Source organism: Coregonus clupeaformis, chromosome 9 (assembly GCF_020615455.1).
Source record: "Coregonus clupeaformis isolate EN_2021a chromosome 9, ASM2061545v1, whole genome shotgun sequence".
Lineage (NCBI taxonomy): Eukaryota > Metazoa > Chordata > Actinopteri > Salmoniformes > Salmonidae > Coregonus > Coregonus clupeaformis.
The window spans coordinates 24,000,657-24,071,175 of NC_059200.1; the positions used below are offsets into that span (position 1 = coordinate 24,000,657).

At 44.2% G+C, this 70,519-nt stretch overlaps 1 protein-coding gene and 1 pseudogene across 1 annotated transcript; both read right to left on the reverse strand.

Annotated features, from left to right (window-relative positions):
* Window positions 1–39,701: 39,701 nt before the first annotated feature.
* LOC121574312 (C3a anaphylatoxin chemotactic receptor) lies at window positions 39,702–41,526 on the reverse strand. Its single transcript, XM_041886924.1, has one exon. The coding sequence runs from the start codon at window positions 41,522–41,524 to the stop codon at window positions 40,415–40,417; it is 1,110 nt and encodes a 369-aa protein (XP_041742858.1). The 5' UTR covers window positions 41,525–41,526; the 3' UTR covers window positions 39,702–40,414.
* A 7,031-nt stretch (window positions 41,527–48,557) lies between these two features.
* On the reverse strand, window positions 48,558–51,992 carry LOC121574527 (annotated as a pseudogene).
* Window positions 51,993–70,519: the final 18,527 nt, after the last annotated feature.

Genomic DNA, 70,519 nt, shown 5'->3' on the forward strand with positions numbered 1-70,519 from the left:
TATGTGGGAACTCCTTCAAGACTGTTGGAAAAGCATTCCTCATGAAACTGGTTGAGAGAATGCCAAGACTGTACAAAGCTGTCATCAATGCAAAGGGTGGCTACTTTGAAGAATCTAAAATCTAAAATATATTTTGATTTGTTTAACACTTTTTTGGTTACTACATGATTCCATATGTGTTATTTCATAGTTTTGATGTCTTCGCTATCATTCTACAATATAGAATATAGTAAAAAGAAAGAAAAGGTAGAGGTAAAGTGACTGCATAGATAATAAACAGAGAGGGGGGGGGGGGTCAATGCAAATAGCAGAGAAAACAGTCTATGACTAGGGTGGTTGGAGTCTTTGGCAATTTTTAGGGCCTTCCTCTGACACCGCCTGTAAGGGTTGGTGTGAGATGTGACCCAGTTGCGGTGCAGGATATACAGTAGGCAGTAGGTAGAGATGGTGAAACAAGGATCTTTACTGGTGGTCCCGAAGCCAAAATACAAAATAACGGACTTATCACGATAAAAGAAAGTCGCAGCAAATAAGTCTCCAAAAACCATCTGACAGCCAAAAAGCAAAATACTACCTACGACCGAAACAAATAATGAAACAGGGAGAAGACTTCTCAAGTACCTGTACATAGGTCTCCGATCAGACACGGAGTAGTACTGCTGGACATAGAGAAACTAACAGAGAAAACTGAGCAAGGGAACACAGCGAAGTGAGGGCATAAATACACAGGTGAACAGGTAGACACAGGTGACACCAATAGGATACTGATTAGTCCAGACTGTGAGTGAGGAGGTGCCTAAGGTTGTCGGAGGATGACACCTAGTGGGTCACTCCGTAGCTCTGTAGCTCAATTGGTAGAGCATGGCGCTTGTAACGCCAGGGTAGTGGGTTTGATCCCTGGGACCACCCATACGTAAAAATGTATGCGCACATGACTGTAAGTCGCTTTGGATGAAAGCGTCTGCTAAATGGCATATTATATTATTATTATTACTCCGGAACTGCGACCACCTCCTGTAACAACCGCCTAGTATAGAGGTCCTGGACGGCAGGAAGCTTGGCCCCAGTGATGTACTGGGCAGTACGCACTACCCTCTGTAGTGCCTTGCGGTCGGAGGCCGAGCAGTTGCCATACCAGGCGGTGATGCAACCAGTCATGATGCTCTCGATGGTGTAGCTGTATAACTTTTTGAGGCTTTGAGGACCCATGCCAAATCTTTTCAGTCTCCTGAGGGGGAATAGGCATTGTTGTGCCCTATTCACAACTGTCTTGGTGTGTTTGGACCATGATAGTTTGTCGGTGATGTGGACACCAAGGAACTTGAGGCTCTCAACCTGCTCCACTACAGCCCCGTCGATGAGAATGGGGGTTTGCTCGACCCTCCTTTTCCTGTAGTCCACAATCATCTCCTTTGTCTTGGTCACGTTGAGGGAGAGGTTGTTATCATTGCACCACACTGTCAGGTCTCTGACCTCCTCCCTATAGGCTGTCTCATCGTTGTCGGTGATCAGGCCTACCACTGTTGTGTCGTCTGCAAACTTAATGATGGTGTTGGAGTCGTGCCTGGCCATGCAGTTATGGGTGAACAGGGAGTACAGGAGGGGACTGAGCACGCACCCCTGAGAGGCCCCCGTGTTGAGGATCAGCGTGGCAGATGTATTGTTACCTACCCTTACCACCTGGGGGCGGCCCGTCAGGAGGTCCCGGATCCAGTTGCAGAGGGAGGTGTTTAGTCTCAGGGTCCCAGATCTATCCGCTGCCTTCGACACGTGAACCATCAGATCCTCTTCTCCACCCTCTTAGGGCTGGGCGTCTCAGGCTCTGCACACTCTTGGATTGTATCCTACCTGGCAGGCCGGTCGTACCAGGTGACGTGGAGAGGATCTGTGTCTGCACCACGTACTCTCACTACTGGTGTCTCCAAGGGCTCGGTTCTAGGCCATATCCTCTTCTCTCTATACACCAAGTCATTCAGCTCTGTCATTCCTCACATCGTCTCTCCTATCATTGCTATGCGGATGACGTTCAACTACTGTTCTCCTTCCCCCCTTCTGACACACAGGTGGCGACACACATCTCTGCGTGCCTGGCAGATATCTCAGCTTGGATGTCGGCCCACCACCTCAAGCTCAACCTCGACAAGATGGAGCTGCTCTTCCTCCCGGGGAAGGAAGAGCAGCTCCATCACGGTTGACAACTCCACAGTGTCGCCCTCCCAGAGTGAAAAGAACCTTGGCGTGACCCTGGACAACACCCTGTCATTCTCTGCAAACATCAAAGCAGTAACACGCTCCTGCAGGTTCATGCTCTACAACATCCATAGAGTACAACCCTACCTCACACAGGAAGAGTTGCAGGACCTAATCTAGGCACTTGTCATCTCCCGTCTGGACTACTGCAACTCGCTGTTGGCTTTGCTCCACACTTGTGCCATTAAACCCCTGCAACTTATCCAGAACACTGCAGCCTGCCTGGTTTTCAACCTTCCCAAGTTCTCCCATGTCACCCAGCTCCTCCCCACACTCCATTGGCTTCCAGTCGAAGCTCGCATCCACTACAAGACCATGGGGCTTGCCTACGGAGCAGCAAAAGGAACTGCCCCTCCCTACCTTCAGGCTATGCTCAAACCCAACACCCCAACTCGAGCACTCCGTTCTGCCACCTCTGGTCTTTTGGCCCTCTCACCCCTACGTTTTTGACAGCACTGGACAAATTAATCCAGTTGCAGAGGGAGGTGTTTAGTCACAGGGTCCTTAGCTTAGTGATGAGCTTTGAGGGCACTATGGTGTTGAACGCTGAGCTGTAGTCAATGAATAGCATTCTCACGTAGGTGTTCCTCTTGTCCAGGTGGGAAAGGGCAGTGTGGAGTGCAATAGAGATTGCATCATCTGTGGATCTGTTGGGGCAGTATACAAATTGGAGTAGGTCTAGGGTTTCTGGGATAATGGTGTTGATGTGAGCCATGACCAGCCTTTCAAAGCATGGCTACAGACGTGAGTGCTACGGGTCAGTAGTCATTTAGGCAGGTTATCTTAGTGTTCTTGGGCACAGGGACTATGGTGGTCTGCTTGAAACATGTTGGTATTACAGACTCAGTCAGGGACATGTTGAAAATGTCAGTGAAGACACTTGCCAGTTGGTCAGCGCATGCTCGGAGTACACGTCCTGGTAATCCTTCTGGCCCTGCGGCCTTGTGAATGTTGACCTACTTTAAAGTCTTATTCACATCGGCTACGGAGAGCATGATCACATAGTCATCCGGAACAGCTGATGCTCTCATGCATGCTTCAGTGTTGCTTGCCTCGAAGCAAGCATAGAAGTGATTTAGCTCGTCTGGTAGGCTTGTGTCACTGGGCAGTTCGTGGATGTGCTTCCCTTTGTAGTCTGTAATAGTTTTCAAGCCCTGCCACATCCGACGAGTGTCAGAGCCGGTGTAGTACGATTCAATCTTAGTCCTTTATTGACTCTTTGCCTGTTTGATGGTTCGTCGGAGGGCATAGCGGGATTTCTTATAGGCGTCCGGATTAGAGTCTCGCTCCTTGAAAGCGGCAGCTCTACCCTTTAGCTCAGTGCGGATGTTGCCTGTAATCCATGGCTTCTGGTTGGGGTATGTACTGTGATGCCACGAGAGGCTACAGCTTCCAGCGGGATTGCCCAAGTAGTGCAAGGAGACCAGGTTCCACCAAAACAAGGATTTTATTAAAGGTCTTCGGCAACTAACGAAATAATAACACCATTCTGTCTCTCCCCAGAGCCCACCCTCCAGACCGTGTCTCTTCCCTTCAAAAACAACCCCAGCCCATCAGCCCCTGATTGGTTTCAGCTGCGTGGGAAGATTGGCCACAGAGGGTTGGAGTTCCCGACCATACCAGCAGATGGAGCCATAGCTGTCTGGGTTTGCAGCCACCTCAGGGGGATGTAACGTCCCTCCAGGACACAGCCTCTCGTGACATCACACATCCCCCTCCTCGGGACCGACGTCCTCGTCGGGGTAAAGGCAGTGAAGAAGGCATCACGCCGGGAGAGGGCGTCCGCATTTCCGTGGTGCTTGCCAGCCCTGTGGACAACCGAAAAAGTTAAACGGTTGCAAGCTCAAAAACCATCTGGTTACTCTACTGTTTGATTCCTTGTTCTTGGCCATCCACTGCAGAGGGGCGTGATCAGATACCACCATGAAACGTCGGCCCAGGAGATAGAACCGAAGGGACTCCAGGGCCCAGACTACAGCCAGACATTCCTTCTCCACCGTTGAATAGTTCTTCTCTCTTGGAAGTAACTTCCTGCTTAGGTAGAGAATGGGATGTTCTTCCCCGTCATGTGCCTGGGTGAGGACAGCACCCAGACCCACCTCGAAGCATCCGCTTGGACAATGAATTCCTTCTTGAAGTCTGGTGCCACCAGGATCGGACCGGAGCAGAGTGCTCGCTTCAGGTTGCGGAAAGCCGCCTCCGCCGCAGGGTTCCACTTCACCATTCGTGAGTGGCGTTTGGTCGTCAGCTCCGTCAATGGTGCCGCTATGGTAGCAAAATCTGCAATAAAGCGTCTATAGTAGCCAGCGAGGCCCAAAAATGACCTTACTTGCTTCTTGTTGATGGGCTGCGGCCAGTCCTGTATGGCCCGCAGTTTGGCTTCCTGTGGTTTGACCAACCCCCGCCCAATGGTGTACCCCAGGTAGTTTGTCTCACTGAAGGCCACCTTGCACTTCTTCGGGTTTGCCGTGAGCCCTGCTTCCCTGAGCGAATCCAGCACCGCTTGTACCCGGGGTAGGTGGCTGGCCCAATCCTGACTTTGTATAACCACATCATCCAAATAAGCCGCTGCGGACTCTTGTGGGGCGCAAGGACTCGATCCATCAGGCGTTGGAACGTGGCAGGTGCCCCGTGGAGACCAAACGGAAGTCGGGTATACTGGTAGAGCCCCTCCCGGGGTGGCAAAGGCTGTCTTCTCCTTAGATGCCGGGGTCAAGGGCACCTGCCAGTAGCCTTTTGTGAGATCAAGAGTGGTTATGAAACGAGCATGCCCCAAGGAGTCTATTAAATCATCGACACGAGGCATTGGGTATGCATCAAATTCAGACACTTCATTCAACTTTCGATAGTCATTACAAAATCGTACTGAACCGTCTGGCTTGGGAACTAGTACTATGGGACTTGCCCAGGCACTGTGGGACTCTTCGATTACTCCCAACTCCCGCATCTTCCTTACCTCCTTCTGTATAACCACTTTACGAGCCTCTGGCACGCGGTACGGGCGCTGGTTTACCGTTCGGCCAGGCCTGGTGCGGATCTCATGTTGGACCACCTCTGTGTGACCGGGAAGGGGAGGAGAAGACATCCTGGTTCTGCTCCACGAGTTCCAGGGCCATCTGTCGTTGATGTGGGGACAGATTTGGACCCAGCTGAACCTCTTCTCGCGCCGGTTCCTGGGTCTCTGTGGGGGTAGAGAGCTAAACAGCGCCTCTCTGGCGTGCCACTTCTTTAAAAGGTTAACATGATAAATCTGCTCAGTTTTCCTTTTATCTGGTTGCCTCACCTTGTAGTTTACTTCTCCCATGCGTTCAATGACCTCATATGGTCCTTGCCAGGTTGCCAGGAATTTGCACTCAACGGTTGGCACCAGGACCAGCACTCTGTCCCCCGGCTTAAACTCCCTGGGCTGAGCAGATCTGTTGTAGGAGGCTTGCTGTTGCCGCTGACTGGCCTCCATGTGTTCCCGCATCATGGGATAGATGGCCTTCATTCTCTCCCTCATAGCCCCTACATGGTCGATCAGTGTCCGCTGTTGGCATGGCTGCTCCTCCCAGGCCTCCTTGGCGATGTCGAGCAGTCCTCTGGGTCTGTAGGAAAGCAAGAGCTCAAAGGGTGAAAAACCAGTAGAAGACTGAGGTACCTCTCTCACCGCAAATAATATGTATGGTAACAGCTGATCCCAGTTGCGCCCATCTTCCCCTACCGCTTTCCGCAGCATGGATTTTAGTGTTTTGTTAAAACGTTCGACTAGGCCATCTGTCTGGGGGTGGTAGACCGAGGTTCTCAGCTGTTTGATTTTCAGTAAAGCACAGAGTTCTTTCATCACCCTGGACATGAATGGAGTCCCTTGGTCCGTCAATATCTCTTTTGGGATTCCCAGACTAGTTGAGAGACGGAACAGCTCCTTGGCGATTTGTCTGGATGTAGCCTTCCTCAGCGGAATGGCCTCCGGGTACCGGGACGCATAGTCCAGAATGACCAGAATGTATTGATGTCCCCTGGCACTTTTCGGTAAGGGCCCGACTATGTCTAATCCAATTCTCTCAAAAGGAGTTTCGATAATGGGCAAGGGAATGAGCGGGTTTCTATATGTGGGCTTTGGCGCAACCTGCTGACACTCAGGGCAACTACGGCAGTAGTTCTCTATCTCTTTGTGTACTCCTGGCCAAAAAGAAACGTTGCATGATTCTTTCCTTAGTCTTCTCTACCCCCAAGTGGGCCCCCTAGCGGGTGTGTGTGGGCTAGGTTGAGTACTGTGGCCCGATAGGGCTGTGGCACGAGGAGCTGTTCATGCACTTCCTCATTTTTCTTGACTATCTGATATACTAACCCCCGGTTTACTGCGAAATGGGGGTAAGTAGGGGTTGTCTTATCACCTAACACTACACCTTCTAATACCTGCACATTTCTTAAGGCATTTGCAAGAGTAGGATCTTGTAATTGAGCCGTACCATACTGGCCTGTGAGAGGGGGAAGCTCTTGGGTGCCTGGGACGTCTTCTTCACTGGAGAACGGAGCACTTTCCTGGGCTGCGTTCTCTTCTCCCGTATCCGGACCAGTCTCGGTGTCGGTCTGGGCACCTGCCATCCCTATCAGAGCCCGGGCGGGAGTGAGTAACTCGGAGGATTGCACCGGAGCCGTCCCAGGATGAGTCTTGCCTCTCCGTTTCCGAGGTACTCGGGTTATCCTCTCCTGAGACTCTCTCCAGAGTGGGTAAAAGGCTGGGCAGTCTCGTCCAATTAGGACAGGGACGGGGAGGGAATCAACCACCCCGCCGTCGTGTGTATGGTTCCCCGTGTGCTGGTCATTGTAAGTTCAGTAATGGGGTATTCTCTGGTGTCCCCATGGACACAGGAAACTGGGAGGACTTTCCCCGGGGTCAGACACGTTGGGCCCACCAAATCCTTACGCACCAGGGTGGCCCGGCTACCAGAATCCAGTAAGGCCTCCACATCATGGTGATTCACAGTTACCGGGCAGGTGGGGGGTCGATCTGGGCCGCCATCTACGACTCCCAAGAGCGAGGCAACACGGTGTGTGGGTGCTGAGCTGGAGGACTCCGCAGTGGGCATAGGTTCATCGGCTGGTTTCCCACACTGCCAGGAGATATGTCCCATCTCCCCACACCGGTAACACTGTCGAGTTTCCCCCCTCCTGGTGTACTCTTCTTGGACCCGCCTGGTTTCTGGCTCCCCCTGGAGCCGGGATAAGTCCTGACGTGGCTGGGTTCGAGACCTTGGGGTCCTTTGGACGGGTCCTTCCCATTTGTGGTGGGGCCGCACTCCTGGGGTCTTTTCGGGGAAGCATTCAGCATCTCCGCTGTGGCCTGGTACTTTTCCACAGCTTCCACGGTCAGATCAGCCGTGGTCAAGGCCTGTTGACTGATGAACCGTTTTGCCTCATAAGGCAGGGCGCGTAGGTAACGATCCACCACAACGGCCTCCACCACCGCCGCTGCTGTATTCCTCTGCGGATCCAGCCATTTCCTTGCGATTCGGACAAGTTCATGCATCTGCGCCCGAGGAGGTTGGTCTGGTTGGAAGGTCCAACTGTGAAAGCGCTGGGCCATACCAAATTTTGTGAGTCCATATCTGCTGAGGATCTCAGACTTCAGGGCATCATAGTCAGTAACCTGGTCAGGGCCCAGGTCCCGGACAGCATTCAGCGCTTCCCCGGTTAGAAAGGGGGGCTAACAGACCAACCCACTGTTGCTTGGGCCAGGCTTCCCTAGTGGCCGTGGCCTCAAATGCATGCAGGTATGCCTCAATGTCATCGGTAGCTCCCATCTTAGATATAAAGTCACTTGCCTTTATTGGGCGGGTATTTTGGACCACCCTCTGTCTCTGCAACTGCAATTCCTCTGCCTTCAGAAGGTTGGCTTTCTTTTGCTCCTCCAAGAGAGCCACGTTTGCTTGCATCTGGGCTTGCTGGCCAGCAACAAGGGCTTTCAATATGTCCTCCATTTCAGTCGGCGGGGAGCCTACGGCCAACTTGGAAAACTGGGTGATCAAACCTTCGGTATCCTCCTCTGACATGCACTATTAACGCTTGAGCGTGCCCGTATTCTCCACCATCTGTGATGCCACGAGAGGCTACAGCTTCCAGCGGGATTGCCCAAGTAGTGCAAGGAGACCAGGTTCCACCAAAACAAGGATTTTATTAAAGGTCTTCGGCAACTAACGAAATAATAACACCATTCTGTCTCTCCCCAGAGCCCACCCTCCAGACCGTGTCTCTTCCCTTCAAAAACAACCCCAGCCCATCAGCCCCTGATTGGTTTCAGCTGCGTGGGAAGATTGGCCACAGAGGGTTGGAGTTCCCGACCATACCAGCAGATGGAGCCATAGCTGTCTGGGTTTGCAGCCACCTCAGGGGGATGTAACGTCCCTCCAGGACACAGCCTCTCGTGACATCACAGTACGTACGGTCACTGTGGAGACGACGTCATCGATGCACTTATTGATGAAGCCAGTGACTGATATGGTGTACTCCTCAATGCTATCGGAAGAATCCCGGAACATATTCCAGTCTGTGCTAGCAAGACAGTCCTGTAGCTTAGCATCTGTTTCATCTGACCACTTCCTTAATCGAATCACTTATTATCATCGCCATGTTAAATCAGATGCTTCGTCAATAATTAAATGACATTTTCCAGCCACAATAGGGACGCCCATCAGGGGAGACAACATCTTTAATACAGCAATACCCACAACAACAATACCCACAGATAAAAGTAGACCAATCTGGACCAAACATTATGGTAAAAATACAAGGTAAAGAAATTCCTATGTTGGTGGATACAGGTGCTACTACCTCCACTTTTGGTAAAGGTATGGGATTTGACTTACCCCTAAACAATAAAACTATAAATGCTTATGGGATTTACCCCCACCTCGGTAATACATTTTGAAACAAAACCCATGCTCTGTTCCATAGGACCAATGAATGTTGAAAATTATTTTCTATATTCACTCACGCAACCGTAACTTGTTAGGTAGAGACTTGTTAACTAAACTTAAGGCTACAATTTATTGTACTCCAGGTGGAGTTTTTGTTGATATCCCAAACAATGAGATATTAAACCAATGAGTATCAGGCAAATTGAACCACTCCCCCAGGAGGAGTGGGGGGTCTGACACTGTTTCCCAGTCTATCCTGTCTCAGGTGCCAGAGTCATCATGGACAGAGCACTCCATCTACAGTGGACTAATAGGCAGTGCTAGCCCAGTTATAATAACTGTTGATCACAGAAAGAAACTAGTCTCGAGAGCTACCTTAAAAAGGAAGCTCCCTCCAAAGTTTATCTCCCCCCTTCTAAATTGGCCCATGTAGTTTATAATTTTGGCGCGTTACATATAAATCTCAAAATAATAGACATTTAATGAGTGTTAAGCAGAAAGTGAATGTCCAATAAAAATTGGTAATAAACATATAGAGTAACATTGTTAGGGTAGACTAAAATGCAAACAATACCTTCCAATAAGGAGAAAGTTATCATGTTTGTTTTGTTTGTTTTTAAACCTTGCAATACGGGTAAAAGCAGAATATAGTTTGAGAGTGATCCGTGAGCATTAGCAGTAGTGATTGAGAGGGTTTTTCCTATTGGGAAGAGTAGAGGGGTCCTAGTTGAAGGAAACCGATATGGAGACTAGTGAAAGTAAACAAAGACAGTGATAAAGACAGTAAAATTGAAAGATTCATGGTACTCATGGTCTGTCAGTCGATGTCAAATTTAATGAGTATGTGAATGGTAATATTAGTGGCTTTCAGATAGCACTCCAATAACGCAATATCTTAAAGATAAGCTTCCTGTGGACCATTAGATAAGCCGCCAGTGAAAGTGAGTGGAACTCACTGAACTCAGGCTGTAAGGGACAGAGGTATGAATAATTGAATAAGATACGATTTTCACCATTTCCAATTATTATTTCTCAAGTCGATAGTTTGAATATCCCAGTGATTTAAATAAGAAGGTAATGTCATCTAAAACAATAATCTGTTTCCATTACGTGGAACACTGTCCAGAATTGGAGTAAATGTAAATGGATCCAAGTAAATGTTTTAGTACCGAATATTGAGCTGATAAGTCAGCACCAACTTTTTGAAGGCCTTGGCGGATTTGTTAAACAACAGGTTTATATTTGGAGTAGTTGATGTCCCAGGGACAGTTAGTACAGAACAGGTCAATGCAACCCGATTGTGGTAAGAGCTATGGAAACAATGGTTAAACCTTGAGAGATTTATTTACCTCTGGGTCTACAGATCCCTTGTGTATGTGTGTGTATTTTTTTTGATAAATTCACTCCCGTTGATAGAAGTATAACCTTGCCTATAGAATTTAGCTTTATTATGATATAATAGTATTTCCATAAATGAAATTGTGTAATGAAGCATGTGTGTAACTGTATGACTTACTAGTTAGATTGTACAACCCAGAACGAAGGGTTTGAAGGATAAAGTTTCTGGTTTTATGTGTTGATTTCGCTTACTTTAATATAAGTATTTTGATAGAACCTCCTTTGATAGAAGCTATAATCTAATGCTTACCTTAAAATGTAACAATAATTATCACAGAGTGATAAAAGAAGGGAATGTGAAGGAAAATGTTGCTGTCTGAAGAAATAGCATTGAATTGTAAACAGCATCCTCTCACTCTATATTCGTTCGTGCAGGTGACTGTGAGCTCCTCCTCAGACCAATTGGCAGTATGCCCAGAACATTGTTCTGGGATACCAAAAGGAGTATCTCAGTTTTAAGGTCCCAGCTTTGAGAGAAGAAGCCTCATCAGTCACATGCTGGAACCAACGTTAATAATGAATAATGTATCATGTAAATCATACTTACAGTGGGGAAAAAAGTATTTAGTCAGCCACCAATTGTGCAAGTTCTCCCACTTAAAAAGATGAGAGAGGCCTGTAATTTTCATCATAGGTACACATCAACTATGACAGACAAAATGAGAAAAAATATCCAGAAAATCACATTGTAGGATTTTTTTATGAATCTATTTGCATATTATGGTGGAAAATAAGTATTTGGTCAATAACAAAAGTTTCTCAATACTTTGTTATATATCCTTTGTTAGCAATGACACAGGTCAAACATTTTCTGTAAGTCTTCACAAGGTTTTCACACACTCCATGCAGATCTCCTCTAGAGCAGTGATATTTTGGGGCTGTCGCTGGGCAACACGGACTTTCAACTCCCTCCAAAGATTTTCTATGGGGTTGAGATCTGCAGACTGGCTAGGCCACTCCAGGACCTTGAAATGCTTCTTACGAAGCCACTCCTTCGTTGCCTGGGCGGTGTGTTTGGGATCATTGTCATGCTGAAAGACCCAGCCACGTTTCATCTTCAATGCCCTTGCTGATGGAAGGAGGTTTTCACTCAAAATATCACGATACATGGCCCCATTCATTCTTTCCTTTACACGGATCAGTCGTCCTGGTCCCTTTGCAGAAAAACAGCTCCAAAGCATGATGTTTCCACCCCCATGCTTCACAGTAGGTATGGTGTTCTTTGGATGCAACTCAGCATTCTTTGTCCTCCAAACACGACGAGTTGAGTTTTTACCAAAAAGTTATATTTTGGTTTCATCTGACCATATGACATTCTCCCAATCCTCTTCTGGATCATCCAAATGCACTCTAGAAAAACTTCAGACGGGCCTGGACATGTACTGGCTTAAGCAGGGGGACACGTCTGGCACTGCAGGATTTGAGTCCATGGCGGCGTAGTGTGTTACTGATGGTAGGCTTTGTTACTTTGGTCCCAGCCCTCTGCAGGTCATTCACTAGGTCCCCCAGTGTGGTTCTGGGATTTTTGCTCACCGTTCTTGTGATCATTTTGACCCCACGGGGTGAGATCTTGCGTGGAGCCCCAGATCGAGGGAGATTATCAGTGGTCTTGTATGTCTTCCATTTCCTAATAATTGCTTCCACAGTTGATTTCTTCAAACCAAGCTGCTTACCTATTGCAGATTCAGTCTTCCCAGCCTGGTGCAGGTCTACACTTTTGTTTCTGGTGTCCTTTGACAGCTCTTTGGTCTTGGCCATAGTGGAGTTTGGAGTGTGACTGTTTGAGGTTGTGGACAGGTGTCTTTTATACTGATAACAAGTTCAAACAGGTGCCATTTATACAGGTAACGAGTGGAGGACAGAGGAGCCTCTTAAAGAAGAAGTTACAGGTCTGTGAGAGCCAGAAATCTTGCTTGTTTGTAAGTGACTGTCACGATCGTCGAAGGAGGAGGACCAAGGCGCAGCGTGATACTCGTACATCTTACTTTATTAAGTGTACACACGATAAACAAAACAACAAACGATACGTGAAGTCCAACGGTACTAACACAAACCAACACGGAACAAGATCCCACAAACACTGTGGGCAAACTGGCTGCTTAAGTATGGCTCTCAATCAGAGACAACAAGCAACAGCTGATACACGTTGCCTCTGATTGAGAACCACACTGGCCAACATAGAAACACATGAGCTAGATCTACAACACAGAACACAAACACATAGAATCTACACACCCTGGCTCAACATAACAGAGTCCCCAGAGCCAGGGCGTGACAGTGACCAAATACTTATTTTCCACCATAATTTGCAAATAAATTCATAAAAAATCCTACAATGTGATTTTCTGGAATTTTTTTCCTCAATTTGTCTGTCATAGTTGACGTGTACCTATGATGAAAATTACAGGCCTCTCTCATCTTTTTAAGTGGTAGAACTTGCACAATTGGTGGCTGACTAAATAATTTTTTCCCCCACTGTATATGACTTATTTTTATAGCAGTATGAAAGGACTGAGAGGGAACGCCCTTTTCAGAGTTTTCATCAAGCTTGGATTGAGTTTGTGAACCTCCGACTGTGATAAAAAAGATTGATTCATTTACATTGAGTTTGAGTCCTTAGTGGGGATGTCACGCCCTGACTCAGGGGACTCTTATTTGTTGAGTCAGGGTGTGATTTTCTATGTGGTGTATATCTATGTTTATGTTCTAGTATGTGTAGATCTATGTTGGCCGGTGTGGTTCCCAATCAGAGGCAGCTGTCACTCGTTGTCTCTGATTGGGGATCATACTTAGGCAGCCTATTGGCACTCGTTAGTTGGGGGATCTTGTTCTGTGTAAGGTATGTTGTTTGTGTCTACCTTGGACTTCACGTTTCGTTTAGTATAATATTCGGTATAATAAACATGTATGCACATCACGCTGCGCCTTGGTCCGTCCTGTCCTTCAACGAACGTGACAGGGGAATTTCCACGACAACCTGTTGCTGAGAAAACTTGTGTTATGGCTTTCCAACCTCTGCCATATCATGGATTCAGAGCGATCTATCTAATAGAACTCAGAGGGTTTTCTTTAATGGAAGCTTCTCTAATGTCAAACATGTAAAGTGTGGTGTACCGCAGGGCAGCTCTCTAGGCCCTCTACTCTTTTCTATTTTTACCAATGACTTGCCACTGGCATTAAACAAAGCATGTGTGTCCATGTATGCTGATGATTCAACCATATATGCATTAGCAACCACAGTTAATGAAGTCACTGAAACACTTAAGAAAGAGTTGGAGTCTGTTTTGGTATGGATGGCCAGTAATAAACTGGTCCTGAACATCTCTGAAACTAAGAGCATTGTATTTGGTACAAATCATTCCCTAAGTTCTAGACCTCAGCTGAATCTGGTAATGAATGGTGTGGCTGTTGAACAAGTTGAGGATACTAAATTACTTGTGTTACCTTAGATTGTAAACTGTCATGGTCAAAACATATAGATTCAATGGTTGTAAAGATGGGGAGAAGTCGGTCCGTAATAAAGATATGCTCTGCTTTTTTGACACCCCACTCCACAAAGCAAGTCCTGCAGAATCTAGTTTTATCTTATCTTGTTTATTGTCCAGTCATATGGTCAAGTGCTGCAAAGAAAGAGCAAGTCTTGCTCTTCATTGTAATCAGAAGGCTAATATTAATACTATGCATGCCAGTCTCTCTTGACTAAGAGTTGAGGAAAGACTGACTGCGTCACTTCTTGTTTTTATAAGAAACATTCGTGTGTTAGAAATTCCAAATTGTTTGCATAGTCAACTTACACACAGCACTGACAGCACTGACAAACACAATTACCCCACCAGACATGCCACCAGGGGACTTTTCATAGTCCCCAGGTCCAGAATAAATTCAAGGAAACGTACAGTATTATACAGAGCCATGAGTGCGTGGAACTCCCTTCCATCCTATATTTGTATTTATTATGGATCCTCATTAGCTGCTACTCTTCCTGGGGTCCAGCAACATAAGACAGTTACATACAGTTTAAAATATTACATTACATTATATTTCATAACACCTTTCCCAACACATTCAGTGTGTTCCCTCAGGCCACCACTCCACCACCACATATCTACAATACAAAATCCATGTGTACGTGTGTGTAGAGTGCGTGTCTATGCCTGTGTGTGTATAGCTATAGCGCAAGTGAACAGCAAACCTGCTTTAAAAAAAACAAATAAAGCAACACCTCACGGCACAAAGCCTCTCCCCCATGTGACCTACCTGTTGTGTGTATATACTGACATGTATGTGTAACTGATAGATGCACACACACACTACATGTTAATGTTTTTAAATAGATGTAAATTCTAAAGTATTTTGTAATGAATTTTTCGTGATGTGTCAGACCCCAGTAACACTAGCTGTCGCCATTGGCGTCAGCTAAAAGGGATCCTAATAAATCAAAAATCAAATCATAATCTGTCGTTTCACGGAGGGGTTTTTACGCACGTCCCAAAAGATCACGGGAGCAAATAATGGCAAAAATAATGTACAATAATAATAATGTAATAATAATAATGTAATAATGTACAATACAAAGATAAAAAGGGGATGTCAGTTCACTGTTTTTCCCAAACTACAGATTTTAATAAAGCTGTCATTGAGGGGAGGGGAGGCTATGCTTGATTGTTCAACAAATCAAATTAAATTGAAAAAATATTAGTTTTTTTATGTTTCTAAATCAAAATAAAAATCAAATCAAATTTCGATAACGGCATTTTCGGCAGTCACATGCAACAACAAAACATTATTTATAAAAAGCAATCTATTAATATGATTTTTGAACACTAACATTTGTTTGCAAGCATGACTAGCCAATGATCATTAGCCAATCAGCGTTTCTCAACAAGTTTAAAGCACTTGGTTATGTATGCAGCATTAAATATCCCCTATAGCACTGCCTTAAATTGTCTCCTTGGCAAACATTTTTAAGGACACAACTCAGATATTGCCACCCCTCCCACCTCAGCACAAGCGAGCTGATATAAGACAGGTAAATTACCAATCCTGGCGCAAGGGTTGGAAAATAGCACAACGCAGGGTTTAACAGGTTGAAATTGCCAACGATGATTCTTTATCCATATTTTAAAAAAAAATTTCAGTTCACGTAACAGGGTTCACTTTAAAATGAAGGACAAACGTCAATTCACTAATAACATGAAATAAATAATAATCTTCAGATATGACTTTGTCAAAGCAACAAAGTAACTAAGGCATTAGAATGATGGCGAAAACTTCGGGACATTTTTGGTTTTTCTGGGTTAAAATCTTCCTAGAAGTCGGAAAAACATGAGGAAGGACATGTCAAAATGCAGATTTTTGGCACTTTAGCAAGTCTTTATTCATATTAAAAATCGGATTTATTGAATATTCCATGTCGTTGTTACGTTCTCCCCTCAGGTGTAGTTCGTCTGAGGAGGAGACGTAAATGCCTGTGCCTGCGCACACAAGGTAAACTAGATGGATGGGGAAGAAATGTGGGGTGTAATGAACTAAAATAACCAGACAACATCCAGATCTCAAGATTAGCCCTCAGGGGACGTTTAGTAAGGTACTTAAACAAAATATACAACACCCATAAAGAAACAGTAATGAAACAAAACTCAATCAAACAAACCAGGGAAGGTCAGAGAAGGGAATATTTGGGAACGGGGTCCAATTAATGAAAATAAACATAAGGTCCCTCCTCTTCTACACACCTAAACCTTCCTATCACACTCTAACCCTAACCCACTTTCCTACCTGTTTACCAAAAAATACAGGGGTGACACCCGCCCGGCTAACCTAGTGTATAAAACAATGGATTATCTATGTGGGAATGTACACCCATGGGATGATCTACCTTTCCCTTTTCCAGGACCTAGGTAGGGTGGAGTACATCAGGAGGACAGGCTGGAACACAAACAAAGATAAATTAACACAACCAATACCCAAACAGCCAAACAACAAGTGTCCTCTCCCCTCTCTTCGAGCTCACACGGCAAACAGGTATACTCTCATCAATCAGCTACAGCTGCCAGGACTGCGGACCGAAGCCACGCCCACCATCGTCAGCCGCAACTCAGCACATCTGTAATGCCCAGAACACACAAACATCCTACACAGGAAAATGGGGAGATAGAAAAACACGTCACACGTAACAGTAGTCTATATTAAAAGGCACACTAAAAGGCTTTCAAAATGAAATATATAAAATCTTCAAAAAATTTTATTAAAAATGTGCATCATACTTACCCTTTTCTTTCAGCTCTCTGTTATCACAGGGGTGACATCTGCAAAGTAATTTGTTGTTATGATTTTGTCAATTCTTAAGGTTTGGAGTGTTGCAGGGATAGCACGTGATAGGGAGACGCAACATACACTGAGTGTACAAAACATTAAGAACACCTTCCTAATATTGAGTTGCACTCCCCTAGAATGTCGAAAGTGTTCCACAGGGATTCTGGCCCATGTTGACTCCAATGCTTCCCACAGTTGTGTGAAGTTGGCTGGATGTCCTTTGGGTGGTGAACCATTCTTGATACACATGGGAAACTGTTGAGTGTGAAAAACTAATCTCTGTCATGGAAAGAACAGTTTTTCATAATGTTTTGTACACTCGGTGTAGATGTGAGGTAGGTGACAAAATTAATCATGAGTGATATGTCTCAAGAAAGAAGAAGTACAGTATTGAAAATAGGAAAATGGTAATTCTGGAAATACATCTCAAAGAAAGGTTTTCTTGAAGTGCCATCTTTATTTTATTACTTATTGTTAACGCTGTCAATAGGCAAGCACCTTTTTCCCACTCCTATTGATCCTTCTATCTGTGGAACAGCTTGTTTCGTTGTGGCCATAGACATACATTCAGTTTATTAGGTACACCCATCTAGTACCGGGTCGAACCCCCCTTTGTCTCCAGAACAGCCTGAATTCTTCAGGGTATGGAAAACTGTTCAATTGGTATCAAGGGACCTAAGGTGTGCCAGGAAAACATTCCTAACACCATTACACCACCTCCACCTGCCTGTACCATTGACACCAGGCAGGATAGGGCCATGGACTCATGCTGCTTATGCCAGATCCTGACTCTGCCATCAGCATGACGCAACAGGAACCGGGATTCGTCGGACCAGGCGATATTTTTCCACTCCTCAATTGTCCAGTGTTGGTGTTCGCGTCCCCACTGGATCCACTTCTTCTTGTTTTTACCTGATAGGAGTGGACCCCAGTGTGGTCGTCTGCTGCAATAGCCCATCCGTGACAAGGACTGATGAGTTGTGCGTTCCGAGATGCCGTTCTGCACACCACTGTTGTACTGTGCCATTATTTGCCTGTTTGTGGCCTGCCTATTAGCTTTCACGATTCTTGCCATTCTCCTTCGACCTCTTCTCAACAAGCTGTTTCGCCCACAGGACTGTGACTGACTGGATGTTTTTTGTTTGTCACACCATTCTCGGTAAACCCTAGACTCTGTCGTGCGTAAAAAGCCCAGGAGGCCAGCCGTTTGTGAGATACTGGAACCGGTGTGCCTCGCACCAACGATCATACCATGCTCAAAGTCGCTTAGGTCACTTGTTTTGCCCATTCCAGCATTCAATCGAACAGTAACTGAATGCCTCGATGCCTGTCTGCCTGCTTTATATAGCAAGGTGCTAGGCGCACTGTCTTGTGTCAAGAACTGCAGCACTGCTGGATTTTTCACGCTTAACTGTTTATTGTGTGTATCAAGAATGGTCCACCACCCAAAGGACATCCAGCCAACTTGACACAACTGTGGGAAGCATTGGAGTCAGCATGAGCCAGTATCCCTGTGGAACGCATTCGACACCTTGTAGAGTCCATGGCCCGACGAATTGAGGCTGTTCTGAGGGCAAAAGGGGTGGTGCAACTCAATTTTAGGTAGGTGTTCCAAATGTTTGGTATACTCATTGTATATCAGGCAATAACAAAAATACTTCTTTACTGTTCTATTTATGTTGGTAACCAGTTTATATTAGCAGTAAGACATCTTGGGGTTTGTGGTATATGGCCAATATAACATGGATAAGGGCTGTATGTAGGCACTCTGCTTTGTGTCTTGCATAAGAACAGCGCTTAGCTGTGGTATATTAAAGCAATAAGGCCTGAGGGGGTGTGGTATATGGCCAATATACCACGGCTAAGGGCTGTTCTTTGCATGACACAATGCGGAGTGCCTGGATACAGCCCTTAGCCGTGTTATATTGGCCATATACCCCAAACCCCTGATGTGCCTTATTGCTATTATAAACTGGTTACAAACATAATTAGAACAGTACAAATAAATGTTTTGTCATACCCGTGGTATACGGTCTCATATACCACGGCTTTCAGCCAATAAGCATTCAGGCTCGAACCACCCAGTTTATAATGGCCATAAATCTACACTAATAAATACTAGGGATGAGCACCGATATATACTGTATGAGTTTACGAAAGTTCAATCAGGAAGGCTGGTCTGAATGCTCGTTTAACTTCATCCACTAAGCATAAAATAATTCAAGTTTTTTTTGCTATTCTATGGGCATAGTGGGAATGAATACAAACAGCACAGCGCTCTGTTTCTTCTCCTCTTGTCCCGGGGATCGAACCCACTACCCTGGCGTTATAAGCGCCATGCTCTACCACCACCCATTAGCCATGTGTGGAATGTCATTCACCTATTTTACTGTTTGGCCTATAAGCACGGCACAATAATGCATATTCCTCATGCTTGTTGTTTAACCGATGGGCTCACTTTTGTAATTATCACCTTCCTCTCTCTCAACCAATGGGCGTAAATCTTAGGATGTATTTATGTAAACTAACCCTCGTTGACAAAATCATAACAACAATAACTGTGATTCTGAAGTCCAGACAACTGGTTGCCCATTAGGCAAGGTGTGAATGTTCTGGAAGCCTAAAACTAACTCAACCAGTTTTAATCGATATTGGTGCCCACCACTAATAAATACACATTTAGGAAAACTTGGTGGAAATGTTCAATCTTTACAGTGAGGATGTGTTTTCATCACCACACTTAGTTCCACTCTATGCGAATGAAACCACTCATTTGAATAGATAAAAATGCACATAACGTTTCAGAGGTGTCTGGGATAATATATCCACTTCAAACTGTTAACCTTTTCTGAGTTGAGCAGAGGTCATAATGGCTGAGTCTGAAATCGTTCTTGCATACCACAAGTTTTCTTAAAGTATTGTAGCGACCTTAACCCAACACCTAGCAACCTTGTTAAGGGGTTCGGATCTCTTGGTATAACAGATTAGGTGTTGGGATGATGACAGTCAATGACCCGGGTTTGAGTCCCGGTCGGGGCTACTCCCTGAATTTCGCTACATTGGTGTTAGAAGTGGGATGGCGCCGGTGAGGCCATCGCAGAGGCGTGTACACGTGAGGGACAAATTAGTGAAAGGGGCCTATGTCACCGTGTTTGTGTAGCGGACGTGAGTCGGGCTCACGGCCTCGTGATGAGGTAGCCCTGCCTGTGACCTCAAAATCAGTGTCACCCTCGGCCAAAGAGAGAATTTCCTTTTGGTCTAACGGTCAAGACATAGGTTTCTCCCAAGTGTTTTCCACACACATTTAGGGAGTTTGTTTTTGCTTGCCCTGGGCCATATTCATTTGCCAAACACTATCAGAAGTTGTTGTTTATGGTAAGAACAAAATAAAATTGTTGATACAAAATGGATTATGTTCATCTTCCTTTTGATTTAGAAAGTATCTCTGGATATACTTTGTATGGGCAAAAAATAGCAAAACAATCCCAAGCCTTCTAATGACCTATATGTTTGATGTTATTTCCCAGATCAAAACGAAAATGCACCCAACTCGTATTTACGACTTCACAACTGGTAATTACCACCTTCCCACTTGGTTATGAATGCAGCATTAGTTCCACTCTGAGGCATGTGAGAATGAAACCACTAATTTGAATAGATAAAAATGCATGTGAAGTTTCAGAGGTGTCTGGGAAAATGTGTCCTTCAAACTGTTAGTTCCTTTTTCTGAGTTGCGCAGAGGTCAAACAGTCATCAGTTTGATTGTGTAGGCATGGTTTTGTAATAAGAAATATATGGTTTGTAATCTGAGGCTTTTATTCTGGCATTGCCATAGATATAAATATTATAATGGAACTTTAATTCTGGCAATACCATTCACAGACTCATCTGCATGTGAGGAGAGATTCACATAGGAGAAGCAGAATGATGGAGATGTAACCTGTTGTGCCATTAAAGATGTGCTGCTGCTTCTTGGACGGATTAAACTATAGAAAGGAACTTCATTTTGACTCTTTATCATCAAACCCACGGGCCCTTCAGAGAAGGTGAAAGATAATTAAGTCTAGAAATTAGAACAATCACCACCATTTTTGTGTGAATTCTTCATTTTTATTTTATTTTATTCGGATTTCAATCTTCAAAAAAATCAAACATTCAAACAAAAAAAGATGTTGATTGTTCGCCATCCTCCCCTGATTCAGAATCTTCAATTTTCATTGTTCAATAGCTATTGACGAGAGAGAACCGAATATCCAATATAAAACTAATTTTACCTAGGTGCGGAAGAGAACCATAAAGCCTACCTACCGGCTCTCTAAAATGTCGGTTAAACAATACTTTAATGTGGATATTTTGTAGAAAATGTCGAGCAGCTGAAGGAGAAACCGCACAGACAATCAGTAGAGTTGAAATGTAATTGTATTCAACATTCAGGCTTGTAAGGAACATTTACACAATTCTGCGTGCAATTATTGTGTATTACAGCCTGATTAATCAGACTAGATGTCACTGTGATACAGTATAATGCTCAATGGGGAGAGTTTGCGCTGCAAGCCGGCAACACAATTACACTGGGTCCTCCTTTCTAAACTGGGAGAGGCTATACGGACATGCCTGGTGCCCAAATTGATTACGTACAGTGGGGGAAAAAAGTATTTAGTCAGCCACCAATTGTGCAAGTTCTTCCACTTAAAAAGATGAGAGAGGCCTGTAATTTTCATCATAGGTACACGTCAACTATGACAGACAAAATGAGAAAAAAAATCCAGAAAATCACATTGTATGATTTTTAATGAATTTATTTGTAAATTATGGTGGAAAATAAGTATTTGGTCAATAACAAAAGTTTCTCAATACTTTGTTATATACCCTTTGTTGGCAATGACACAGGTCAAACATTTTCTGTAAGTCTTCACAAGGTTATTCACACAATATTGCTGGTATTTAGGCCCATTCCTCCATGCAGATCTCCTCTAGAGCAGTGATGTTTTGGGGCTGTCGCTGGGCAACACAGACTTTCAACTCCCTCCAAAGATTTTCTATGGGGTTGAGATCTGGAGACTGGCTAGGCCACTCCAGGACCTTGAAATGCTTCTTACGAAGCCACTCCTTCGTTGCCCGAGCGGTGTGTTTGGGATCATTGTCATGCTGAAAGACCCAGCCACGTATCATCTTCAATGCCCTTGCTGATGGAAGGAGGTTTTCACTCAAAATCTCACGATACATGGCCCCATTCATTCTTTCCTTTACACGGATCAGTCGTCCTGGTCCCTTTGCAGAAAAACAGCCCCAAAGCATGATGTTTCCACCCCCATGCTTCACAGTAGGTATGGTGTTCTATGGATGCAACTCAGCATTCTTTGTCCTCCAAACATGACGAGTTGAGTTTTTACCAGAAAGTTCTATTTTGGTTTCATCTGACCATATGACATTCTCCCAATCCTCTTCTGGATCATCCAAATGCACTCTAGCAAACTTCAGACGGGCCTGGACATGTACTGGCTTAAGCAGGGGGACACGTCTGGCACTGCAGGATTTGAGTCCCTGGCGGCGTAGTGTGTTACTGATGGTAGGCTTTGTTACTTTGGTCCCAGCTCTCTGCAGGTCATTCACTAGGTCCCCCCGTGTGGTTCTGGAATTTTTGCTCACCGTTCTTGTGATCATTTTGACCCCACGGGGTGAGATCTTGTGTGGAGCCCCAGATCGAGGGAGATTATCAGTGGTCTTGTATGTCTTCCATTTCCTAATAATTGCTCCCACAGTTGATTTCTTCAAACCAAGCTGCTTACCTATTGCAGATTCAGTCTTCCCAGCCTGGTGCAGGTCTACAATTTTGTTTCTGGTGTCCTTTGACAGCTCTTTGGTCTTGGCCATAGTGGAGTTTGGAGTGTGACAGTTTGAGGTTGTGGACAGGTGTCTTTTATACTGATAACAAGTTCAAACAGGTGCCATTAATACAGGTAACGAGTGGAGGACAGAGGAGCCTCTTAAAGAAGAAGTTACAGGTCTGTGAGAGCCAGAAATCTAGCTTGTTTGTAGGTGACCAAATACTTACATTCCACCATAATTTGCAAATAAATTCATAAAAAATCCTACAATGTGATTTTCTGGATTTTTTTTTCTCATTTTGTCTGTCATAGTTGACGTGTACCTATGATGAAAATTACAGGCCTCTCTCATCTTTTTAAGTGGGAGAAGTTGCACAATTGGAGGCTGACTAAATACTTTTTTCCCCCACTTTATGTCACGCCTCTAAGAGTCCAGTGGAGACAAATGGATTCGGTTCAGTCAATTCAGTCAGCCGTCCTGATGAGCCCTTCCCAGCTTGCTAGTTTATGCTGGCTAGTTGGCAACAACAGCAGCATGGCGCTAGTTAAAACTTGTAAAATAAAAATAAAAGTGATATCTATTTTGATGGGCGAGGGAAAAATAACTTGTGGTATTGGTCAGCATCTGAAATCTGGATGTCACCTTGACATGGCAGTTACAGTGGGGAAAACAAGTATTTAGTCAGCCACCAATTGTGCAAGTTCTCCCACTTAAAAAGATGAGAGAGGCCTGTAATTTTCATCAAAGGTACACGTCAACTATGACAGACAAATTGAGAAGAAAAAAATCCAGAAAATCACATTGTAGGATTTTTAATGAATTGATTTGCAAATTATGGTGGAAAATAAGTATTTGGTCAATAACAAAAGTTTCTCAATACTTTGTTATATACCCTTTGTTGGCAATGACACAGGTCAAACGTTTTCTGTAAGTCTTCACAAGGTTTTCACACACTGTTGCTGGTATTTTGGCCCATTCCTCCATGCAGATCTCCTCTAGAGCAGTGATGTTTTGGGGCTGTCGCTGGGCAACACAGACTTTCAACTCCCTCCAAAGATTTTCTATGGGGTTGAGATCTGGAGACTGGCTAGGCCACTCCAGGACCTTGAAATGCTTCTTACGAAGCCACTCCTTCGTTGCCCGGGCGGTGTGTTTGGGATCATTGTCATGCTGAAAGACCCAGCCACGTTTCATCTTCAATGCCCTTGCTGATGGAAAGAGGTTTTCACTCAAAATCTCACGATCCTGACTGGTTGCATCACCGCCTGGTATGGCAACTGCTCGGCCTCCGACCGCAAGGCACTACAGAGGGTAGTGCGTACGGCCCAGTACATCACTGGGGCCAAGCTTCCTGCCATCCAGGACCTCTATACCAGGCGGTGTCAGAGGAAGGCCCTCAAAATTGTCAAAGACTCCAGCCACCCTAGACTGTTCTCTCTACTACCGCACGGCAAGCGGTACCGGAGCGCCAAGTCTAGGTCCAAAAGGCTTCTTAACAGCTTCTACCCCCAAGCCATAAGACTCCTGAACAGATAATCATGGCTACCCGGACTATTTGCATTGTCCCCCCCACCCCACCCCCTCTTTTATGCTGCTGCTACTCTTGTTTATTATCTATGCATAGTCACTTTAACTCTACCCACATGTACATATTACCTCAATTACCTTGACTAACCGGTGCCCCGCTACATCGACTCTGTACCGGTACCCCCTGTATATAGCCTCCCCTCCTGTTATATTATTTTACTGCTGCTCTTTAATTATTTGCCATTTTTATTTTTTACTTATCTATTTTTCACTTAACACCTTTTTAATTTTATCGTTCATTTTTTATGATTTCATTTGTCTTTTCTTATTTCTTAAAACTGCATTGTTGGTTAAGGGCGCATGTGGCAAATAACATTTGATTTGATTTGAACCAAACAAATCAAAATAATCCTGCAGGTTTGGTTTACCTTTTCAGCGGGTATCAGTCTCCCCTCTGCAAGGGTCTTCTTACTGTTTACATAGGAAGGGTATATGCAGATAAACCTGCAAAAGAGTGATGATTACCTTTCTCATAACAGCAGGATATTATGCTGGCAGCATGATCGTAGATTTCTTTCCTCCAAAATAAGAGTCCCCCTGCAAAGACATGTTAACTTTGGGAATATCCTTTTTTTTGGCACTCTAGTGCAGTACAACTGTCTTTCACAGCATTGCAACCACCTCTGAAAAAAATAAAGATAGATTTTTTTTTTTATCTTGTATTATTTGTACCAGCATTTATTTTGAAAGTTTATCCAAATACTGGTATGTTGAAAGCTATTGTGTAGGCTATATTTAAAGACATATAATTTTAATAAAATACAAATATGTTATTGGAATTACTCAGTCTGCAAAACTTAAATGGGTATCTTGTGCTGGGCAACGGGTTTAATACAGAGTACTGGTGACTCCTTACACCACCTACGCTTTCACTGCAACACAATACACGGTATATGGGATACTTATTTGCTTGAAGAGAGAGAAGTTTTCTACTTGTCTCCGCTAAAGTGGGTTGGGAAATACTCAGTAGGGTCTCTACTAACCAAATACAGTGGGGGAAAAAAGTATTTAGTCAGCCACCAATTGTGCAAGTTCTCCCACTTAAAAAGATGAGAGAGGCCTGTAATTGTCATCATAGGTACACATCAACTATGACAGACAAATTGAGAAAACAAAATCCAAAAAATCACATTGTAGGATTTTTTATGAATTTATTTGCAAATTATGGTGAAAAATAAGTATTTGGTCACCTACAAACAAGCAAGATTTCTGGCTCTCACAGACCTGTAACTTCGTCTTTAAGAGGCTCCTCTGTCCTTCACTCGTTACCTGTATTAATGGCACCTGTTTGAACATGTTATTAGTATAAAAGACACTTGTCCACAACCTCAAACAGTCACACTCCAAACTCCACTATGGCCAAGACCAAAGAGCTGTCAAAGGACACCAGAAACAAAATTGTAGACATGCACCAGGCTGGGAAGACTGAATCTGCAATAGGTAAGCAGCTCGGTTTAAAGAAATCAACTGTGGGAGCAATTATTAGGAAATGGAAGACATACAAGACCACTGATAATCTCCCTCGATCTGGGGCTCCACGCAAGATCTCACCCCATGGGGTCGAAATGATCACAAGAACGGTGAGCAAAAATCCCAGAACCACACGGGGGGACCTAGTGAATGACCTGCAGAGAGCTGGGACCAAAGTAACAAAGCCTACCATCAGTAACACACTACGCCGCCAGGGACTCAAATCCTGCAGTGCCAGATGTGTCCCCCTGCTTAAGCCAGTACATGTCCAGGCCCATCTGAAGTTTGCTAGAGTGCATTTGGATGATCCAGAAGAGGATTGGGAGAATGTCATATGGTCAGATGAAACCAAAATATAACTTTTTGGTAAAAACTCAACTCGTCGTGTTTGGAGGACAAAGAATACTGAGTTGCATCCAAAGAACACCATACCTACTGTGAAGCATGGGGGTGGAAACATCATGCTTTGGGGCTGTTTTTCTGCAAAGGGACCAGGATGACTGATCCGTGTAAAGGAAAGAATGAATGGGGTGTCTTTTATACTAATAACATGTTCAAACAGGTGCCATTAATACAGGTAACGAGTGAAGGACAGAGGAGCCTCTTAAAGAAGAAGTTACAGGTCTGTGAGAGCCAGAAATCTTGCTTGTTTGTAGGTGACCAAATACTTATTTTCCACCATAATTTGCAAATAAATTCATTAAAAATCCTACAATGTGATTTTTTGGATTTTGTTTTCTCAATTTGTCTGTCATAGTTGATGTTTACCTATGATGAAAATTACAGGCCTCTCTCATCTTTTTAAGTGGGAGAACTTGCACAATTGGTGGCTGACTAAATACTTTTTTCCCCCACTGTATTTGGTTAGTAGAGACCCTACTGAGTATTTCCCAACCCACTTTAGCGGAGACAAGTAGAAAACTTCTCTCTCTTCAAGCAAATAAGTATCCCATATACCGTGTATTGTGTTGCAGTGAAAAGTGTAGGTGGTGTAAGGAGTCACCAGTACTCTGTATTAAACCCGTTGCCCAGCACAAGATACCCATTTAAGTTTTGCAGACTGAGTAATTCCAATAACATATTTGTATTTTATTAAAATTATATGTCTTTAAATATAGCCTACACAATAGCTTTCAACATACCAGTATTTGGATAAACTTTCAAAATAAATGCTGGTACAAATAATACAAGATAAAAAAAAAAATCTATCTTAATTTTTTTCAGAGGTGGTTGCAATGCTGTGAAAGACAGTTGTACTGCACTAGAGTGCCAAAAAAAAGGATATTCCCAAAGTTAACATGTCTTTGCAGGGGGACTCTTATTTTGGAGGAAAGAAATCTACGATTATGCTGCCAGCATAATATCCTGCTGTTATGAGAAAGGTAATCATCACTCTTTTGCAGGTTTATCTGCATATACCCTTCCTATGTAAACAGTAAGAAGACCCTTGCAGAGGGGAGACTGATACCCGCTGAAAAGGTAAACCAAACCTGCAGGATTATTTTGATTTGTTTGGTTCAAATCAAATCAAATGTTATTTGCCACATGCGCCCTTAACCAACAATGCAGTTTTAAGAAATAAGAAAAGACAAATGAAATCATAAAAAATGAACGATAAAATTAAAAAGGTGTTAAGTGAAAAATAGATAAGTAAAAAATAAAAATGGCAAATAATTAAAGAGCAGCAGTAAAATAATATAACAGGAGGGAGGCTATATACAGGGGGTACCGGTACAGAGTTGATGTGCGGGGGCACCGGTTAGTCAAGGTAATTGAGGTAATATGTACATGTGGGTAGAGTTAAAGTGACTATGCATAGATAATAAACAAGAGTAGCAGCAGCATAAAGAGGGGGGGGGGGGGGGGGGGGACAATGCAAATAGTCCGGGTAGCCATGATTATCTGTTCAGGAGTCTTATGGCTTGGGGGTAGAAGCTGTTAAGAAGCCTTTTGGACCTAGACTTGGCGCTCCGGTACCGCTTGCCGTGCGGTAGTAGAGAGAACAGTCTAGGGTGGCTGGAGTCTTTGACAATTTTGAGGGCCTTCCTCTGACACCGCCTGGTATAGAGGTCCTGGATGGCAGGAAGCTTGGCCCCAGTGATGTACTGGGCCGTACGCACTACCCTCTGTAGTGCCTTGCGGTCGGAGGCCGAGCAGTTGCCATACCAGGCGGTGATGCAACCAGTCAGGATCGTGAGATTTTGAGTGAAAACCTCCTTCCATCAGCAAGGGCATTGAAGATGAAACGTGGCTGGGTCTTTCAGCATGACAATGATCCCAAACACACCGCCCGGGCAACGAAGGAGTGGCTTCGTAAGAAGCATTTCAAGGTCCTGGAGTGGCCTAGCCAGTCTCCAGATCTCAACCCCATAGAAAATCTTTGGAGGGAGTTGAAAGTCCGTGTTGCCCAGCGACAGCCCCAAAACATCACTGCTCTAGAGGAGATCTGCATGGAGGAATGGGCCAAAATACCAGCAACAGTGTGTGAAAACCTTGTGAAGACTTACAGAAAACGTTTGACCTGTGTCATTGCCAACAAAGGGTATATAACAAAGTATTGAGAAACTTTTGTTATTGACCAAATACTTATTTTCCACCATAATTTGCAAATAAATTCATTAAAAATCCTACAATGTGATTTTCTGGAATTTTTTTTCTCATTTTGTCTGGCATAGTTGACGTGTACCTATGATGAAAATTACAGGCCTTTCTCATCTTTTTAAGTGGGAGAACATGCACAATTGGTGGCTTACTAAATAATTTTTTCCCCCACTGTATGTGTGAAAGACCAGTGGAACCAGGGCCAACCAGGGTTTGAGTTTTAGTGTGGTCCGGAAGGTGTGGGGTGGGGCTCATTTAGTGCATTTCTAAACAATTAAAACACTTTAAAATGCTATTTGGAGAACAGCAAAAACAAGCAAAAATTAACCTCAGTCGATCTACAAACACTGCCTATTAGCTATACAATTGAAATGTTATACCCCTGAAAGGGGGGAAATATGAAACGTGATTTACTCAGACACGTAGCATCAGGAACGAAATGAAAACATATTACATTTTTAGAAGTGTATTGTTTACCATGACGTCTTTATGACGTCTGACCATAGGGTCTTGAATGTATGCTTTTATACAGTCTGTATTACAGCAAGTCAAATAAAGATTTGTGGACTGGAAATGTGACTTCTTTCTCCAATGATTTCCTAAGGCTGAGGTATTTTGTCAGTTATCAGTTATTCCATACCAAGGCTAGATGAGCCTGAATGGCAACAACACCACACACAACTCCAATACAACTAATTAATCTCATTGGTACATGACTGTTCAGTCTGTTGAATATTCCACCAATGAAAATATGGATTTATTGTCTTAATTAAGGTTTTATTAAAAGGGATACACAATAAAGGAAGTTTATAAAATAAAGTAATCGACAGGCAAAAGTAATTTACTACATAAATTATGGTCAGAGCCTCTCCCCTTCGCTTGCTTAGCTGGGAGAATGGAATGGAGAAATGGTTTACAATAGGCAGGGTGGGGCTCAACAGGCGGAATGCATCCCAAAGCCCTAACGGCCCTGGTCAAAATTAGTGCACAATGTATACGGAATAGGGTGCCATTTGGGACATATTCCATCTGTTGATGAAGCCACCTGAAATCAATGGCTGCATACCAATTGTCCATCCCCCTCCTCATGGATATCCAAGCATTGGTTAGGTGGAAGCATTGGTTTGAGCTACTTTACACCATTGTTAAATCCCTGAGATGAGAAGAAATGTCCACACTTTGGTAGAAGGACAATGGATATGCACCCAATGTTAATGGTCACACACCAGAAAAATCTGAATGTTCTATCATAAAGTGAGAACAATTAGTTTCCCTGGCTGATTTGGCTGCTACTTAGAAATACTATAACAGTAAATTAATAGATGACATTCACTGCAATAACGCTGTCTCCAATATAGGCTAATCGCATAGTTTACACAGAACCAGAGCGGAACTTTGACAAATAAATCTCCATCCCATGGTCTGTTTTGTCAACAAACTCAATGTATTACAAACACTGGTGGTAACCAAATGATCCCAATAATTTAGGTAGCCTAGTAAATGATGCCCCCCTCTGGTATGTTTTATTGTGAACTGTCTGGGATTCCGGAGGGGTTGGGTTAAATGCGGAAGACACATTTAGGTTGAATGCATTCAGTTATGCAGCTGACTAGGTATCTCCCTTCCCTTCCCTTCATTGTTGTTTCCCTGTTTACTAATCAAATATATTTTACTTATTAAGTCAAGACGAAATGAACTGCAATACACCGGTTTCAAATACAGTTGAAGTCAGAAGTTTACATACACTTAGGTTGTGTGACACTCTGGCTCCATGGACTTTGATATTTGAGCCAGGGTTGTTCACTTTCATTTGTTTGGGTGTATTTCATTTGGTGGTGTTGGGGATGGGTGAGTTTCATTTTGTTTGTGTCTATGGTGATTGGTCTATGACTCCCAATCGGAGGTAACGAGTGTCAGCTGTCGGCTCGTTATCTCTGATTGGGAGCCATATATATTCTGTGTGTTTTCTCCTTTGTTTTGTGGGTTATTGTTTCCGTGTTCCTGTTTAGTCTATGTACTGTTGGACTTCACGTTTCGTCATTTTGTTTTGTAGTTACGTGCTTTGATTATTAAAGTCATCATGTTCACTGCAACGCTGCGCATTGGTCTCCTCCTTCAGACGATCGTGACAGAATAACCCACCACAAGAGGACCAAGCGGCGTAACAAGCGGCAACAGGACCTACCTACACAGGATGTATGGACGCCTCCAAAAGATTCATGGACATGGGAGGAGATACGGGCTGGAAAGGGTCCTTGGGCACAACCGGAGGAATATCACCGCCCTCGTGAAGAGCTGGAGGCAGCTGCAGCCGAGAGGAGGTGGTATGAGGAGGAATATCACCGCCCTCGTGAAGAGCTGGAGGCAGCTGCAGCCGAGAGGAGGTGGTATGAAGAGGAAGCGGAGTCGAGGCTGGAAGCCCCGTGGTTACTCCCCCAAAAATTTTTTGGGGGGCACATGGCTTAGGCGCCTGGGCAGCAGGAGGCTGCCACAGGGAGAGCTGGAGAGAAGGCTATCGGATTACGGGAGCCATTGGCGAGTAGAGGGAGGGAAGTTGTTGTGGCACGGCATGAGAGACTGAAGTGTGTTACCAGTCCGGTCCGGCCCGTTCCTGATCCCCAGTTAAGGCCAGTGGTGTGTGTTCCCGGTACGGACCGGCCTGTTCCTGCTCCAAGCACGTATCCTACGGGGTGCGTCACCAGCCCAGCCCGGCCTGTTCCTTCAGAGCCGTCCGCCAGACCGGAGCCGCTAGAGCCTTCCGCCAGACAGAATCATACACCTGCTATGGAATCAGCAGGAGCCGACGCAGCCTATGCTGGACTGGAGGCTCGGGTTCGTGACGGGCAGGAGCGGCTCATGCGGATGGGAGCCGCCCTGCTGGAGGTGATGACTGCAATCCGAGGCTGGGGTCCGCCTCCACCGCTAGCCGCCCAGCCAGCACCATCAGCCAGCCATGAGCAGCCAGACCCGTCAGCCAGCCGGGATCCGCCAGAGCCGTCCAGCCAGGATCCGCCAGAGCCAGCCAGCCAGGATCCGCCAGAGCCGTCCAGCCAGGATCCGCCAGAGCCGTCCAGCGGGATCGCCAGAGCCGTCCAGCCGGGATCCGCCAGAGCCGTCCAGCCGGGATCCGCCAGAGCCGTCCAGCCGGGATCCGCCAGAGCCGTCCAGCGGGATCCGCCAGAGCCGTCCAGCCGGGATCCGCCAGAGCCGTCCAGCCGGGATCCGCCAGAGCCGTCCAGCCGGGATCCGCCAGAGCCGTCCAGCCGGGATCCGCCAGAGCCGTCCAGCCAGGATCGCCAGAGCCGTCCAGCCGGGATCCGCCAGAGCCGTCCAGCGGGATCGCGCCGTCAGCGGGATCCGCCAGAGCCGTCCAGCGGGATCCGCCAGAGCCGTCCAGCGGGAGCGGCGTCCAGCGGGACCGCCAGAGCCGTCCGCCGGGACCCGCCAGAGCCGTCCAGCCGGGATCCGCCAGAGCCGTCCAGCGGGATCCGCCAGAGCCGTCCAGCCGGGATCCGCCAGAGCCGTCCAGCCGGGATCCGCCAGAGCCGTCCAGCCGGGATCGCCAGAGCCGTCCAGCCGGGATCCGCCAGAGCCGTCCAGCCGGGATCCGCCAGAGCCGTCCAGCCGGGATCCGCCAGAGTCGTCCAGCCTGGTACTGCCCCTTAGTCCGGTACTGCCCCTTAGTCCGGTACTGCCCCTTAGCCCGGTGCTGCCCCTTAGTCCGGTGCTGCCCCTGAGGCCGGTGCTGCCCCTTAGTCCGGTGCTGCCCCTTAGCCCGGTGCTGCCCCTTAGCCCGGTGCTGTCCCTTAGCCCGGTGCTGCCCCTTATCCCGGTGCTGCCCCTTATCCCGGTGCTGCCCCTTAGGCCGATGCTGCCCCTTAGTCCGGTGTTGCCCCTTAGTCCAGGTGGGGTTAGTTGGAGGGTGGTCATTGGGAGGAGGCTACCGAAGCAGGTTGTGACTGTGGTGGGGTGGGGATCACGACCGGGGCCAGAGCCGCCACCGTGGACAGACGCCCACCCAGACCCTCCCCTAGTCCTGATGTTGGTGCGCCGGAGTTCGCACCTTTAGGGGGTACTGTGACACTCTGGCTCCATGGACTTTGATATTTGAGCCAGGGTTGTTCACTTTCATTTGTTTGGGTGTATTTCATTTGGTGGTGTTGGGGATGGGTGAGTTTCATTTTGTTTGTGTCTATGGTGATTGGTCTATGACTCCCAATCGGAGGTAACGAGTGTCAGCTGTCGGCTCGTTATCTCTGATTGGGAGCCATATATATTCTGTGTGTTTTCTCCTTTGTTTTGTGGGTTATTGTTTCCGTGTTCCTGTTTAGTCTATGTACTGTTGGACTTCACGTTTCGTCATTTTGTTTTGTAGTTACGTGCTTTGATTATTAAAGTCATCATGTTCACTCGCAACGCTGCGCATTGGTCTCCTCCTTCAGACGATCGTGACAGGTTGGAGTCATTAAAACTCGTTTTTCAACCACTCCACAAATTTCTTGTTAACAAACTATAGTTTTGGCAAGTCGGTTTGTGCATGACACAAGTAATTTGTCCAATAATTGTTTACAGACAGATTATTTCACTTATAATTCACTGTATCACAATTCCAGTGGGTCAGAAGTTTACATACACTAAATTGACTGTACCTTTAAACAGCTTGGAAAATTCCAGAAAATGATGTCATGGCTTTAGAAGCTTCTGGTAGGCTTATTGACATCATTTGAGTCAATTGGAGGTGTACCTGTGGATGTATTTCAAGGCCTACCTTCAAACTTAGTGCCTCTTTGCTTGACATCATGGGAAAATCAAAAGAAATCAGCCAAGACCTCAGAAAAATAATTGTAGACCTCCACAAGTCTGGTTCATCCTTGGGAGCAATTTCCAAACACCTGAAGGTACCACATTCATCTGTACAAACAATAGTACACAAGTATAAACACCATGGGACCACACAGCCGTCATATCGCTCAGGAAGGAGACGCGTTCTGTCTCCTAGAGATGAAAGTACTTTGGTAAGAAAAGTGCAAATCAATCCCAGAACAACAGCAAAGGACCTTGTGAAGATGCTGGAGGAAACAGATACAAAAGTATCTATATCCACAGTTAAACAAGTCCTATATCGACATAACCTGAAAGGCCGCTCAGCAAGGAAGAAGCCACTGCTCCAAAACCGCCATAAAAAAGCCAGGCTACAGTTTGCAACTGCACATGGGGACAAAGATCGTACTTTTTGGAGAAATGTCCTCTGGTCTGATGAAACAAAAATAAAACTGTTTGGCCATAATGACCATCGTTATGTTTGGAGGAAAAAGGGGGTTGCTTGCAAGCCGAAGAACACCATCCCAACCGTGAAGCACGGGGGTGGCAGCATCATGCTGTGGGGGTGCTTTGCTGCAGGAGGGACTGGTGCATTTCACAAAATAGATGGCATCATGAGGAAGGAAAATTATGTGGATATATTGAAGCAACATCTCAAGACATCAGTCAGGAAGTTAAAGCTTGGTCATAAAAGGGTCTTCCAAATGGACAATGACCCCAAGCAAACTTCCAAAGTTGTGGCAAAATGGCTTAAGGACAACAAAGTCAAGGTATTGGAGTGGCCATCACAAAGCCCTGACCTCAATCCTATAGAACATTTGTGGGCAGAACTGAAAAAGCGTGTGCGAGCAAGGAGGCCTACAAACCTGATTCAGTTACACCAGCTCTGTCAGGAGGATTGGGCCAAAATGTACCCAACTTATTGTGGGAAGCTTGTGGAAGGCTACCCGAAACGTTTGACCCAAGTTAAACAATTTAAAGGCAATGCTACCAAATACTAATTGAGTGTATGTAAACTTCTGACCCACTGGGAATGCGATGAAAGAAATAAAAGCTGAAAGAAATCATTTTCTCTACTATTATTCTGACATTTCACATTCTTAAAATAATTGGTGATCCTAACTGACCTAAGACAGGGAATTTTTACTAGGATTAAATGTCAGAAATTATGAAAAACTGAGTTGAAATGTATTTGGCTAAGGTGTATGTAAAGTTCCGACTTCAACTGTACGTCTTACTCCAGTACATTGACTCGGTACCGGTACTCCTTGTATATAGCCTCGTTATTGTTATTTTATTGTGTTACTATTTCCTTTTTTGCAAATGTTTATTTTATTTTTAACTATGCATTGTTGGGGAAGGGCTCATAACTAAGCATTTCACAGTAAAGTCTACGCCTGTTGTATTCGGCGCATGTGAAAAATAACATTTGATTTGATTTTAAATTGTTGTGGTCTGAGGGGCATTGTCCATTCTAGTCTTCCTATTTCTATGCTCCTACATTGTTTAGGAGGGAAGTAACACAGGGACGATACAAGGGAGCTCTAAACTTTAGCCCACCCAATAATCATATTTTGACAGTCATCACATACACACAGCAGGAGATAACTCTGAAAAGTCTGAAACAAAAAATGTAATCTATCAACAAGAGACTGTTCTGATTAGTTTCATTTTCATATGTCAGAACAATCTTTATTCAGTTACACAGTGACAACTTTTCTATCATCATATTGGTGCAATTCAAGGTTAATTCTGGGACTTCTTCTCATTGCTCTCTAGCATGTGGTTATCTGGCGACTCAGAAAACCACCACAAATATAATTTCTCAACTTCTATACCAACCAGCAGCAGTTGATATTTAGATTGGTTCGTTTTTTTAAATGACAGATACAGTATTACAAGAAGGCATAAGATGTGCTGGTATTTCTGGTATGTCTGGATCAGAGTAATCTACAGTTGTGGTACTTCCTTCCTCCACACTCACTAGGCCTATAATTACACACTGATAAGAAGAACACAAATCTCGAAAGCAATGCAAGCAACATTACAATCAGGCATGGACCACACACTTGTTACTTGAAAAAATGCACTAAATGTTTCATACCAACCAGCTCATTCTCATTTAGTGACTCCACAAGTAACAATGTTTTGTTAAAGTACCAGCGAAGTAATTGTTTTATCATTAAGATAAAGACAACACTCTAAGAAAAAAAAAGGTTATTGAGTGGTTTCCTGCTACGCCACCAGGTCTGTGGGCATGACCAAGATTGCCCACAGATTTCATGGGAAAAAATACATTTATGCACTTTGCTAAAACACTTGACATAAAGTATAAAGCTTTAGGGATTTGAACTTGCAACCTTTTGGTCAGAAGTGCATTATTGTTTCAGCAGCGCCACCAGGTACATACAGTATATGGCCAAAAGTATGTGGGGACCACTTCAATAACCTTTTTTTAAAATTGAGAACACAGCCATGCAATCTCCATAGACAAACCTTGGCAGTAGAATGGCCCGTACTGTGACTTTCAACGTGGCATCGTCATAGGATGTCACCTTTCCAATAAATCAGTTTGTCAAATTTCTGCCCTGCTAGAGCTGCCCTGGTCAACTGTAAGTGCTGTTATTGTGAAGTGGCAACATCTAGGAGCAACAACGGCTAAGCCGTGAAGTGGTAGGCCACACAAGCTCACAGAACGGGACCGCTGCGTGTTGAAGCGCGTAGTGCGTAAAAATAATCTGTTTCAACACTCACTACTGAGTTCTAAACTGCCTCTGGAAGCAACTTCAGCACAATAACATTTTGTCGGGAACATCATGAAATGGGTTTCCATGGCCGAGCAGCCGCACACAATCCTAAAATCACCATGCGCAATGCCAAGAGTCGGATGGAGTGGTGTAAAGCTCGCCGCCATTGGCCTCTGGAGCAGTGGAAACGCGTTCAATGGAGTGATGAATCACGCTTCACCATCTAGCAGTCCGACGGACAAATCTCAGTTTGACAGATGCCAGGAGAACGCTACCTGCCTGAATTCAACTGTGGAGGAGGAATAATGGTCTGGGGCTGTTTTTCACGGTTCGGGCTAGGCCCCTTAGTTCCAGTGAAGGGAAATCTTAATGCTACAGCATACAATGACATTCTAGATGATGCAAATAGTCGGGGTAGCCATGATTAGCAGTTCAGGAGTCTTATGGCTTGGGGGTAGAAGCTGTTAAGAAGCCTTTTGGACCTAGACTTGGCGCTCCGGTACCGCTTTCCGTGTGGTAGCAGAGAGAACAGTCTATGACAAAGGTGGCTGGAGTCTTGATAATTTTTAGGGCCTTCCTCTGACAGCGCCTGGTTTAGAGGTCCTGGATGGCAGGAAGCTTGGCCCCAGTGATGTACTGGGCTATGCGCACTACCCTTTGCAGTGCCTTGCGGTCGGAGGCCGAGCAGTTGCCAAACCTGGCGGTGATGCAACCAGTCAGGATTCTCTCGATGGTGCAGCTGTAGAACTTTTTGAGGATCTGAGGACCCATGCCAAATCTTTTCAGTCTCCTGAGGGGAAATAGGCTTTGTCGTGCCCTCTTCATTACAATTGGAATGCCGACTGCGAGCCAGGCCTAATCGCCCAACATCAGTGCCCGACCTCACTAATGCTCTTGTGGCTGAATGGAAGCAAGTCCCAGCAGCAATGCTCCAACATCTAGTGGAAAGCCTTCCCAGAAGAGTGGAGGCTGTTATAGCAGCAAAGGGGGATCAACTCCATATTAATGCCCATGATTTTGGAATGAGATGTTCGACAAGCAGGTGTAGCGTATGATGTTTGCATCAGAGTTAGCTAAACACAGCTAATTTCCATTCACAGTCCCTAACTAAACATAACTATACTGAACAAAAATATAAACGCAACATGTAAAGTGTTGGTCCAATGTTTCATGAGCTGAACTAAAATATCCCAGAAATGTTTGTTAGAAATTGCGTAATTCAAATCTGGTATTGGAATAAGAATCAAGAGATCTTCAATCCAAGCTTAATTTATTATATGCAAAATGTATGTATGATAAGTATGAAGGTTCGTATATACGGGTCCACTGAAATACCACGCAGGGCACTCAGAGAACTAAACTATTGTTTACAGGTTCTTTCTCAAATACTCTGACAGAGAGTTCCCACCTCTTCTGTTGGCCAATCAGAGTAAAGGACTGAGTGTGGTTTAGACTTTACTCAGCCAATCCGTTGGCGCACGGGTTAGTCCCACCCCTTGGCGCTCCACCGTTCCCAGGCATAAGTTTATCATAACAACCTGTAGAGTCAGCACCCAAAAGACTGTACGTTCCTACATCCAAGGACGGTTCACAGACAACGGTTCACAGACAACAAAGAGGCAGTGTTCGTATCTGTAAGAAATACAAGTCTTATCTGTCCTTCCCCTAACGTTCCACACATGAATCACAGCCTGTTATGTGAAACAATTTATATCAGTATAGTACAAACCTATGCTCCTCATTAATGCATTCCTTCTAAGCTATTCATCACTTCAATCCAATTATTAGAAAACAAATCCCAACATGTTCCATACACACAAAAAGCTTATTTATCTCAAATTTTGTGCACACATTTGTTTACATCCCTGTCAGTCAGCATTTCTCATTTGCCAAGATAATCCATCCACCTGAATAGGTGTGGCTTATCAAGAAGCTGATTAAACAGCATTATCATTACACAGGTGCACCTTGTGCTGGGGACAATAAAAGGCCATTCTAAAATGTACAGTTTTGTCACACAACACAATGCCACAGATGTCTCAAGTTTTGAGGGAGAGTGCAATTGGCATGCTGACTGCAGGAATGTCCACCAGAGCTGTTGCCAGAGAATTGAATGTTAATTTCTCTACCAACGTCATTTATAGAGAATTTGGCAGTACGTCCAACCGGCCTCACAACCGCAGACCACGTATAACCACGCCAGCCCAGGACCTCCACATCTGGCTTCTTTACCTATGTAATGATCATGCTGTTTAATCAGCTTCTTGATATGCCACACCTGTCAAGTGGATGGATTATCTTGACAAAGGCTGAAAGGCAGGGTATTGGGTGGAGGCTGGCTAGTGATGGCTATTTAACAGTCTGATGGCCTTGAGATAGAAGCTGTTTTTCAGTCTCTCGGTCACAACTTTGATGCACCTGTACTGACCTCACCTTCTGGATGATAGCAGGGTGAACAGGCCGTGGCTCGGGTGGTTGATGTCCTTGATTCTTTTTTTGGCCTTCCTGTGACATCGGGTGCTGTAGATGTCCTGGAGGGCAGGCACTGTCTCGTCATTGCTGGTAATCAGGCATACTACTGTTGTGTCGTCTGCAAACTTGATGATTGAGTTGGAGGCGTGCGTGGCCATGCAGTCATGGGTGAACAGGGAGCACAGGAGCAGGCTGAGCACGCACCCTTGTGGGGGCCCTGTGTTGAGGATCAGCACAAGTGGATGTGTTGTTTCCTACCTTCACCACATGGGGCGGCATGTCAGGAAGTCCAGGACCCAGTTGCACAGGGCGGGGTTCAGACCCAGGGCCCTGAGCTTAATGATGAGCTTGGAGAGTACTATGGTTTTGTTGACCAGCTGGTGATACAATAGGACAGGTGAGAGAAGATCATTACATTTAAATACATCTTGGCTGCCTGTATAGAGAGTGAGTTCAAAACATTTCAGATAATATGTCTGATTCTGTGGACATCTTTTTAATGTGTTTTTTAAAGTTCAAAGTCTAGGATAATGACCAGATATTTAAACTCTGTGTCTGTTTTGATTTTTTTGTCTGTGGATGAGTATTTCCGGGTAAGCCTATTTGTTTAGTTTTGTGGAGAAGTACATGCTTTTTTATCAAAGCACTTGATGAGATGTTGAAGTTGGATAGCTTGGAGAGGACGTTGTGGTTAACAGTGTCAAATACTTTTCTGAGGTCGAGGAGAACTGCACCTACAACACCCCGTTTGTCCAGCTTGGCCTTGATCATCTCTAGGAGATAGGAACATACTGTTTCTGTAAAGTGGTTGACCTAAACCCAAACTGCATGGGGTGAAGGGGAAAGCTACCCACATTGGGCTGTTAGCTGTTCCATGACCACTTTCTCTGCAACCTTTGAGATGATAGGGTGGTCTGTAGTTGCTCACATCATATTGGTCTCGTGATTCATATATTGGTGTTATAATAGATGATTTCCATGCCTTAGGAAATGTGTTTTGCCGTATTGAAAGGTTCATTATTTTCGTGATTGGGTGTATCAGGATTTTTTTGTACTGTTTTAGGAGTGTGCTTTGAAATACCACAATATCAATGGATTTAGGGTGCTTTTTACTCCATTAATGTGGGAAGTATGCTATGCATGGGATTCATGCTGTTTTCTTCCTTTCAGTTAGATGTAAGGGAAAAAATGACTGAATTAGAATAACATCATCTCTGGTACACAGCAGTGAAATCATACATTATCAATGACCAAGGACACAGCTACTGATCAAAATATAATTGATTTATTTGATAAAATATGCAACAGATTGTTGGATGGTATAACATTTAAGTGTAATTATTGTCCAAATCAATACACTACAGCATTGACCGGCCAAAGATAGTCATACAGGACATACAAGGCAGATTCCAGGTCTAAGGATAGAAATGGAATTACTAGAACGGACATTCACTTGAGTGTACTGTCACATTGTTCTGGTCTGAGGAGATTTGTCCATTCAAGTCATCCTATTTCTATGGCTCCTACATCCTTTAGGAGGAAAGTAACACAGGGAAGATAAAAGGGAACTCGGGGTCAAACGTACGTTTCAGTTTCCCAGCAGAGGATTAGCTAATAGTTGACTTTACATGAAGGCATAAGATGGGTGGGTGACTAACACTTTTTTCATTTGGTATTTCTGGTATGTCTTTATCAGAGTAATCTACAGTGGTGGTACTTCCTTCCTCCACACCCCATTATAATTACACCGATAAGTACAACATAAGTGTAACAGATTAGTTTTTAGGACACAAGTTTCAAACAAAAACCCAACAGCTTTACACAAAAATCCATGCATGCAACATTTCAATCAGGCATGGACTGAACTTTAAACCATCGTTTGTTTTTGTCAATGTCTAATTTCTTAATTGCTTGTAAAATGTTTTATATATCAGATCATACTCATTTAGTACCTTAGTCAGGAAAGATCAACACATCTACATTTATTGTGTAACTGACACAGGAGCGTTTTCAGACATTTCTGACTCAGACCTGAGCCTCAGATGAGTGAGTGGCCCGTGAGAGCTGTGACTGTCCCTTCGAGTACACAGAGGAACGCAGAGTCACATCCTCGCTGAAGACGTTCTCAAATATTTTACGTAGAGAAATCCTGACCCTCTCCTTGAAGTCCTGACCCATGAACACATACAGGACAGGGTTGAGACAGCTGTTGACGTAAGCCAGAGAGATGGCCAGGGGGTCTAGAGTCCCGGCCATGACCGCCGAGGCTTCCCGGCCATACTCCATCACCAGCCCTATGATGTGATATGGCAGCCAACACACAAAGAACGCCGTCACCACAACCAAAATGATCTGGAAGGCCCTCTGGGATTTAAAGCGGCCGCTGCTCACCCTCCTACCGATCAGCAGGTAGCAGACAGCGATGACCAACAGGGGGATGAGGAAGCCGAGTATAAGCCTGGTGACGTTGGTGGCTTTGATAGCTCTGATGGCCAACTGGTTGCCCTCAGTTTTGTTGTGTAGGTGGTCATAGGTGCACAGTATTATGTTATTATCATCATGGACTACTATTTCTCTGTAGATCATAGAGGGGAGGCTGAGGAGCAGGGCCAGGACCCAGACCAGACCACAGAGCAGCCAGGCCAGGCTGATGCGCCGGTGGTTCTGGGCCCAGACAGGCAGGATGACCAGGGCAAAGCGGTCCAGGCTGATGAGAACCAGTGTGAAGACACTGGCGAACATGTTGAGGACGACCATGGACGGAAGAATCTTACACATAGCCTCTCCATAGGGCCAGTGTCGGTTCAGTATAATGTCAGCTATGGAGAAGGGTATGGAGAAACAGCAGAGGAGGTCTGCTACAGCCAGGTTTACAAACCAGACGGTGTTGACTGTTCTCTTCATCTTTACTCCAGCTATCCAGATGACAAAGGCGTTGCCTGGGATACCGAGGACACAGGCAATGCTGCAGAGAACCATGGACACCACCTGTATGGATGTATGCCCTTGTTCTGACACAAAGGTTTCATTGAACGGGTAATACAAGTCATACTCCCCATAGTCTTCTGTGACATATTTCTCAAGGAAATTCCCATTATCCTCTGAGAAATTCCCATAATAATCTGAGTTATCCATGTTGTCCCTATGGAGAAATTGACACAGAATGTCACTCATATTCTGTCTTAATCATTAAAATGCAATCTATGTTCTAATTTAATGTTTCATGGCATTGAGGATTGTCATTGATGTCAAATAACCATTCATGATTGATGGAAGCTGTCTATATACCATGTGCAACTACAACCTGGTCTCAGAGCATTTTGCATTATTCTATGTGTAAATCTAGACACTATTTAGTAATGTGGATATCCATCACCCATTTCATATGATATGTTACGAATTACAATTTGTATTATATGTTACGAATTTGCAAAATGTGTGATATGTTACGAATTCTAGCTAGGTAGCTAACTTTAGCTAGGTAGCGAACTTTAGCTAGCTTGCTAACGTTAGCTAGGCTAGGGATTAGGGGTTAGGGTTAAGTTTAGGAGTTAGGTTAAAGGGTTAAGGTTAGGCTTAGGGGAAGGATTTGCTAAAATGGTTAGATTTAGGGTTAGGTGAAGGGTTAGCTAAAAGGGTTTTAGCTAAACACCTTCTTCACCCGCTTTGAGGATAACACAGTGCCGACGCAGCCAGCTCCCAAGGACTTTGGGCTCTCGTTCTCCGTGGTCGATGTGAGTAAGACATTTAAGCGTGTTAACCCTCGCAAGGCTGCCGGCCCAGACGGCATCCCTAGCAGCGTCCTCAGAGCATGCACAGACCAGCTGGCAGGAGTGTTTACGGACATATTCAATCTCTCCCTATCCCAGTCTGCTGTCCCCACTTGCTTCCAGATGTCCACCATTGTTCCTGTACCCAAGAAAGCAAAGGTAACTGAACTAAATGACTACCGCCCTGTAGCACTCACTTCTGTCATCATGAAGTGCTTTGAGAGGCTAGTTAAGGATCATATCACCTCTACCTTACCTGACACCCTAGACCCACTTCAATTTGCTTACCGCCCCAATAGATCCACAGACGATGCAATCGCCATCGCACTGCACACTGCCCTATCCCATCTGGACAAGAGGAATACCTACAAAAGAATGCTGTTCATTGACTATAGCTCAGCCTTCAACACCATAGTATCCTTCAAGCTCATCATTAAGGTCAGGGCCCTGGGTCTAGGAGCCAATACAGCTCAGCCGCGAAGTGGACAGCCACACAAGCTCACAGAACGGGACCGGTGAGTGCTGAAGCGTGTAAAAACCGTCTGTCCTCGGTTGCAACACCACTACCGAGTTTCAAACTGCCTCTGGAAGCAACGTCAGCACAAGAACTGTTCGTCGGGAGCTTCATGAAATGGGTTTCCATGGCCACGCAGCCGCACACAAGCCTAAGATCACCATGCGCAATGCCAAGCATCGGCTGGAGTGTTGGGAAGCTCGTCGCCATTGGAGCAGTGGAAATGCGTTCTCTGGAGTGATGAATCACGCTTCACCATCTGGTAGTCCGACGGACCAATCTGGGTTTGGTGGATGCCAGGAGAACGCTACCTACCCCAATGCATAGTGCCAACTGTAAAGTTTGGTGGAGGAGGAAAAATGGTCTGGGGCTGTTTTTCATGGTTCGGACTAAGCCCCTTAGTTCCAGTGAAGGGACTCTACAGCAAACAATCACATTCTAGCCGATTCTGTGCTTCCAATTTTGTGGTAACAGTTTGGGGAAGGTCCTTTCCTGTTTCAGCATGACAAAAATGATGCACTCACTAACTGTAAGTCGCTCTGGATAAGAGCGTCTGCTAAATGACTCAAATGTAAAAATGTAACCATACCAAACGTAACATATCATACTAAAGGAGTGTCTCGGATTTACTTTCAGAATAATACGAAATGCTCTAAGACCAGTCTGGTGACTAAATCAAGCGAATAAAAATTCAAACATAAGTACAATCTGCAATACATTCAGAATGTTGTTTGTTAGTTTGTATATTTAGGAACTGAGGTATAAATTCCTTCTCACAAAGCCACAAAACTTTGCAAAACCTGTGCTGGATAAGGCCTTTACAATTTACTGCTAAGCTATTTTCTAGGAACTAAACTATTGTCTATCACAGTATCTTCCACCCAGAAGTAGATAACCTCCCCTACAATTCTACTGAAAATACGAATCAAACTTACCCCATCTTTGAGCTTTCGTTTTTAAACGTTGTTTCCAGTATTTAACCACGGTAGAGAACTGAGGCAAACCCACAGGAAACTACATCAACAGCTGTTGATACCATCTATCCAACAACATCCGATATCTACAGTAGGCAAATCCTTACTAAAGAAATTCCCCCCAAATCTAACCACAGAGACATCTCTTAGCACATTGGAAACCACAGAGACATCTCTTAGCACATTGGAATTAACTCTGCTGTCATCAAATGAAAACTGAAATAATGGATAGGCTTAGACCTATAGACCTTCATCCCAAGAGTTTGACACGGTTGATCATGAAATAGTACTTTCTAAATTGCATTATTAAGGTTTTCATGATTATACATGTAACTGGTTATATAGTTATGTTAATGATAGAGAACAATTTGTTTATGCAAACGGCTGTGCATCTACCAGGGCCAAGATATCTTGTGGTGTGCCAAAGGGTTTGATAATTGGAACTTCGTTATTCCTAATCTATATCAATGTCCTTGCTGCTGTGTCTACTGCACTTCCCATTCTCTTTGCTGATGATACCAATTTGATTTTAATCACACAATAATTTCGATTCACTAATTAATGAAGACAACTAATTAATGAAGCCAAATGTTCTGAATGGTTCCAGATAAACAAATTATTTTTAAATGTTAAAAAATCCAACTTTGTATTCACTAGTGAGAATAAGAAATATTATTTAAAAATATATATATTTTAAAAAGTGCCATAATCTCAATTGGTGGGAATGAAATGGAACAAGTCACATCCACTAGATTCCTCTGAGTTCTAATTGATGAAAAGTTATCCTGGAAAGATCATATTCAATTTGTCTGTAGCAAAGTGATGAAATCTGTTGATATCATCAGAAAGATGAGTGGTTTGGTTCATCAAGCTTGCTTCTTAACTCTATACTATAGCTAAATTTACCCATATCTCATTTACTGTAATATTGTCTGGGCCAGTACATATGCCTCCTACCTACACAAATTACTCATCATACAAAATACATTTGCAAGACTAGCCACCTCCTCTAATTACCTGGCTCCATCTGCACATTTGTTTAAGAAAATTAATATCTTGTCTATTTATGACATTAATGTACACCAATTATGTATTTTCATCTACAAATACTCCTACCTCCCAGACAGTTTACCTAAACTTTTTAATTTTACCTTTATTAACTAGGCAAGTCAGTTAAGAACAAATTCTTATTCACAATGACAGCCTACACCGGCCAAACCCGGACGACGCTGGGCCAATTGTGCACCGCCCTATTCACAGCCGGTTGTGATACAGCCTGGAATCGAACCAGGGGGTCTGTAATGACGCCTCAAGCACTGAGATGCAGTGCCTTAGACCACTGCGCCACTCGGGGTAATTCTTCCAGGTTAATTCTGAAATCCATCTCTATATTGTTTTTGGTACTTATATTTGTGGTGTGGTTTTCATATACCCCTTTTGGGCTTCCAACTCACCTGCACACCCTTTTTACCAGTTTTTTTTTATCTGCACTGTTTTGTCTTTCACTTATTTTCTCAATCTAATCTCCCGAGTGGCGCAGTGGTCTAAGGCACTGCATCACAGTTCTAGCTGTGCCACTAGAGATCCTGGTTCAAATCCAGGCTCTGTCATAGCTGGCCGTGACCGGGAGACCCATGGGGCGGCGCACAATTGGCCCAGGGTAGGGGAGGGAATGGCCGGCAGGGATGTAGCTCAGTTGGTAGAGCATGGCGTTTGCAACGCCAGGGTTGTGGGTTCGATTCCCACAGGGGGCCTGTATGAAAAAAATAATGTATGCACTCACTAACTGTAAGAGCGTCTGCTGTAAATGTAAACAAAATACCCCATAATGACAAAGCAAAAACAGGTTTTTAGAATTTTTTGCAAATGTAATTAAAATAAAAAACAGAAAAAACTTATTTACGTAAGTATTCAGACCCTTTGCTATGTCACTCGAAATTGAGCTCAGGTGCATCCTGTTTCCATTGATCATCCTTGAGATGTTTCTACAACTTGATTGGAGTACACCTGTGGTAAATTCAATTGATTGTGCATTATTTGGAAAGGCACACCTGTCTATATAAGGTCCCACAGTTGACAGTGCATGTCAGAGCAAAAAACAAGCCATGAGGTCGAAGGAATTGTTCGTAGATCTCAGAGACAGGATTGTGTCAAGGCACAGAACTGGGGAAGGGTACCAAAAAATGTCTGCAGCATGGAAGGTCCCCAAGAACACAGTGGCTTCCATCATCCTTAAATGGAAGAAGTTTGGAACCATCAACACTCTTCCTAGAGCTGGCAGGCCGGCCAAACTGAGCAATCGGGGTAAAAGGGCTTTGTTCAGGGAGGTGACCAAGAACACAATGGTCACTCTGACAGAGCTTCAGAGTTCCTCTGTGGAGATGGGAGAACCTTCCAGAAGGACAACCATCTCTGCAGCACTCCACCAATCAGGCCTTTATGGTAGAGTGGCCAGACGGAAGCCACTCCTCATTAAAAAGGCAGATGACAGCCTGCTTGGAGTTTGCCTAAAGGCACCTAAAGGACTCAGACCATGAGAAACAAGATTCTCTGGTCTGATGAAACCAAGATTGAACTCTTTGGCCTGAATGCCAAGCGTCACGTCTGGAGGAAACCTGGCACCATCCCTACGGTGAAGCATGGTGGTGGTGGCAGCATCATGCTGTGGGGATGTTTTTCAGCGGCAGGGACTGGGAGACAAGTCAGGATCGATGGAAAGATGAACGGAGCAAAGTACAGAGAGATCCTTGATGAAATCCTGCTCCAGAGCGCTTGAGTGTCCCAGCCAGAGGCCGGACTTCAACCCGATTGAACATCTCTGGAGAGACCTGAAAATAGACTGATGGCATAATCACATCACATCATATACAGTGGGGAGAATAAGTATTTGATACACTGCCGATTTTGCAGGTTTTCCTACTTACAAAGCATGTAGAGGTCTGTAATTTTTATCATAGGTACACTTCAACTGTGAGAGACGGAATCTAAAACAAAAATCCAAAAAATCACATTGTATGATTTTTAAGTAATTAATTTGCATTTTATTGCATGACATAAGTATTTGATACATCAGAAAAGCAGAACTTAATATTTGGTACAGAAACCTTTCTTTGCAATTACAGAGATCATACATTTCCTGTAGGTAATAATAATAATAATAATAATAATAATAATAATATGCCATTTAGCAGACGCTTTTATCCAAAGCGACTTACAGTCATGCGTGCATACATTTTAGGTCTTGACCAGGTTTGCACACACTGCAGCAGGGATTTTGGCCCACTCCTCCATACAGACCTTCTCCAGATCCTTCAGGTTTCGGGGCTGTCGCTGGGCAATACGGACTTTCAGCTCCCTCCAAAGATTCTCTATTGGGTTCAGGTCTGGAGACTGGCTAGGCCACTCCAGGATCTTGAGATGCTTCTTACGGAGCCACTCCTTAGTTGCCCTGGCTGTGTGTTTCGGGTCGTTGTCATGCTGGAAGACCCAGCCACGATCCATCTTCAATGCTCTTACTGAGGGAAGGAGGTTGTTGGCCAAGATCTCGCGATACATGGCCCCATCCATCCTCCCCTCAATACGGTGCAGTCGTCCTGTCCCCTTTGCAGAAAAGCATCTCCAAAAAATGATGTTTCCACCTCCATGCTTCACGGTTGGGATGGTGTTCTTGGGGTTGTACTCATCCTTCTTCTTCCTCCAAACACGGCGAGTGGAGTTTAGACCAAAAAGCTCAATTTTTGTCTCATCAGACCACATGACCTTCTCCCATTCCTCCTCTGGATCATCCAGATGGTCATTGGCAAACTTCAGATGGGCCTGGACATGCGCTGGCTTGAGCAGGGGGACCTTGCGTGCGCTGCAGGATTTTAATCCATGACGGCGTAGTGTGTTACTAATGGTTTTCTTTGAGACTGTGGTCCCAGCTCTCTTCAGGTCATTGACCAGGTCCTGCCGTGTAGTTCTGGGCTGATCCCTCACCTTCCTCATGATCATTGATGCCCCACGAGGTGAGATAATAATAAATAATAATAATATGCCATTTAGCAGACGCTTTTATCCAAAGCGACTTACAGTCATGCGTGCATAATTTTTTTTTTTTTGTGTATGGGTGGTCCCGGGGATCGAACCCACTACCTTTGCGTTACAAGCGCCGTGCTCTACCAGCTGAGCTACAGAGGACCACAGATCTTGCATGGAGCCCCAGACCGAGGGTGATTGACCGTCATCTTGAACTTCTTCCATTTTCTAATAATTGCGCCAACAGTTGTTGCCTTCTCACCAAACTGCTTGCCTATTGTCCTGTAGCCCATCCCAGCCTTGTGCAGGTCTACAATTTTATCCCTGATGTCCTTACACAGCTCTCTGGTCTTGGCCATTGTGGAGAGGTTGGAGTCTGTTTGATTGAGTGTGTGGACAGGTGTCTTTTATACAGGTAACGAGTTCAAACAGGTGCAGTTAATATAGGTAATGAGTGGAGAACAGGAGGGCTTCTTAAAGAAAAACTAACAGGTCTGTGAGAGACGGAATTCTTACTGGTTGGTAGGTGATCAAATACTTATGACATGCAATAAAATGCAAATGAATTACTTAAAAATCATACAATGTGATTTTCTGGATTTTTGTTTTAGATTCCGTCTCTCACAGTTGAAGTGTACCTATGATAAAACATTACAGACCTCTACATGCTTTGTAAGTAGGAAAACCTGCAAAATCGGCAGTGTATCAAAAAACTTTATTCTCCCCACTGTATGTAGGCCTATTCAAAATAATGAGCTCACATAAATGTAGTCTTCTCTCTTTCTTTCTGCCACTGTACCAGTTCCTTGCGAGAGACTTCCTTCCTTTGTTGGTTTTGCACAGTAAAAATAATAACAGTAACATGGGGGACTTTGTGTGGCTGAACAGGGCCTCTACTTCCTCTTTTTCGTCCTTTTCCTGCTACCCTCCCCTTGCTGGGAGCCGGAGTCTGCCCCTTCTGGGTTCGGGTCTTCAGTTTGGGGATCATCTCAGCACAGTAGATCATCACGTCTTTACTTTCGGAGACATTCAGACAGGATAATAAAGCCGTAGTAATAAAGTGTGTTATACACAACTGTGTTGCATCCACAAACTGGAATGTGTAACATGTAGGACGAGGGCATTGTTAGAGAAGGACCGTAGTGCAGAAAATTCAAACATGGATCAGAGAGGAGAATCATTCCACATTTTAAATAACCCAAGGCAGTTGATGGTAAAAATGAACTGCATTGCTTCCCGTTTGGCTAACTTCAGCCACAGGTCATTGCTCCTCCCCTTCATAAACAAGCACTCACGTGATGCAAATTTGTCTGAGCAGAGAGTTCCATCCTCCTGCTTGAACTGTACACACACTCTTTCTCTGAACGTCACATCCCACTCTCTAGAGTACATCTTGTTCTGTGGTAGACAAGTAAAATAACAATTAGAGAGACTTATAAATTGGGCAACGCCATACCCTAACCTACTATGATTACATTTGGTCCTGTGTAGCTCAGTTGGTAGAGCATGGGCGCTTGCAACACCAGGGTTGTGGGTTCGATTCCCACGGGGGACCAGTACGAAAATGTATTCACTCACTACTGTAATTCGCTCTGGATAAGAGTGTCTGCTAAATGACTAAAAATATAAAAAAATGTGTTTGACAATGGAAAATGGCTGTTCTGGATTCACCTAGGTGGGAGCTACTGCTACACAATGGTAGTGAATTAGGCGAGTTCCCCTCTTATGTAAAGCATGAAAAAGCACTAGATGTATGCAATCCATTACCTTCATAAGAACATTTGGCCCCCCTGCTGTCAACACATCACGGATCTCAGCACAAGTAGGGTTCTCCACTGCCTGGTTGGAGACACAGAGAGGAAAACCAAGATGTCAGACATGTCCCTCAATACACTCGTGTTGACATAGACCACAAAATAAAATCTGTTTCAGAACCAGTGGTGTGTGTGTGTACATTCACCAGGATAGATCTGCAAAAGCAAGTGGTCCACCATTTATTGACGTGATCAAGACAAAGGAGATGATTGTGGACTACAGGGAAAAAAAGAGGACTGACCACGCCCCCATTCTCATCAACGGGGCTGTAGTGGAACAGGTTGAGAGCTTCAAGTTCCTTGGTGTCCACATCACCAACAAACTATCATGGTCCAAACACATCAAGACAGTCATGAAGAGGGCATGACAAAGCCTATTCCCCCTCAAGAGACTGAAAAGATTTGGCATGGGTCCTCAGATCCTCAAAAAGTTATACAGCTGCACCACCGAGAGAATCCTGACTGGTTGCATCACCGCCTGGTGTGGCAACTGCTTGGCCTCCGACCGCAAGGCACTACAGAGGGTAGTGTGTACGGCCCAGTACATCACTGGGGCCAAGCTTCCTGCCATCCAGGACCTCTATACCAGGCGGTGTCAGAAGAAGGCCCTCAAAATTGTCAAAGACTCCAGCCACCCTAGTCATAGACTGTTCTCTCTACTACCGCACGGCAAGCGGTACCGGAGCGCCAAGTCTAGGTCCAAAAGGCTTCTTAACAGCTTCTACCCCCAAGCCATAAGACTCCTGAACAGATAATCATGGCTACCCGGACTATTTGCATTGTCCCCCCCACCCCACCCCCTCTTTTATGCTGCTGCTACTCTTGTTTATTATCTATGCATAGTCACTTTAACTCTACCCACATGTACATATTACCTCAATTACCTCGACTAACCGGTGCCCCCGCACATCGACTCTGTACCGGTACCCCCTGTATATAGCCTCCCTCCTGTTATTTTATTTTACTGCTGCTCTTTAATTATTTGCCATTTTTATATTTTACTTATCTATTTTTCACTTAACACCTTTTTAATTTTATCGTTCATTTTTTATGATTTCATTTGTCTTTTCTTTTTTCTTAAAACTGCATTATTGGTTAAGGGCGCATGTGGCAAATAACATTTGATTTGATTTTAACCAAACAAATTAAAATAATCCTGCAGGTTTGGTTTACCTTTTCAGCGGGTATCAGTCTCCCCTCTGCAAGGGTCTTCTTACTGTTTACATAGGAAGGGTATATGCAGATAAACCTGCAAAAGAGTGATGATTACCTTTCTCATAACAGCAGGATATTATGCTGGCAGCATGATCGCAGATTTCTTTCCTCCAAAATAAGAGTCCCCCTGCAAAGACATGTTAACTTTGGGAATATCCTTTTTTTTTGGCACTCTAGTGCAGTACAACTGTCTTTCACAGCATTGCAACCACCTCTGAAAAAAAAAAAGATAGTTGTACGTATTATTATTATTTTTATCTTGTATTATTTGTACCAGCCTTTATTTTGAAAGTTTATCCAAATACTGGTATGTTGAAAGCTATTGTGTAGGCTATATTTAAAGACATATAATTTTAATAAAATACAAATATGTTATTGGAATTACTCAGTCTGCAAAACTTAAATGGGTATCTTGTGCTGGGCAACGGGTTTAATACAGAGTACTGGTGACTCCTTACACCACCTACGCTTTTCACTGCAACACAATACACGGTGTATGGGATACTTATTGGCTTGAAGAGAGAGAAGTTTTCTACTTGTCTCCGCTAAAGTGGGTTGGGAAATACTCAGTAGGGTCTCTACTAACCAAATATGTGTAGTTTTGGAGAGGGACTGTGTTATAGACACATTTAGTCCTGCATGTTATAAATTAGTAATTCCCAAACAAATGAATGTACTGTTGTGTTGAACATCCGTCGTAAAGACAAAACACTAAGACTTTTTGTTGCTTGCCCTGTTTGCTTCCAGTGTGAAATAAAATGTAAACAAAGACTAAATGTAAACAATGATGGACTGGCATACCTGTTAACAACCCAGATTAACCTAATGGTGATGGTAATGAGTGCTCCTTTATACGTTTAAAATCAGCCCAAGGCCAGCCTTGACGTGCCAAAAACAATGCAGCAGGTCAATCGCTTGGCCTGACAAATAACATATTTTTGGAGGTAGTATCCTAGTAAAATCATGTTGCTATAGGTTTATATCACCCCAATTATACATAGCCTTACAACACTTTTCTTAAACCCACCTTGGTTGTAATCAATCCAAAAGGTTTGCCTTTTGGACATGGGTTCTGGACCGATTCAAGGATCATAGCCCATCTCTCCAAAATGTAATTTGTGAGATCTAGCTACCCATCTATATATTTTATGGACATAATTTCCAAAACAAAACAAAATTGAATTAGTGTTACAAAAACGTTATTTCCTTAGGTTTGTCCTGGTGGTGGGTGATTCTAATCTTCGTGCCTTAGTAGATGATATTGTGCCCATGTCAAACCGAGCTGGTCTCACACGTCATGCTGCCCTCCCTGGCTTTTGGTTTCATGTCCCCTCCTGGAGCCAGAGATTCAATGCTGGAGGCAGATGTTTGTGGACTGTGTTACCACAAGGCCTTGTCCCGGACATGGTCTATTAGCTCCTGGTAACAACCTTATAGACAGTCCATCCATCAACCAGGCCTACTTCTGCTGGGATCCAAAGTGTAAGATATCTTCTTTTTAAAATGTTAAACTAGGCCTACTTCTGCTGGGATCCAAAGTGTAAGATATCTTATTTTTTAAATGTTAAACTAGGCCTACTTCTGCTGGGATCCAAAGTGTAAGATATCTTCTTTTTTAAATGTTAAACTAGGCCTACTTCTGCTGGGATCCAAAGTGTAAGATATCTTCTTTTTAAAATGTTAAACTAGGCCTACTTCTGCTGGGATCCAAAGTGTAAGATATCTTCTTTTTAAAATGTTAAACTAGGCCTACTTCTGCTGGGATCCAAAGTGTAAGATATCTTATTTTTTAAATGTTAAACTGGGCCTACTTCTGCTGGGATCCAAAGTGTAAGATATCTTCTTTTTAAAATGTTAAACTAGGCCTACTTCTGCTGGGATCCAAAGTGTAAGATATCTTCTTTTTAAAATGTTAAACTAGGCCTACTTCTGCTGGGATCCAAAGTGTAAGATATCTTATTTTTAAAATGTTAAACTAGGCCTACTTCTGCTGGGATCCAAAGTGTAAGATATCTTCTTTTTAAAATGTTAAACTAGGCCTACTTCTGCTGGGATCCAAAGTGTAAGATATCTTATTTTTTAAATGTTAAACTAGGCCTACTTCTGCTGGGATCCAAAGTGTAAGATATCTTCTTTTTAAAATGTTAAACTAGGCCTACTTCTGCTGGGATCCAAAGTGTAAGATATCTTCTTTTTAAAATGTTAAACTTGTAATTTTTTTCTACTTAGTTTCTCTGCATTTATGCAAAGTCCAGTCCACAAATAAGTGTAAGAATTAAGGCCACCAGTTCTAGCGGACCCCCAGCAAAACCCCTGCCTGCAGCCTCACCTGCTGGCCCACCCTCACCTGCTGGCCCACCCTCACCTGCTGGCCCACCCTCACCTGCTGGCCCACCTGCTCCTCAATTGTACGCTTCGGTGTTCCTCAAGGTTCCGTTTTAGGACCAATATTGTATTCACTATATATTTTACCTCTTGGTGATGTCATTCGGAAAAACAATGTTAACTTTCATTGCTATGCGGACGACACACAGCTGTACATTTCGATGAAACATGGTGAAGCCCCAAAATTGCCTACCCTGGAAGCCTGTGTTACAGACATAAGGAAGTGGATGGCGGCAAATGTTTTATTTTTCAACTCGGACAAAACAGAGATGCTAGCTCTAGGTCCCAAGAAACAAAGATCTTCTGTTGGATCTGACAATTAATCTTGACGGTTGTACAATCATCAAAAAAACAAAAGAGTGAAGGACCTCGGCGTTACTCTGGACCCTGATCTCTCTTTTGATGAACATATCAAGAATATTTCAAGGACAGCTTTTTTTCCATCTTCGTAACATTGCAAAAAAGTTTTGTCCGAAAATGATGCAGAAAAGCTAATCCATGCTTTAGTCACTTCTAGATTAGACTACTGCAATGCTCTACTCTCCGGCTACCCGGATAAAGCACTAAATACATTTCAGTTAGTGCTAAACACGGCTGATAGAATCTTGACTAGAACCAACAAATGTGATAATATTACTCCAGTTCTAGCCTCTGGCTTCCTGTTAAGGCTAGGGCTGATTTCAAGGTTTTACTGCTAACCTTCAAAGCATTACATGGGCTTGCTCCTACCTATTTCTCCGATTTGGTCCTGCCGTACATACCTACACATACGCTATGGTCACAAGACACAGGCCTCCTTATTGTCCGTAGAATTTCTAAACAAACAGCTGGAGGCAGGGCTTTCTCCTATAGAGCTACATTTTTATGGAATGGTCTGCCTATCCATGTGAGAGACGCAGACTCGGTCTCGACCTTTAGGTCTTTACTGAAGACTCATCTCTTCAGTAGGTCCTATGATTGAGTGTAGTCTGGGCCAGGGGTGTGAAGGTGAACGGAAAGGCACTGGAGCGACAAACCGCACTTGTTGTCTCTGCTTGGCCGGTTCCCATCTCCATTCTCTGCCTCTGACCCTATTACAGGGGCTGAGTCACTGGCTTACTGGTGCTTTCCATGCCGTCCCTAGGAGGGGTGCGTCACTTGAGTGGGTTGAGTCACTGACGTGATCTTCCTGTCCGGTTTGTCGCCCCCTCAGGCTTGTGCAGTGGAGGAGATCTTTGTGGGTTATACTCAGCCTTGTCTCAGGGTAGTAGGTTGGTGGTCTGTTGATATCCCTCTGGTGGCGTGGGGGCTGTGCTTTGGCAAAGTGGGTGGGGTTATATCCTGCCTGGTTGGCCCTGTCCGGGGGTATCGTCGGACGGGGCCACAGTCTCTCGACCCCCCATGTCTCAGCCTCCAGTATCTATGCTGCAATAGTCTATGTGCCGGGAGGCTAGGGTCAGTCTGTTATATCTGGTGTTATTCTCCTGTCTTATCCGGTGTCTTGTGTGAATTTAAGTATGCTCCCTCTAATTCACTCTCTCTCCCTCCCATCCCGGAGGACCTGAGCCCTAGGACCATGCCTCAGGACTACCTGGCCTGATGACTCTTTGCTGTTCCCAGTCCACCTGTTCGTGCTGCTGCTCCAGTTTCAACTCATCTGCCTGTGGCTTTGGAACCCTGACCTGTTCACCGGACGTGCTACCTTGTCCCAGACCTACTGTTTTCAACTCTCTCTCTCTACCGCACCTGCCATTTCAACCTCTAAATGCCCGGCTATGAAAAGCCAAGTGACATTTACTCCTGATGTACTGACCTGTTGCAACCTCTACAACCACTGCGATTATTATTTGACCCTGCTGGTCATCTATGAACATTTGAACATCTTGGAGAAAAATCTGGCCATAATGGCCATGTACTGTTATAATCTCCACCCGGCACAGCCAGAAGAGGACTGGCCACCCCTCAGAGCCTGGTTCCCCTCTAGGTTTCTGCCTTTCTAGGGAGTTTTTCCTAGCCACCGTGCTTCTCCTTCTGCATTGCTTGCTGTTTGGGGTTTTAGGCTGGGTTTCTGTATAGCACTTTGTGACATCTGCTGATGTAAAAAGGGCTTTATAAATAAATGTGATTAATTGATTGATTGATACTCGTTGCTTCTCCATCATTTTAGCCATATTCCTATACAAAAGGTGCAGAGAGATTAATTCTATAAGCTGTATCTGTGATATGGGTTATACTTCCTCCCGGGGAAGGACTGCCCGTTCCATGATCTCGCCATCACGGTTGACAACTCCGTTGTGTCCTCCTCCCAGAGTGCGAAGAGCCTTGGCGTGACCCTGGACAACACCCTGTCGTTCTCCGCTAACATCAAGGCGGTGACCCGATCCTGCAGGTTCATGCTCTACAACATTCGGAGAGTACGACCCTGCCTTACACAGGAAGCGGCACAGGTCCTAATCCAGGCACTTGTCATCTCCCGTCTGGATTACTGCAACTCGCTGTTGGCTGGGCTCCCTGCCTGTGCCATTAAACCCCTACAACTCATCCAGAATGCTGCAGCCCGTCTGGTGTTCAACCTTCCCAAGTTCTCTCACGTCACCCCGCTCCTCCGCACACTCCACGGGCTTCCAGTTGAAGCTCGCATCTGTTACAAGACCATGGTGCTTGCCTATGGAGCTGTGAGGGGAACGGCACCTCCGTACCTTCAGGCTCTGATCAGTCCCTACACCCAAACGAGGGCATTGCGTTCATCCACCTCTGGCCTGCTGGCTCCCCTTCCTCTGCGGAAGCATAGTTCCCGCTCAGCCCAGTCAAAACTGTTCGCTGCTCTGGCACCCCAATGGTGGAACAAGCTCCCTCACGACGCCAGGACAGCGGAATCACTCACCACCTTCCGGAGACATTTGAAACCCCACCTCTTTAAGGAATACCTGGGATAGGATAAAGTAATCCTTCTACCCCCCCTAAAAAATAAATAAATAAATAAATAAAATTGTGAAGTGGTTATCCCACTGGCTATAGGGTGAATGCACCAATTTGTAAGTCGCTCTGGATAAGAGCGTCTGCTAAATGACGTAAATGTAAATGTAATATGGTAAGAACTGTATGTGCTCTCCTCTCACCTGTGCTCACCCTTCCTGGTCACCTGTGCTAACCCTTCCTGGTCACCTGTGCTAACCCTTCCTGGTCACCTGTGCTAACCCTTCCTGGTCACCTGTGCTAACCCTTCCTGGTCACCTGTGCTAAACCTTCCTGGTCACCTGTGCTAACCCTTCCTCGTCACCTGTGCTACCTACACTACCAGTCAAAGGTTTGGACACACCTACACAATTCTTTACATTGTAGAATAATAGTGAAGACATTAAAACTATGAAATAACACATATGGAATCATGTAGTAATCAAAAAGTGTTAAACAAATCAAAATATATTTTTCAATATATATACTTCAATATATATACTTCGAATAGCCACCCTTTGCCTTGATGACTGCATTGCACACTCTTGGCATTCTCTCAACCAGCAAATAATTTTATTATTATTTCCATATCTATCAATTTCTTAAATGTTCTGCGAATATCTTCAGTAATCATTTTATCAGAGTAGTTGTTCTGGGATTGAACGTTGTTCTCCACATCCTTTACAATCCATCTTCAACTCACGCAGCCCATTCACCAGAATGTTTATTCAATGACATGACGTCACTCTTTGCCTTTTCACCAATTGAAATAAATTCATTAGGCCTGGATTTTACATGTCTGAGCAGGGGCGCAGCCATGGGTGAGCCAGGCCCAGGAGCCAGGCCCAGCCAAACTGGGGGAGCCAGGCCCAGCCAAATCAGAATGGGTTTCTCCACAAAGGGGCTTTTATTACAGACAGAAATACTCCTCAGTTTCATCAGCTGTCCGGGTGGCTGGTCTCAGTCCTGCAGGTGAAGAAGCCGAATGTGGAGGTCCTGGCTGGCGTGGATACACTAGGTCTGTGGTTGTGAGGCCGGTTGGACGTACTGCCAAATTCTCTAAAACAACATTCGAGGCGGCGTATGGTAGAGAAATTAACATTCAATTCTCTGGCAACAGCTCTGGTGGACATTCCTGAAGTCAGCATGCCAATTGCACACACCCACAAACCTGTGTCATCTGTGGCAGTGTTGTGTGACAAAACTGCCCATTTTAGAGTGTCCTTTTATTGTCCCCAACACAAAGCAAATATACATGCCCGTCTGAAGTGGACATAGTTTATCCTTTATCCGAGCGGCCAGCTCTAGGAGCGGCAGCATTCCTCCTCCTTCAAACACGGCGAGTTGAGTTGATGCCAAAGAGCTCCATTCTGACCACAACACTTTCACCCAGTTCTCGTCTGAATCATTCAGATGTTCATTGGCAAACTTCAGACGGGTTTATCCTTCCTAGAGCTGGCCGCCCGGACAAACTGAGCAAACTGAGCAATCGGGGGAGAAGGGCCTTGGTCAAAGAGGTGATCAAGAACCCGATGGTCACTCTGACAGAGCTCCAGAGTTCCTCTGTGGAGATGGGAGAACCTTCCAGAAGGACAACCATCTCTGCAGCACTCCACCAATCAGGCCTTTATGGTAGAGCGGCCAGACGGATGCCACTCCTCAGTAAAAGGCACATGACAGCCCGCTTGGAGTTTGCCAAAAGGCACCTAAAGGACTCTCAGACCATGAGAAACAAGATTCTCTGATTAAGCCAAGATGGAACTCTTTGGCCTGACTGCCAAGCGTCACCATCCCTACGGTGAAGCATGGTGGTGGCAAAATCATGCTGTGGGGATGTTTTTCAGCGGCAGGGACTGGGAGACTAGTCAGGATTGAGGCAAAGATTAACAGAACAAAGTACAGGGTCCCCGGGACCACCCATACACAAAAATGTATGCACGCATGACTGTAAGTCGCTTTGGATAAAAGCGTCTGCTAAATGGCATATTATTATATTATTATTATTAAAACCTGCTCCAGAGCTATCAGGACCTCAGACTGGGGTGAAGGTCCACCTTCCAACAGGACAACGACCCTAAGCACACAGCCAAGACAACGCAGGAGTGGCTTCGGGAGGAGTCTCTGAATGTGTGCCAAGCTTGTAGCGTCCCACCCAAGAAGACTCAAGGCTGTAATCGCTGCCAAAGGTGCTTCAATAAAGTACTGAGTAAAGGGTCTGAATACTTATGTAAATGTGATATTTCCGGTTTTTATTTTTTATGAATTAGCAAAAATTTCTAAAAACCTGTTTTTGCTTTGTCATTATAGGGTATTGTGTGTAGATTGATGAGGGGGGGAAAGCATTTAAATCAATTTTAGAATAAGGCTGTAACCTAACGAAATGTGGAAAAAGTCAAGGGGTCTGAATACTTTCCGAAGGCACTGTATATGCCCCCTTTATTTATCCTACGGTTCTGACTTGGTGTAGAGGGAGAATACTGTAAGAACGGCCCATGTTCTGAATTCTGTCGCTGTACATTTCAAAAGTGCTTAACAAATAGTTACATTGACTACGTGCATCCTAGCTCACCCATTCATGTCTTAATCGAAATTATGGATTGCCTCTTATCCGCTCGTCGTCCCCTTATGCCGTAGTTTGTACCCACTTGGGCGGCAGGTAGCTTAGTGAGTAAGAGCGTTGTGCCAGTAACCGAAAGGTCGCTGGTTCTAATCCCCGAGCCGACTAGGTGAAAAATCTGTCGATGTGTACTTAAGCAAGGCACTTAACCCTAATTGCTCCTGTAAGTCGCTCTGGATAAGAGCGTCTGCTAAATGACTAAAATGTAATGTAAATGTACATCTCAATTGTCAGTAGAAACCACATTTTTTAAAAGTAAGTCAGCCATATCAGCTACAGTACCAGTCAAGTTTGGACACACCTACTCATTCAAGGGTTTATTTTTATTTTTACTATTTTCTACATTGTAGAATAATAGTGAAGACATCAGAACTCTGAAATAACACATATGGAATCATGTAGTAACCAAAAGTGTTAAACAAATCAAAATGTATTTTATATTTGAGATTCTTCAAAATCTCCACCCTTTGCGTTGATGACAGCTTTGTACACTCTTGGCATTCTCTCAACCAGCTTCACCTGGAATGCTTTTCCAACAGTCTTGAAGGAGTTCCCACATACAGTGAGGGAAACAAGTATTTGATCCCCTGCTGATTTTGTACGTTTGCCCACTGACAAAGAAATGATCAGTCTATAATTTTAATGGTAGGTTTATTTGAACAGTGAGAGACAGAATAACAACAAAAAAATCCAGAAGAACGCATGTCAAAAATGTTATAAATTAATTTGCATTTTAATGAGGGAAATAAGTATTTGACCCCTCTGCAAAACATGAAAAAGTACTTGGTGGCAAAACCCTTGTTGGCAATCACAGAGGTCAGACATTTCTTGTAGTTGGCCACCAGCTTTGCACACATCTCAGGAGGGATTTTGTCCCACTCCTCTTTGCAGATCTTCTCCAAGTCATTAAGGTTTCGAGGCTGACGTTTGGCAACTCGAACCTTCAGCTCCCTCCACAGATTTTCTATGGGATTAAGGTCTGGAGACTGGCTAGGCCACTCCAGGACCTTCATGTGCTTCTTCTTGAGCCACTACTTTGTTGCCTTGGCCATGTGTTTTGGGTCATTGTCATGCTGGAATACCCATCCACAACCCATTTTCAATGCCCTGGCTGAGGGAAGGATGTTCTCACCCAATATTTGACGGTACATGGCCCCGTCCATCGTCTCTTTGATGCGGTGAAGTTGTCCTGTCCCCTTAGCAGAAAAACACCCCCAAAGCATAATGTTTCCACCTCCATGTTTGACAGTGGGGATGGTGTTCTTGGGGTCATAGGCAGCATTCCTCCTCCTTCAAACACGGCGAGTTGAGTTGATGCCAAAGAGCTCCATTTTGGTCTCATCTGACCACAACACTTTCACCCAGTTCTCGTCTGAATCATTCAGATGTTCATTGGCAAACTTCAGACGGGCATGTATATGTGCTTTCTTGAGCAGGGGGACCTTGCGGGCGCTGCAGGATTTCAGTCCTTCACGGCGTAGTGTGTTACCAATTGTTTTCTTGGTGACTATGGTCCCAGCTGCCTTGAGACCATTGACAAGGTCCTCCCGTGTAGTTCTGGGCTGATTCCTCACCGTTCTCATGATCATTGCAACTCCACGAGGTGAGATCTTGCATGGAGCCCCAGGCCGAGGGAGATTGACAGTTATTTTGTGTTTCTTCCAATTGCGAATAATCGCACCAACTGTTGTCACCTTCTCATCAAGCTGCTTGGCGATGGTCTTGTAGCCCATTCCAGCCTTGTGTAGGTCTACAATCTTGTCCCTGACATCCTTGGAGAGCTCTTTGGTCTTGGCCATGGTGGAGAGTTTGGAATCTGATTGATTGATTGCTTCTGTGGACAGGTGTCTTTTATACAGGTAACAAGCTGAGATTAGGAGCACTCCCTTTAAGAGTGTGCTCCTAATCTCAGCTCGTTACCTGTATAAAAGACACCTGGGAGCCAGAAATCACTCTCCTCTTGGTAAAATAGCCCTTACACAGCCTGGAGGTGTGTTGGGTCATTGTCCTGTTGAAAAACAAATTATAGTCCCACTAAGCCCAAACCAGATGGGATGGCGTATCGCTGCAGAATGCTGTGGTAGCCATGCTGGTTAAGTGTGCCTTGAATTCTAAATAAATCAGTGTCACCAGCAAAGAACACCCACACCATAACACCTCCTACTCCATGCTTTACGGTGGGAAATACACATGCGGAGATCATTCGTTCACCCACACCGTGTCTCACAACCAAAAATGTCAATAAGTTAAAGAAGAGTATTATGGCAGAAGGGTTCAATTAACCTCTTATTCTTCATACCAGACCTGAGCAACATTGCCATGGTAGCATGCTACCAACCATATGTCAATTCTTTAATTGAAATCAGAACTGTTGGCTAAATTCAACACTACAATCTTTGCTGCATCTTCAGGTTGTTAAAAATACTTTCGGAAATATAGACCCACACTCCATCACAAAGTGTACTCACAGAATAGATATCCTTGCTAATTTATTACAGACAGCAGTGCTGCATCCAGGGAGCACTTTCCTTCCCGAAGATTTGAATTGTGTTTTAGGTGAGATACACAAATAATTTCCGTCTTTGTATCCAAATAAACAAAATGATCCACTTGGTTTCATCGACCCCCTTGTCTCTTGATTATATATGCTAGGGATAAAATCTGTGGCTAATGCTAACCATGAAGATAGCTGTGAAACTTGTCAAACCAACAGTATCCACAATGACCCAAACTTCACTTTAGCATTCCACTTTCAAACATAAAAGGCGCGCTTGATATTACAAAGGGAGAAGTACCACGCACATGCAGTAAATGTGCAGCAGTACTCAGTAGACAAACAATTTGGACCAGCATATTCTTGTACTTTGTTTCTCATGTAAGGTCAAAAGTCACCACTGTAATGTGAAACCCTGTATCCCCATCTCGCTTGATTGATCTTCCAGCAGTTGGCAATGAGAGGTTGACCTACCGATTGAGCTCAGTAATCTGTCATTCAGGGATAAACAGCAAAAAAGGACCCTACCAGGCACAGCTTATATTTGACTCTCTTAAGATTAAGGCTGATGACCATCTTATCTCTATAGACTCTACAAACATTGAGGACACAGCAGGATATATATATTTTTATGAATAATGTAATGAGGGCCTTTACAGAATCTCTGATATCAGTGAACAAGTACAGTCCTGTGAGTCAGATTCAGATATTGATGTTATTCAAACATTTCCCCAATCTTGAGGGTAACGCTCTTCCTGTTTTGACATTTCTGAAGAAAATGTCCGCTTTCAAATGTCACAAAAGATTACTTAAAGCAAACAGTATGTGTCCAAATCAGCAACCCTAGACCCACTCCAATTTGCATGCCGCTCCAACAGATCCACAGATGATGCAATCTCTATTGCACTCCACACTGCCCTTTCCCACCTGGACAAGAGGAACACCTACGTGAGAATGCTATTCATTGACTACAGCTCAGCATTCAACACCATAGTGCCCTCAAAGCTCATCACTAAGCTAAGGATCCTGGGACTAAACACCTCCCTCTGCAACTGGATCCTGGACTTCCTGACGGGCCGCCCCAAGGTGGTAAGGGTAGGTAACAACACATCTGCCACACTGATCCTCAACACGGGGGCCCCTCAGGGGTGCGTGCTCAGTCCCCTCCTGTACTCCCTGTTCACCCATGACTGCATGGCCAGGCACGACTCCAACACCATCATTAAGTTTGCCGACGACACAACAGTGGTAGGCCTGATCACCGACAACGATGAGACAGCCTATAGGGAGGAGGTCAGAGACCTGACCGTGTGGTGCCAGGATAACAACCTCTCCCTCAACGTGACCAAGGCAAAGGAGATGATTGTGGACTACAGGAAAAAAAAGAGGACTGAGCACGCCCCCATTCTCATCGACGGGGCTGTAGTGGAACAGGTTGAGAGCTTCAAGTTCCTTGGTGTCCACATCACCAACGAACTATCATGGTCCAAACACACCAAGACAGTCGTGAAGAGAGCACGACAAAGCCTATTCCCCCTCAGGAGACTGAAAAGATTTGGCATGGGTCCTCAGATCCTCAAAAAATTCTACAGCTGCACCATCGAGAGCATCCTGACTGGTTGCATCACCGCCTGGTGTGGCAACTGCTTGGCCTCCGACCGCAAGGCACTACAGAGGGTAGTGCGTACGGCCCAGTACATCACTGGGGCCAAGCTTCCTGCCATCCAGGACCTCTATACCAGGCGGTGTCAGAGGAAGGCCCTCAAAATTGTCAAAGACTCCAGCCACCCTAGTCATAGACTGTTCTCTCTGCTACCGCACGGCAAGCGGTACCGGAGTGCCAAGTCTAGGTCCAAAAGACTTCTCAACAGCTTCTACCCCCAAGCCATAAGACTCCTGAACAGCTAATCATGGCTACCCGGACTATTTGCACTGCCCCCCCACCCCATCTTTTTACGCTGCTGCTACTCTGTTAATTATTTATGCATAGTCACTTTAACTCTACCCACATGTACATATTACTTCAACTACCTCAACTAGCCGGTGCCCCCGCACATTGACTCTGCACCGGTACCCCCCTGTATATATAGCCTCCCTACTGTTATTTTATTTTACTTCTGCTCTTTTTTTTATTTTTATAAAAAATTAATGCACTGTTGGTTAAGGGCTGTAAGTAAGCATTTCACTGTAATGTCTGCACCTGTTGTATTCGGCGCATGTGGCCAATAAAATTTGATTTGATTTGATTTGATTTGAATTCAGCAAAGTAATTTCACAGTTGGATGCAGTGAAAACAGGACAGACTACACAACCATTGCTTCAACAGAGGCTTCAAAACAGCGATGTGTGACATTGTAGAATCTTCTGCGAAGGAAACTCTACCTGCAGATTTTCTTAGCCAATGATCTTCTCCACATTCACAGTTTATGCTCTCAAAATTGCAGTCAGTGCAAGAAAGCCACGTATAGCCAGGGTAAAAAAACGAAATAGTTGAACCATGTCATATTTCATAAAGAGGCATCAAAGAATTCCTTTCACTGCAAGCATCCCAAGAAAACAAGATTTGTAAAACATGAAATACTGCTAACAACTTTCAGCAGTCAAGCTCTAATGTCATCCATGCTCCAAAGACATTACTTGTGAAGGTAGACAGGCTAGCAGAGAGCTGTTTACCCAAGAGCTTGAATCTATCCTGCTGCATATATACAGTGGCAAGAAAAAGTATGTGAACCCTTTGGAATTACCTGGATTTCTGCATAAATTGGTAATGAAATTAGAGCTGATCTAAGTCACAACAACAGACAAACACAGTCTGCTTACCCTCTTAAGGATCGGACCCTTTTTTTCAATTTTCGCCTAAAATGACATACCCAAATCTAACTGCCTGTAGCTCAGGACCTGAAGCAAGGATATGCATATTCTTGATACCATTTGAAAGAAAACACTTTGAAGTTTGTGGAAATGTGAAATTAATGTAGGAGAATATAACACATTAAATCTGGTAAAAGATAATAGAAACAAAAAAACATGGACTATTTAGTTTCAAGTCTGCCAAAATGTGCTGAAAATGTGCTGAAACATTTTCAAGTACATAACTATAGAGAACATACAAAATTGATATGATAATACAAAATGTAAGTTTACACAATCCCAGGAATGTCATACATGATGGATCATTAGCTTATACACTAACTTTCACACATCTAGATGGCCGAGCGGGGTGGGTTTGGAGCCAGAGACAGCAGGGGTTCAAACTGTAGAACCCAGTTCCTACATTTGAATATAAAAATTGATTTTATTAAACAAAACTATGCTACATTTTATCTCTGGGACCCTTAAGATGGCAAATCAGAGCAAGATTACTGAATGTAAGTACATTATTTACCTTCAGAGGTGAATGTATCAAACCAGTTGCTGTGATAAGTTTGTTGTTGTGCACTCTCCTCAAACAATAGCATGGTATTTCACTGTAATAGCTACTGTAAACTGGACAGTGCAGTTAGATTAACAAGAATTTAAGCTTTCTGCCCATAAGACATGTCTATGTCCTGGAAAGTTTGCTGTTACTTACAACAGTCATGCAAATCACATTAGCGCACGTTAGCTCAACCGTCCCGTATAATAATAATATAATATGCCATTTAGCAGACGCTTTTATCCAAAGCGACTTACAGTCATGCGTGCATACATTTTTTGTGTATGGGTGGTCCTGGGGTTCGAACCCACTACCCTGGCGTTACAAGCGCCGTGCTCTACCAGTTGAGCTACAGAGAACCCGTATACGGGACACCGATCCCGTAGAGGTTAAACTAATAACACACAAACAATTATACGTTTTCATGTCTTTATTGAACACACCGTGTAAACACTCACAGTGCAGGGTGGGAAAGGTATGTGAACCCTTGGATTTAAAAACTGGTTGACCCTCCTTTGGCAGCAATAATCTCAACCAAACGTTTTCTGTAGTTGCAGATCAGACCTGCACAACGGTCAGAAGGAATTTTGGACCATTCCTCTTTACAAAACTGTTTCAGTTCATCAATATTCTTGGGATGTCTGGTGTGAACCGCTCAAGGTCATGCCACAGCATCTCAATCAGGTTGAGGTCAGGACTCTGACTGGGCCACTCCAGAAGACATATTTTCTTCTGTTGAAGCCATTCTGTTGTTGATTTACTTCTGTATTTTGGGTCATTGTCCTGTTGCATCACCCAACTTCTGTTGAGCTTCAATTGGCGGACAGATAGCCTTACATTGTCCTGCAAAATGTATTGATAAACGATGATAGCAAGCTGTCCAGGCCCTGAGGCAGCAAAGCAGCCCCAAACCATGATGCTCCCTCCACCATACTTTACAGTTGGGATGAGGGTTTGATATTGGTGTGCTGTGCCTTTTTTTTCTCCACACAACTCAACTTTAGTTTAATTTGTCAACAGAATATTTGCCAGTAGTGCTGTGGAACATCCAGGTGCTCTTTTGCGAACTTCAGACGTGCAGCAATGTATTTTTTTGGACAGCAGTGGCTTCTTCCGTGGTGTCCTCCCATGAAAACCATTCTTGTTTAGTGTTTTACGTATCGTAGACTCGTCAACAGAGATGTTAGCATGTTCCAGAGATTTCTGTAAGTCTTTAGCTGACACTCTAGGATTCTTCTTAATCTCATTGAGCATTCTGCGCTGTGCTCTTGTTGTAGTCATCTTTGCAGGACGGCCACTCCTCCTAGGGAGAGTAGCAACAGTGCTGAACTTTGTCCATTTATTGACAATTCGTCTTACCATGGACTGATGAACATCAAGGCTTTTAGAGATATTTTTGTAACCCTTTCCAGCTTTATGCAAGTCAACAATTCTTATTCTTAAGTCTTCTGAGCTCTCTTTTGTTCGAGGCATGGTTCACCTCAGACAATGCTTCTTGTGAATAGCAAACTCACATTTTGTGAGTGTTTTTTATAGGGCAGGGTAGCTCTAACCAACATCTCCAATCTCGTCTCATTGATTGGAATCCAGGTTAGCTGACTCCAATTAGCTTTTGGAGAAATCATTAGCCTAGGCCATACTTTTCCCAACCCACACTGAATATTTAAATTATGTATTAAATATAGAAAAGAAAAATACAATACTTTGTGTGTTATTAGTTTAAGCACACTGTGTTTGTCTATTGTTGTGACGTAGATGAAGATCAGATCAAATTTTATGACCAATTTATGCAGAAATCCAGGTAATTCCAAAGGGTTCACATACTTTTTCTTGCCACTGTAACATACACCTCTTTGAATTATGTAGTATTACAGCATTTTCAGATAATTACCCATTTTTGAAATCGTACACACTACATGGCAGGCTCTGGTATATCGACTGCACTCAAGTATGGGCTTTACCTTAGAGAAGGTCCAAGAATTCCTGAAGCAAGCTGTGTCCTATCTGGTATCATACGAAAATAAACAGTGAAAAAGTACTACAATTTCTTCAGAAAGACAAAAGTAATCTGTGCTCTGACAAATGCACAAAGAATGATTCATCTGAGTCTAAACTTCAAATTCCAAAGACAACCAAAACTCTTCCATCTCCACTTACTAAAGAGGAGTATAACATATTAAGCAATGACAACAATGGTTCAATAATTGACGTAACAATAATCTTTTGAATTCACATCTGAAGCAACAAATGTGTCCATGTCCCCTGCGTCTTCTTGCAAATCAGGAATTACAGAGTCGGTTTTGTGACAGCGAAGAGGTTATGCCAAATGTGCCTGGAATGGTGTACAATTGGTGGCGTTCTGAGCATGTAATAGTCCCTGTGAACGTAAACTCACATTGGACAGTTATAGCCATACATATGCAACATATACAGTGGGGGGAAAAAGTATTTAGTCAGCCACCAATTGTGCAAGTTCTCCCACTTAAAAAGATGAGAGAGGCCTGTAATTTTCATCATAGGTACACGTCAACTATGACAGACAAAATGAGAAAGAAAAATCCAGAAAATCACATTGTAGGATTTTTAATGAATTTATTAGCAAATTATGGTGGAAAATAAGTATTTGGTCAATAACAAAAGTTTCTCAATACTTTGTTATATACCCTTTGTTGGCAATGACACAGGAAAAAACGTGTTCTGTAAGTCTTCACAATGTTTTCACACACTGTTGCTGGTATTTTGGCCCATTCCTCCATGCAGATCTCCTCTAGAGCAGTGATGTTTTGGGGCTGTCGCTGGGCAACACGGACTTTCAACTCCCTCCAAAGATTTTCTATGGGGTTGAGATCTGGAGACTGGCTAGGCCACTCCAGGACCTTGAAATGCTTCTTACGAACCCACTCCTTCGTTGCCCGGGTGGTGTGTTTGGGATCATTGTCATGCTGAAAGACCCAGCCACGTTTCATCTTCAATGCCCTTGCTGATGGAAGGAGGTTTTCACTCAAAATCTCACGATACATGGCCCCATTCATTCTTTCCTTTACACGGATCAGTCGTCCTGGTCCCTTTGCAGAAAAACAGCCCCAAAGCATGATGTTTCCACCCCCATGCTTCACAGTAGGTATGGTGTTCTTTGGATGCAACTCAGCATTCTTTGTCCTCCAAACACGACGAGTTGAGTTTTTACCAAAAAGTTCTATTTTCGTTTCATCTGACCATATGACATTCTCCCAATCCTCTTCTGGATCATCCAAATGCACTCTAGCAAACTTCAGACGGGCCTGGACATGTACTGGCTTAAGCAGGGGGACACGTCTGGCACTGCAGGATTTGAGTGCCTGGCGGCGTAGTGTGTTACTGATGGTAGGCTTTGTTACTTTGGTTCCAGCTCTCTGCAGGTCATTCACTAGGTCCCCCCGTGTGGTTCTGGGATTTTTGCTCACCGTTCTTGTGATCATTTTGACCCCACAGGGTGAGATCTTGCGTGGAGCCCCAGATCAAGGGAGATTATCAGTGGTCTTGTATGTCTTCCATTTCCTAATAATTGCTCCCACAGTTGATTTCTTCAAACCAAGCTGCTTACCTATTGCAGATTCAGTCTTCCCAGCCTGGTGCAGGTCTACAATTTTGTTTCTGGTGTCCTTTGACAGCTCTTTGGTCTTGGCCATAGTGGAGTTTGGAGTGTGACTGTTTGAGGTTGTGGACAGGTGTCTTTTATACTGATAACAAGTTCAAACAGGTGCCATTAATACAGGCAACGAGTGGAGGACAGAGGAGCCTCTTAAAGAAGAAGTTACAGGTCTGTGAGAGCCAGAAATCTTGTTTGTTTGTAGGTGACCAAATACTTATTTTCCACCATAATTTGCAAATAAATTCATTAAAAATCCTACAATGTGATTTTCTGGATTTTTTTTCCTCAATTTGTCTGTCATAGTTGACGTGTACCTATGATGAAAATTACAGGCCTCTCTCATCTTTTTAAGTGGGAGAACTTGCACAATTGGTGGCTGACTAAATACTTTTTTTCCCCACTGTAGTTAGTAGCAGTAATTGCATTACATTAAATCTTACAATGATGGATTCCTTAAACCAGTATGAAAGACAATTAAAGGATAAACTATGTCCACTTCAGAAATACCTGGCATTACAGTATCTGGCAATGCATGTTTTTTTTTAGATGTGACACTAAACTATGAATTTCCTCATCGGTGCCCCCATTTTAGAAAACAGTCAGATGGTAGTAGTTGTGGTGTTGATATGTGCTGGTCTTGATAATCACCACATCTCTGTATTATCTTTCAATCTTGTCTCTGTTATTGGTTTAGAAAACTAGGTTAATACTGTATACTGGTACCCACGACTGCGTGGCTAAGCACGACTCCAACACCATCATTAAGTTTGCTGACGACACAACAGTGGTAGGCCTGATCACCGATAATGATGAGACAGCCTATAGGGAGGAGGTCAGAGACCTGGCAGTGTGGTGCCATGACAACAACCTCTCCCTCAATGTGAGAAAGAAAAAGGAGATGATCGTGGACTACAGGAAAAGGAGGGCCGAAACAGGCCCCCATTAACATTGACGGGGCTGTAGTGGAGCGGGTCGAGAGTTTCAAGTTCCTTGGTGATGTGACAAACTCTCATGGTCCAAACATACCAAGAAGGTCGTGAAGAGGGCACGACAACACCTTTTCCCCCTCAGGAGACTGAAAAGATTTGGCATGGGTCCCCAGATCCTCAAAAAGTTCTACAGCTGCAACCATCGAGAGCATCCTGACCGGTTGCATCACCGCCTGCTATGGCAACTGCTCGGCATCTGACCGTAAGGCGCTACAGAGTGTAGTGCGTACGGCCCAATACATCACTGGGGCCAAGCTTCCTGCCATCCAGGACCTATATACTAGGCAGTGTCAGAGGAAGGCCCAAAAAATTGTCAAAGACTCCAGTCACCCAAGTCATAGACTGGTCTTACTATGACTGGTAAGCGGTACCGGAACGCCAAGTCTAGGTCCAAAAGGCTCCTTAACAGCTTCTACCAACAACCCATAAGACTGCTGAACAATTAATCAAATGGCCACCCGGACTGTTTACATTGAATCCCCCCCTTTGTTTTTACACTGCTGCTACACGCTGTTTATTATCTACGCATAGTCACTTTACCCCTACCTACATGTACAAATTACCTCGACTAACCTGTACCCCCGCACATTGACTCGGTATTGGTACCCCCTGTATATAGCCTTGTTATTGTTATGTAATCTTATTGTGTTACTTTTTATTACAATTTTTACTTTATTTAGCAAATATTTTCTTAACTCTATTTCTTGACCTGCATTGTTGGTTAAGAGCTTGTAAGTAAGCATTTCACAGTAAGGTCTACAGTCTACACCTGTTGTATTCAGCACATGTGACAAATAAAATTTGATTTGATACAATACATACACTGATTGTACAAAACATTATGAACACCTGCTCTTTTCATGACAGACTGACCAGGTGAAAGCTATGATTCCCTATTAATGTCACTTGTTAAATCCACTTCAATCAGTGTAGATGAAGGGGAGGAGACAGGTTAAAGAAGGATGTTTAAGCCTTGAAACAATTGAAACAATGGGCAAGACAAAATATTTACAGTACCTTCAGAAAGTATTTACACCCCATGACGTTATACGCATTTAGTTGTGTTAAAGCCTGAATAAAAAAAGGATCACATTGAGATTTTCTGTCACTGGCCTACAAACCTATTTTTTTTTTTTTTTTTTTTTACAAATTACAAAGTCAATAAATAGTCAACCCCTTTGTTATGCCAAGCCTAAATAAATTCAGGATTTTAAAATGTGCTAAACAAGTTGCATGGACTCACTGTGTGCAATAAAAGTGTGTAACATGATTTTTGAATGACTACCTCATCTCTGTACTCCACACATACAGACAATTGTAAGGTCCTTCAGTCAAGCAGTGAATTTCAAACACAGATTCAA

Coding starts and splice junctions, on each gene's coding strand:
- LOC121574312 (XM_041886924.1), bottom strand. CDS start 41,524: ATGGATAACTCAGATTATTATGGGAATTTCTCAGAGGATAATGGGAAT.